Source organism: Dipodomys merriami, unplaced genomic scaffold (genome assembly GCF_024711535.1).
Source record: "Dipodomys merriami isolate MVZ:Mamm:240054 unplaced genomic scaffold, mDipMer1.0.p SCAF_72, whole genome shotgun sequence".
In the NCBI taxonomy this organism is placed as follows: domain Eukaryota; kingdom Metazoa; phylum Chordata; class Mammalia; order Rodentia; family Heteromyidae; genus Dipodomys; species Dipodomys merriami.
Window position 1 is genome coordinate 5,169,458 of NW_027206313.1, and position 72,089 is coordinate 5,241,546.

The 72,089-nt window shown below is 41.1% G+C and overlaps 2 long non-coding RNA genes across 3 annotated transcripts; one reads left to right on the forward strand and one right to left on the reverse strand.

Annotated features, from left to right (window-relative positions):
• Nucleotides 1–23,575: 23,575 nt before the first annotated feature.
• Nucleotides 23,576–34,619, reverse strand: LOC138818199 (uncharacterized). The gene is made up of 4 exons (XR_011369004.1): nucleotides 34,533–34,619; nucleotides 33,080–33,345; nucleotides 24,455–24,598; nucleotides 23,576–23,727 (listed from the first exon to the last, which is right to left on the reverse strand). It is a non-coding gene; the product is annotated as an uncharacterized lncRNA (long non-coding RNA).
• Nucleotides 34,620–34,824: 205 nt separating this feature from the next.
• On the forward strand, nucleotides 34,825–45,690 carry LOC138818192 (uncharacterized). 2 transcript variants are annotated; one of them, XR_011369002.1, is made up of 4 exons: nucleotides 34,825–34,924; nucleotides 35,204–35,324; nucleotides 35,936–36,035; nucleotides 45,538–45,690. It is a non-coding gene; the product is annotated as an uncharacterized lncRNA (long non-coding RNA). The 2 variants fall into 2 exon arrangements; XR_011369003.1 differs by having other exon boundaries at nucleotides 35,936–36,031.
• Nucleotides 45,691–72,089: the final 26,399 nt, after the last annotated feature.

Below are 72,089 nucleotides of genomic sequence, written 5' to 3' on the forward strand. Positions count from 1 at the left end.
AGCCGTGACTCAAGTAATAGAGAACCAGCCTTCAGCCCCCACCCCAAAAAGTGAGGCCTTGGGTTCAAGTCTCAGTCCCAGCACGCATACACACACACACACACACACACACACACACACATCAGAGTTTAGAAAGAATTGAGAATACATTAGACAAAGAGATGCAGGTGAAGCCAGTCTGATGGTGTTATCACTTAAGCTTGAAGACATTACGTACGGGTTGATACGGGAACCTGAGATCAGTGGATCCCCTCGGGGGATAAATCAGAGGACCCAGGGCCTAAGGAGATTAGACACAGTTCTCATTTTCACTGGAGTTTGCTGCTTCTAGATTTGTTTCAGATATGTGTGTGTGTGTGTGTGTGTGTGTGTGTGTGTGTGTGTGTGTGTGTGTAAACGTGGTAAGCTTTCTGCTTTTATCTCTCGGATGAGATAGTAACTCTCAAGACAAATTAGATGCATACATTTGTAAGCAATATTGTTCTATAAAAACAGGAGTTAAAGTAAGGAAAATAGAAAAGCCACATATCAGCTTCTCTAATGTCATTCATATCACATATCCAAAAAACAACAACAACAAAAAAAAAACACCCACCTTAAAATAAGGCTCCTTCTTGCCTTGCTTGTTTGGTGTTCTTCTTGTCTTATCTTGGTTCAGATCTATTGCTGGGTCAGGACCAAGACCAGAATGCCCTACTGTGATGCCTGTTTCTATTTCAGAAATTGGTTTGTTAATGACATTCTAATGTCTATCATCCTATAGCAGGAACTATATTAATATTTTTTCTCTCAGGCACTGTTACACAGATGTCAGCTCCAATCCCTATAGAAGACTGCTACAAGTCAATCTTCAAGGAAATATATTAGTGATGCCCGTGGAGCTTCCAGAAACCTAAGAGGTGTGAAAAATTATAATTGGAAAGAAGAAACTTTAAAGAAATGAAGCTTAGCTTGGAATATGTGAAATTATCCAGTTGGGTGACAGTAACTAGCCTACACATTTTCCCCCCCAAACTATATTAGCCTAATGTAAATTAATAACATGTTCTATTTAAAAAAAAACTTTCAAATTGTCTCAATGCATCAACTGTGTTTGTACAAATCAAGCTCAAGAAAGCTTTCCGTCTGGGCTGAAAGCAAAGCCCAATGTTCATCTTTCACAATTATGAATTAAATGAGTTAAAAATCTGTAAAATGTTATTGATGTTTCTCTCTCAACAGAACCTTTACGCTGTTTGGAGAGACCGAGGATACAGATGTTTCCCAGGCCGCGGGTGGGAACAAGCCTGCTTTTCAAGAACACCACTGCAAACCCATGAAAGGTGTGCAAACAGATGACAGGGGCAGTTGCAGTATGGGATTGATTAGGGGCTCAATTACTAAAAGCACATCGCCTGCATTGTTCTTTTTATGCTACTCTTTGATGACAAAAAAAAATAACAATACACAAAACATGAATAGCTCATCAGAACTACAATATGTTGGCGTTTGGGGTTTCTTTCCAAAAGGGAACATCTGTACCTGAAGTCCAGACTAGAGAAAGACAAGGAAGAAGCTGGCATGCATTCTTACAGGGAAGGGAATCATCCATAATTCACTCGCCGACAGGTACCAGCCGCATTCTTCCTGCTCATCGTGTTCCTGAAAAGTTAGTAGAGGCCAGGTCTACCTGTCCTTCCAACTGCACAAGCAGCTGTGAAATGGAGGCTCATGACTCCAGGTGGGTCCAGGCAGAAGATGTTTGAGAGGCTCCATCTCCAGGAAACAGGGCATGCCATTTACCATTGGAGCTGCAGTGAGGAGTGAAAAATAAGAAGACAGAGGCCAAGGAGAAGACCCAGGCAGGAAGCAAAACCCAACCCAAAAGAATCAGCACCACAAAGGATTGGAGGTGCTGTTCAGTGGTGATAGAGCATCGACTGACAGGTGTAAGGCAAGGAGTTCAAACCCCAGTACCACAAAAAGAAAAAAAAAAAAGAGTAAATGCCAATCCTAAAGGGGACAACTGAGTTGAGGGAAAGAAGAATGAGAAAGCCTCATGGAGTCTTGAATACACTCAGTAACAGAAGTATTAACAGGGACAGAATCTATAAATGTGTAAACCAAATAACGATTGATTGCTCAAGGCTATTCATTAAGATCAAGGACTGATTAATTGCATCCACACACGTTCCTCACACCTAAACACTATGCTATTTCCACTCTGACTTTTAAATTCTTGCTTCCTAGGCTAAGGAATCTCCTAAAATAAAGACAGTGGATAGAAGATGCTAGAAGGGGTGACATGGATGAAGATGAGTTGGACACCTAAATTGACACAGTGTGTTAAAACTCCTTTGCACAACTATTTAACGATGACAAAACAAACAAGAATAAGAGGTGGGGTTTTCCTAATAAATGTCTCACGGAGGTCTGACTTCATTCAGTAGTCTCTAAACCCTCAGTCGGGCCTTAGGCTGGAACCGAACTCACGGCTCACATTGGAATGGCCCAACTCCAAGGAGCCCCAGCTTGTGGCCGCTGTCCGTGCCATTGTCGGCTCCATGCCCCGTGTGCCCTGTCCTGGGGAGAGTTCCAGCACTCAGATTGGGGGGAACAGCCTGCATTTGAAGTTTCAGGGGGAAAAGATGAATAATCATCTTAAAAATATCTCTTCCCCCGCCAGGCGCTGGTGGCTCCTGCCTGTCATCCTCGCTACTCAGGAGGCTGAGAGCTCAACATGCCAGTGCCAGACACTCTCATCTCCAATTCATAGGCAAAAAGATGGAAGTGGAGATGTGGCTCAAGCGGTAGAGTGTCAGCCTGAGTAGAACAATCTACGTAAGAGTACAAGGCCCTGAATTCAAGCAACAGTACTAGCCGAAGAAAATTTAAAAACAAGCAAGCATACAACAATCCCTCTTCCCTGAAGGGTTTTTTGGTTTTTGTTTTGGGTTCTGGTTTTGTTTTGTTTTTCAGAGGCAACAAAGCAGCAAGCTTGTGACCCAGAGCAGCATTGTTAAAACAGAAGGATCAATTCTAGACTGAGTTCCAAGATGTTTGGCAGATGTGTGAGGATGGAGCTGGGGTTTGCTTGGGAACACTGGCGTGTGCAGCTGTGGTAAGACTGGAGTAGGTTCAGAGGAGTGAGGAAGATGATTAAAGGGATAAGGAATGGCTTTGCAGAGAATGCTAAAGAGATGCTTTTCGCCTTCCTCCCAAGAATGTGAAAATAATGACTATGAACTTCAAAGCCACTTGGTTCATCGTGACTGCAACAAACCCAATGTGTGGAAATGGGCTTGAATTAAAAACAGGAGAGAATTTGATATGACAAAAGGAAGAATTTCATATTACTCAGAGAAGTTTGGCACTCTGAGGTTGTGGAATTTGCATTTATATTTTTACAGAGGGATTGATTACACATAATTTAAAAGCCTATATTCGTGAGCTGCTTTATTTTTTTTTTTTGGCGTGTATGTGTGTTGGTGTTGGGACTTGAACTCAGGGCCCACGTGCTATTCCTTAGCTTTTTCCACGCAAGGCTGGTGTTCTACCATTCAGACTCTTAATTAATTAATTAATATTAAGTAAGGGTTTCATGGACTTCCCTGCTTCGGCTGGCTTGGAACCTTAATCTTCAAATCAGCCTCCTGAAGATTACAAGTTTCAGCCACTAGCACCTGGCAGTTGCTTTTCTTTTTGTTTCAGTGTTGTTGGTTGTTTTTTTTTTTAGTGTCTCCCTGTAGTCTAGACTTTGAGGAAATATGTAAATATTTCATTTTCTGCTCTACTCATTCTCCAAGTCCTATCTTAAAAAGAAATTCATAGCTGATCTCAGTTACCAAGGGTAAATATTTTTCTTGATTTTTACTATTTCAGCACTCTGCAGAGACATACGGGCAAAAGGAAGTGGAGGATTATAGCTAGTCAGGGAAGCTTAAAGCCAAAAGAAATAGGCACAGATCTGGAAGACAGCATATGTCATTGATCTTGTCTACAAGCTAATTGAGAACATTCCCAGGCCTTACAGGGCAATACTATTTCTAGACTTGCAGGATTTAAGGAGTGTTCAATAGTTCGATGCAAGGCAGTATGCCTGCTGGACATGGAGTCTGGCTGAATAATAACTCAGGCTGGCCTCTCAGCCCCAGTGCAGAAAAGCAGTCTTTGCTTCTGTTTAGAAATTTCCACATCCAACTCTAAGAAGTAGTAGTAGCAATTGAAACCAAAAAGTTGGCAGGTTTTGTTTCCACAAAGGACCAGATGACTCCTTTGTTTCCTATATATTGCCCAGATATTCACTTTCTCAATACACCTTTTTAAGCAACTGCTCATGCCCAGTGGCCCCAGTGAGGTTATAACTTCCTATAAAAAGAGCAGAGAGCTCCATTGGTGACCTTCAAGCAGGCTAAAGACCTAGCAAAACTTGTCACTGGATGGCATTTCCACTTCTCTGTGAGAAACCACAGAGATGCCTTGGTGGGTCCCACGGAGGTACTCAGTTATAAAATATCATTCACATGCAACAGATCATTGTTACTGTTTCCAGTAATTATTCTGCCTAATAACAAAAGGGAAACAACTGATTTTGACACCCAAGTTTTGCTGTAAATAGGCAGAACGTTGTCATGAATATGCAAAATATTATGATCATTGCCATACCTAACTAATTGCATTTGAAGCATGCTGGCCATAAAATAATTAATTAGCAGTGCAGAAAGGCATCATGATACTAGCTATAAATACTAAACATCTCTAATTATTTCCTTCATAAAATGGTCCTGCCAAGGCATTTCTAACAAACCCGCATGGCAGGCAAGGTCCGGAATTCCCCGCCCAGCTTGCCAAGCACGGCCTGCATCACCCCAGGGCTTTCTATTTTGTGATATTGTGGGGATGAGTGGCTACCAATTTGAACATAAACTAAAATGAAGCTACTCTAGGATTTGCCATGTTCTTGGAGCTGTTGGGTAATTGTAGTGGAAAATTCAGGCAGGGTCTTTTGTTGTGGGCATCAAAAGTGCTAGGTCACTGTGGACCTGCTCAGTACATTCTGAGTTCAAGCAAAAATTGATTTCCTTTTTTTAAAAAAAGCAGCTGGCATTACAATGAATAGCCTTCTTTCGATTTTTCTTCTCCAGTGAAGCGTTCAGTGAATGCGGCAGGCATAATAGGCTGCGGTAAACAGTGTCAGGTTCTGTTAGATCAGGAGCTCTTTTAAACCAAGAAGACAAGCTATCATCAGTGCCCCAAACCCTGCAAATCATGGCACAGTCAGAAAATGAGTTTGTTTCCTGACTGGTGTGCTGATGACATTTTGAAGAATGGAAGGAGGCGTTTGACTAATCTTGCTGGCTGCCGCTTGCTCCATTATGATGCCATCTTGTTAATGAGCAAAAATAATGTGCTGGGAGGAGGCAGTAATAGAATTAGAGTCCTGTGAGCCCGATTCTGGACCACTGTGAGCGTTCTCTGATCTTGCATGAAGCGGGTGAGAGGGCCTAGGGATTCACCTCTTGCTATCATTTATCAGAGTCCTCTGGCCTTATTTCAACTCTCCCCCCCTCCCACCGTGGTTTGAAAATAGGAAATTGGCCAACATCATAACAAAGTATCTTGTCCTAGATCTTAGTCCTTAGGGTTAAGAAGACCCCACGACCAAGTCAAAGACAGCAAGTCTGGCTTGGAGCTTTCCTAACCCCTTCTCCCAACACACACACACACACACACACACACACACACACACACACACACACACACACACACACACACACACACACACACACACACAGCACTGACACCAAACGACTGTAGAAAAAAAATCTTGTAAACCAAGATTTGAGTAATGGAAGAATGTTAAAATACATTCCCTTGTGTCAAAGAGCCTTCGAAATCAGCATTCATTTGCTTTTGAACATTATTTCTTTTCTAAGTACACAGCCAGCCCTCTTGCCTATCTAACCGTCCTTTCTATGATCCTGGTAGAGGGGGGAAAGTACCTGCAGATCTCTCCCAGATTTCAAGGCGAATGTCAGCACATCCAGTCCAGAAAGCTTTCCCCAGAGTCTTTACAGTGAACTCCCCTGCCACCTGCTCTCAGGGTGAGAGGAGCCCCCTTGGACCGGAGGGAAAGATGCAGCAGGCACCCCAAACAGAAAGCACCCAAGGACAGCACAGGGAAAAGAAATCCTGGTCACGTGTTTCTGGAAAACCCCTTCTTCCTGGCTGCTCACTGGGATAAAAATGCTTCCTTCCATACCAGGAGGGTGTTTCTTAGCAATTGCACCTCTAAATAGAAGGTAATTACAGAGGAAATTAACTTCACAGCCAAAGATTGTGTTGTCATGATAATTCAGAGGAGTGGGAAGGATGTTTTCTGAGCAATCTCTAATCTCTTTTTTTTCTTCTTCTCTCTTTTTTGGTTATCACTTAATGGTATTCATTAAAACCGATAACAGAAATTGCCTCCCTTTAAATTTCCTACTGAGCCTCGATTTAGTTGAGTTAGACTTTTCTTGCAACAATGCATTAGTGTCATGCTCAATTGACTTCAGTTGTAAAAGAAATAAATCTCCTATGTGACTTTGTTGCTCGCAGCATCTGGAAATGGTTATAAACAAGTACTCTGTCAGGCCATTGTTTAAAGAACAGCATGGGTTTCCCTTGTCTGCAAGTCTCTGTGTGCATCAGTACTCTGAATTGGGTTGTGCAGAAACTTAGGAGAGGCATGCCAACAGTGTCAAGTGGCATTTATTTTTGGAAAGATGCACATTTAGAACCCAAGACAGGTTTATTTTTCATCATTAGCCCACAGGTCCTTGCTGTTTTATGCACACTTATCCTGGACACGTGCATGGTGACAGTGGTACCCTCAAGATGGGCAAGCTAAAGATCCAAGAGCGCTGACAAAACCCTAGTGGCCACCCGTGTCATTTAAAAGATGAGTTCCCTCTCAAACAATGAATAGAGAAAACAAATCTCACACCTCCATACTTAGATCCTAAATGTAATTCTGTGGCTGGTTAAATGCAGCCACGTAGACAGATGGCATGACATCCAACATTTACTCCATCCGGGAAGTGGAATTTGAAATGAAACTGGTATACGCTTGGTGAAAAAGAGAATGTCAGCCGCGCTTTTTTATCTTGGCTATCTCCACCCACCTGGCCAAATTTTGTGAAACTGAATTTTGCATGGAGTTCCCATCTATAGCTTTAAGATCATAATCCAACAGAGATGGAGACATGTGTAGGGGCGCTGCACAATGTGTACCTAAGACCATGCTCTGTGGCAAATCCCTCCAACCCCTGGGCACGTTGTTTCGCTTAATCATTTTAACTTTGAGTGTGTGGGGGGTTCCTGGAGAATCAACTCAGGGCCTTGCATTTGCTAAGCAGCTGCTCTACTACCTGAGAAACACTCCCAACACTTTCCTTTTAATTTGTTGAAATAGAGCTTCAAGAAATTTTTGTCCAGCTCTCTTCTAACTACAACCCATTCGATTTCGGCCTGCTGAGGAGCTAGGGTTGTGTAGGCATGAGCTCTCGTCTGGTGATCTTCCTAACTTTTAAGGATGCGAAGATGAACAACTTCTGTGGTTGCCAGCATTTCTCTTACTTTAATTGTATTTAATACATGAAAGAAACTAAGGCTTAGGGCTTTAAGGTCATACAGCTACTCTATTTGGGGATCTTGGAATCAATATACTTGAAGATACCTTGTATTTATTGAATTTGACCACTGGCATTAGTTTTTGGGGAAAAAAACGCTACCATTACTCCTCTACTGCTTACTACTTTCAATTAATATTGTTAAAACTAGCTCAACCTCAGGGTTGTGAATAAGCATGGAATGAAAAGTTACCCACTCTTCTCTAAAAGAAAAAGAAAATGAATAATAAAACATTTACTTATTTATTTACTCTCTGTTAAATGGATAGAGACAGCCTTACAGAAGGGTGTTTTTTATCTGTACTGTGTGTGAGGAAATGAGTATTCAGAGCTAATTTCATAGAACTCAGTGGCAATGGAGGAGATTGAAATTGAGATCTGCTTTGTTCCAAACTGCAAACCAAACCAGAGTTAAGAACTTCATATCTCTTGACACTGATAATATATGTGGATGAGCAGAACTTCCCAAGTATGGTCCTGAAATTGATGTCTTAACTGTTTCAATCTTCAAATCCAAAGTCTCACCCTAGAAAGAGAGCTAGATAAAGAGAGAGAGAGAGAGAGAGAGAGAGAGAGAGAGAGAGAGAGAGAGACAGAGACAGAGAGAGACAGAGATAGAGATAGAGAGACAGGGAGACAGCAATAATAAACTTAGAGTCATTAATTTGAGTTTCTTGTGGGAGAAAGTAGAATTAATATATTGTTTTCTCCCATGATTGTGTTGAATTTCGTGTAAAGCTTGACATATCTCTGCTGTATAATGAGGAAATAACCATGCAAATAACCAAGGAAACTAGAAAGTGCAATGATAAGATCTGGCGATGAACTACACTATGAACCTTTTGCTGAGGGATTTCTCGTTAGTCAAGGTCAATGTGCCCTCTGAAATCTTTTACCTTTTTAGTAAGTTAAGCAAATCTGGGAGGGTTAGTAGCTCATTATGGTGCTTGCTTTTTCCCTTTATTACTAGAACATTTCTTTAGAAGAAAGTCAGCATCAGATGCAAAAGTGGTATAATGTGCAGTTTTGTAAAAATAAAAGTTATTTTATGAAATACACACCAAGCAAATACCACAGTAAGCCAATGAGCATTGCATGAATACATGAGATGAATAAATAGGGAACCACATTTTACATTTCTAAGTTCCTTTTTATTGAAGCAGTAAATGTCACATGACCTTGATTTGCAATAGAGCTATTTTTGAGAGTGGTCCAAAAATACTGCAGTTCCAGAGAGACAGAAAGTACTAAAATTGATCAATGACCTGGGAAGAGTTGCTGAAAGTTTGCATAAGAGCAAATAACTACTTCCATCTGAATATGATATATAAAAGTTCCAACCAACTTTCTAAACCAGCCACGTTTTCAAAATGGAGAGTCAACTTACTGGTAAGTGACATTCGCTATCTTATCATTGGTTGGAAGATGTAGTATCAGGTGCTGTTCTCTACATAAAACTGATGGTTGCTGAGGAAGTTGTAAACTGCTACCAAATTCCAAAAGCTAGCAAGGTTTTACAAGTGCTCTCTGCTGTTTATAGTAAATGGTTTCAAATACCCATAGGGCCAGGCCTGTACACAGTTGCCTTCAGTTTGGAAAGGCTGCCACATTTTAAATACATCATGCTGTTATAGTGCAAAGTGCACTTGTCGTGGAGCCAATATGACTGCAAGTTGAATTCTGAACTAATGTGACACGAGTCTTCTAGCATTAATCAGTTTTCATCTTGTCCAAATAACTTTTACTAGCATTTATGCTCTCTATAATGGCAGACACGGTGCAACTAACGTTGTCTCTGCGCTCTGTCGTGGATTCACAAGACCGAATGTTGGATGGCTCACCATTTTAAAAATAAATTCCCAAGGAGTAACATCAGCTAGACAGCGAGCTAGGAGGTCCCAGGTCTCATGTCCTGTCAGAAGAAAGGAAGAAACAAGCACACGCCAGCTGAAATGGTTAAAGGAAAGCATTTGAGCGTAGCCCAGGAGTAACCGCCCTACGGTGAACAGACAGGAAAGAGAAGAAACACTTGGCTGGGCTACCCCCCACCCAGCCATGCTGCGGTGGGGTCAGAACTCCTGAGAGGAAACGGTAAGGAGAGGACTCGGCTGTGGTGAACATGCCATGGACGGCTGCAGGGTCTGAGAGCAGAGATCCCTGCAGCCTTCGCCAGAACTGAGTTCAAACTCAGGACCAAGCCCGCTCTACCGCTGGACTGCAGAGTTGTTTTCGCATCCGCTGATGGTTCCCCAGGGAGCCTCACATAGAGAACATGAGAGATAAAAACGACAAGGCTATCGCAAAAGATGCAGACAAGGCATTTAGTAAAGGTCAGTAGGTAGCCTTTCTAATACAAGAACACAATTGTTGAGCTGGAGGCGGGACTCAAGTGATTGTCTGCCTAGCAAGTAGAAGCCCAGAGTTCAAGCCCCAATAATGACAAAGAGAAACTTAACATAAAACAAACAACACTCCATCATTTATGTGTAAATGGAAATTTCCTAAACATGCTAAAGCTCATTTATCCCAGCCGGATATAGGTAACATAGCCACTGAGAGGGTTATAATGGGGTAGGAAGCTGAGAATTTTCTGCAAATAGGAGAGATGAAGCAAAAATGGCTATTCTTACCACTCTATTCCACATACATTGAAAGTACAATCAACAGCAATTAAATAAAAAATAAAGACATTCAAATCAGAAACAGTAAAAGTTTTACTATTTACAGAAGGAATGATATTATAGGTAGAAAACTCTAAAGATTCTACCAGAAAATCTGTTCATAATAATAATAAATGTATAAGGTACATAATCAAAACACAAGAATCATTTGATAATTTTTTTATCATAATAACAACCTGAGAAATTGCATTTAAAATAGGGTCCAAGGCCAGGTGGTATGGCTCATGCTTCTAACCTAAGCCACTTGAAGAGACTGGAAGGATCATGGTTTGAGACAGGTTGAGGAAAAAAGTTTAAAGCCTCCCATCTTAATCAACAAGCTGGGCATCATGGTCCCGTCTGTATTCCCAGCTACATAGGTGGATGTCAGTGAGGAGATTATGAGGGGAGTAAGGTCCCAGACAACAATGCAAGACCTTACCTGAAAACTAATGCAAAAAGAAGGGTGGGGATATGCTTTCAATACCTTCCCAGCAAATGTAAGGCTGTTGCTTGAACTAAAACACAAAAATAAAATAGGGTTAGAGAGAGAGAGAGAGAAAGAGAGAGAGAGAGAGAGAGAGAGAGAGAGAGAGAGAGAGAGAGAGAGAGAGAGAGAGAGAGAGAGAGAGAGAGAGCGAACGGGTTCAAAGCCAGCTGGGGCAGGAAAGTCTGTGAGACACTTATCTCCAATAAACCACTCAAAAACCAGAAGTGGCGCTGTGGCTTAAGAGGTAGAATGCTAGCCTTGAGCACAAAGAGGCTGAGGGACAGCGACCAGGCCCTGAGTTCAAGCCTCACAACCAACAACAACAAAAAGGAGCCATATTTAGGAATAAATTGGATCATGGAAATACTAGTTTAAAAACACACATATAGAGTCAAAAGAACAAAATAGAACTCAGGAATAAACTCAAGCCTACGCACTCCACTAATTTTTAACAGCAATAAGTCATGGCGAAACATGCTTTTAGTCAGTGGTATTAGGAAAACAATGCAGAAAAGTAATTTGGACCTTATCAAAGAGCATACTTTAAAAAACTTAAAATACATTGAAGACTTAAGCATGGGCTGGGAAGGTGGCTCAGTGGTAGAGTGCTTGCCTTGCATGAATGAGCCCCTGGGTTCGATTCCTCAGCATCACATAAACAGAAAAAGCCGGAAGTGGCACTGTGGCTCAAGTGGTAGAGTGCTAGCCTTGAGCTGAAGAGCTGAGGGACAGCGCCCAGGCCCAGAGTTCAGGTCCACGACCTGCAAAAAAAAAATAAAAAAGACTTAAGCACATACAAGTGATACAAGTAAAAGTCTCTTTACACAAAGGAAATAACAAAATGAACGGGCAGCCTATAAATTGAGGGAAAATTTTTGTCAACTGTATATTTAACATAGATTTATTTGGGGTTAATACTCAAAATACATAAAGAACTCATAGAACTCAAGTTAATAACCAAATTTAAACAAATTAATAACCAAATTTAAAATTGGGAAAACAATCTGAATAGGCATCTCTATAAAGAAAACAGGATTTTCCATGTGACAGCTGCTCACACCTGCAATTCTAGGTCTTAAAGAGACTATAATCTGAAGATCCCAGTTCAAAGACAGCCCAGAAAGACAAAATCTGACAAACTCATACTTCCAATTACCAAGCAAATAGTTGAAAGTGGAAGTGTGGTTCAGGTGGTGGAGACTTAGCCTTGAGCAAAAAAGCTAAGTAAGAGCATCAGACCCTGGGTTCAAGCCTCAGTATTTGAAAAAGAAAAACAAACAAAAAACAGAACTGAGCCCAGAGCAGAACACTTGCTGAGAATACATGAGGACCAGAGGTTTGTGCATTTTTCATGTGTCCATTGGCATTTTTTTAAACCAATGACCAACAAAGATATAAAAGAATTCTCCACATCATTAATCATCAATACAAATATACCAATACAAATCATAACAAGGTATCATTTCTTGCTTGCTAGTATGGACATTGCCAAAAAGAAAAAGAAAAAAAAAAACAAGAACTAAAAGATGTTGGCAGGGATGTACAAATAAATCCTTGTGCTTTTCTGACATGGATATAAATTGGTATAACCGTTAAAACAAACAAACAAACAAAACCATAGAGCCGGGTGCTGGTAGTTCATGCCTGTAATCCTAGCTACTCAGGAGGCTTGAGATCTGAGGATCAAGGTTCAACGCCAGCCTAGGCAAGGAAAGTCATAGAGACTATTATCTCCAATAAACCACCAGGAAATCAGAAGTGGCGCTCAAGTAGTTGAACACTCGCTTTGAGCTGAAAAGCACAGGGATAGCACCCAAAGCCCATGACTCACACATACACACACACACACACACACACACATACACACACACACACACACACACACACACACACACACACAGAACCATCATATGACTAAGAATTCCTCTTCTGAGTAGATACTCAAATGAAATTATAGCAGGGTCTTGCTTTTACCAAACGCACTGACTCTTAGCTTGGATCTGCAGCGGTGCTTCTACTTCCCTAAACTTTGGGTCAGACTTCTGCTCAGTTCTGCACATGGATACATTAGTTCTCTAAGGAATGTCTGTCTGAAGAGTAGTAGTCCACATTGATTGACCCTCAAATTTTCCACACCTCTCTTTTCTCCCTTCAGAATGAAGACACCAAGATAAGAATAGGAGAGTTTCAAGATTCCAGGATGGCAAGTTCTTCGGGTAGATCACTCCATGATCGCGTCCCATGGAGAGGAATCACCCCTTGGCAAGAACTGAAGGCAGGAGCAGCCATCTCAAAGTGGGACCAGAATCCTCCACTTCATAGCTTTGCATTCCAAATGGGAGACCATGGAAACGATGCCTTCTTCTAGATCTTCTCTCCAGAAGTAGGGTACCTGGGAAGGGAGGAGCTGGTACTTGGAGGGCTGCAAATACGATGCTACTAAGCCACAAACTTCAGCTCAAAGTACTGCTCTCTAGAGTACAGCTTTCAAGGCATGCCTAGTAGGATCACTGTTTAAAAATTAAAATGAGATTGAATTTTCTATAAGTGGAAACGGTTCTACTCCAGAAATCGGCTTCACTGTTTTCTGCAGAAGAGCTAATGCAAGTCTTTTGAAAATAGCCTTGTCTTGTGTTAATGGCAATGAATAACATGCAGCTCAAAGAGAAAAGAGAATCTAAGGATTTGTTCCTTATTTGCAATATATGTCTATTTATTGATTGGTTGATGTATTCAACATGATGCTTTGATGTATTTATGAACTGGTTATTTCAATCAAGTCAATTAGCCTATCCTTTAAAAGTGTATGGGCTCTACTACGGTGGAAGAGATCTGATTTAAATACCAAAAAGCCAGAAGTGAAGCTGTGGTTCAAGTGGTAGAGTGCTAGACTTGAGCACAAAGCCCAGAAACAATGTCCAGACTCTGAGGTCAAGCCCCTAGAGTGGAATAATTTTTTTTGTCAGAGGAGTGTTTAAATCTCCAACACATTTGGTGTAGTCCTCTTGTTACGTGCTAGATCTCTAAATCTACACAATCACCGTCCTCTCCCAAGCCAGGGTTGTCACCAGACGACTTGCCTCTGTTCTTATATATTCAAAACTGTCAAAAAAAAAAAAAAACCAGATTCTACTTTTAAGTGGGATTATGAATTATTTGTTTTTCTGTGTCTGACTTAACTTAGCATAATACCCAATGCTATGTATGGTGTGGCAAACAACAGACTCTCCCCATATTTCTTTATGCATTCATCTACCAACAGACAGTTAGGATGTTATCATATTTGGGGTATTGAAAACACCTAATAAATGTAGGAGTATAGATTTCTCTTCAACACATTGATTGTGTACTCATAATGGCATCTCTAGATGCCACTCAGAAGTGCACACGTGTGTGTGTGTGTGTGTGTGTGCGCGCACGCGCGTGCAAGTATAGGGGCTTGAACTCAGGGACTGGCACTGTCCCTTATCTTTTTCTCTCAATGCTGGTGTTCTACCACTTGAGTCAAACCTTTGCTTCTGGCTTTTTGGTGGTGAATTGGAAATAAGAGTTTCTGACCTTTCCTGCTCACGCTGGCTTCAAACTTGGATCCTTAGATCTCATCTTCCTGAGTAGCTGGGCTGACAGGTGAGCCACCAAAGCCTGGTTTTTCAGAAGCATTCAAAATGAAACGTTTGTGGCTCAGGAATGAGGCTTCACTCTCTTGCATGATGGAGGTGATAGATAATGCTGACCTACAGAAATTAATTAGTATAATTCACTTGAAGGCTTATTGCTAACACCATTATAATTCATCCCCAGAGGAGTCATTTGATTATTGCCTTTGTTGCCAATAAAAATTAAAATAGCTAGTTACTAGTTGCAGATCATTAACCCATTTTAGACTTTGCCATCACGCAGAACGGAGGACAGGAGGACCTGACCTCTACGATCCATCTTTTCCTGCTGCATAAAAAGGAGTTCTATCATGTCCTGGAGCTCAGCAGCAGAATGCACAGATCATGGAAAGACTAGCCAGGCTTTCCACAGCCCCCAGGAAAGTGGGATACTGAGGAGATGTTTTCTTCATTATGTCTCTGGGTGTTTTAGGAGACAGATACCAAATTTGGTGGGGAGAATGACTCAGTACCATGGTAGGTGGGTTATACATGGTGTGATCTGCCTGAGAAGGTAGTTTATTTATTTATTTTTCAGTCATGGGCTTGAACTCTGGGCCTGGGCGCTGTCCCTCAGCTTTTCAGCTCAAAGTGAGCACTCTACCACTTGAGCTACTTCCAGATAGTTTATTTTTTTAATCTTAAAATTGTTAAATTAATTAGTGAATTATTTAACCTAACTTCTTTTGTGTGTGATAGTAATCAGGCTTGACTTCAGGGACTCACAGTCTCATTTGGCTTTTTCACTTAAGGGTACCATATGAACCACACCTCCACTTTTAGATTTTTGTTGATGAACTGGAGATAAGAATGTCTTGGATTTGCCTGTGTGGGCTGATGTTGAACCTAGAGCCTTGATCCTCAGATCTCAGCCTCCTGAGTATCTAGGATTACAGGTGTTGGCCATCAGCACTCAGCTTTAATAACTTCTAAGCACATTTTTAATGGAGAGTAGCTTTCAAATGACTCAAACTTATTCTTTATACAACATGTACTCTGCATTCTACCTGCAATGTATTATCATTCTTTTCCTCAAAGGACTCATAATCACAGTTTATGCAGCTATGTTTAATAGTCTCCATAATATTTGTACATGTGTGAAAGACCTTTGTGCTTCTTGTACAAGTGATATTGGAAATATGGTATACTAGATCATACTGGGCTTATCCCTTCCATAGATGCATACGGAGGAAAGAAGAAAATCATAATCAAGAAATTGATTACAGGGCTAAGAATGTGGCTTAGTGGTAGAGTGCTTGCCTAGCATGCATGAAGCCCTGAGTTCAATTCCTCAGTACCATATAAACAGAAAAAGCTGAAAGTAGCACTGTGGCTCAAGTGGTAGAGTGCTAGCCTTGAGCCAAAGAAGCTCAGGGACAGTGCCCAGGCCCTGAGTTCACAAACCCCAGGTCTGGCAATAAATAAATAAATAAATAAAAGTTGATTGGGGTGAAAACAACCAAAATGAAAATTGGTTACCAACTCTAAAGAACTCATGTGCTTCTAGAGAATATGTCTAGGTACAATCTATCCTCATGATAAACTTTGCAAAATCCTTTGCTCTCTTCTAGAAGAATTTTCTTGGCATGTATATTCATTCTTTCTGATTTACATAAACACAGACAATAGGTATACAGATAAATACCTATAGATATGTAGATATATGTCTCTATAGAGATATAGACATATTGATAGATAGCTACCATGTATGTGCATCAAAACAGAATTTTATGAAGAAAGCTTTACCGTAAAGTTACTTGCACCCACCTTTCTTCTAGAAGCTGTACTACAGTGACTTGCAGGGAGATGAGTTTGTGTGCCAACTCTAGGTGTCACTAATATTAAATCCAAATGAAAAGATGCAACATGAGTTGGAAAAAATCACCTTCAAGTCTGTTTCTGGGAAAACTAATCTAAACTATTCTTTACTTCCATAAATATTTATATGTTTATTACCTCCAGAATCTAATAACTATAAACTCAGAGAGAATTACCTTGTAGGGAAAAAAAATCAAAGGCTGCCCTAGCAGAAATATCAAATAGATTGAGACATGTTTGTGGTCCACATCTAAAATTGCTGTCAGTTTCTAGTATTAAAAAATAACAAAGGTAGACATGATGTTTGGTGCCACATTGTTATATACAAGGTCTAAAATACTTTCAAAAGAAAGCCAGCGTCCACTGAAAAGTGGTTAGCATTGGCACTCAGAAACACATGTTCCAGGGGCTGGGAAGGTGGCTCAGTGGTAGAGTGCTTGCCTCACATGCATGAGGCCCTGGGTTCGAGTCCTCAGCACCACATAAGCAGAAAAAGCCGGAAGTGGTGCTGTGGCTCAAGTGGTAGAGCACTAGCCTTGATCTGAAGAGCTGAGGGACAGCGCCCAGGCCCAGAGTTCAGGCCCCACGACTGACCAAAAAGAAAAAAGAAAAAAGAAAGAAAGAAAGAAAGAAAGAAAAAAGAAAAGAAAAGAAACACACGTTCCAGTCTTGACTCTGCCAAGAAGTTGCTATACAGCTTTGTTCCTTGTGTGGCATGAAACTTTTTTTGCCAAAAAAAAAAAGAGGAGGAGGAGGAGGAGGAGGAGGAGGAAGGGGACTAAAAAATAAGCATATTCCAGTGTTCTTTCTTTCTTTCTTTCTTTCTTTCTTTCTTTCTTTCTTTCTTTCTTTCTTTCTTTCTTTCTTTCTTTCTTTCTCTCTCTCTCTCTCTCTTTTTGTTTCTGTCGGTTGTGGGGCTTGAACTCTGGGCTTGGGCGCTGTCCCTCAGCTCTTCAGCTCAAGGCTAGCACTCCACCACTTGAGCCACAATGCCACTTCTGGTTTTCTGGTGGTTTTGGTTGGAGATAAGAGTCTCATGGACTTACCTGCCTGGGCTGGCTTTGACCCTTGTTCCTCAGATCTCAGCCTCTTGAGTAGCTAGGATTACAGGTGTTGTGCACTGGCACCAGGCTCTTTCATTTTTTTTTTTAACAAAGTAGAAGTGTACCCAGAAACTCTTAATACAATAGAGTGGTTTCATGGTCCTGGATTTGCTATATCCAAGTATGTTTGGCAACTCTTTTTTTTTTAATTGTAAAGATACTGCACAGTTACATGAGTGAGGTAATGACTAATTTCCTATTGAGCACTGTTATCCCCTCTTTTGTTTTTCCCCTACTATCCCTTCCCTCCCCACCTCCCTAATTCCTCCCTCCCCTTCCCCCAAGTTGTAAAGTTTGTTTTCAACATAGTGTCTTGTACATCTCATTGTTACAATGGGTCAGACTGTATCCTTGTTTGGCAACTCTTAACAGCTATTTGTAATGAATTTCTGCTCTCTTGGACCACTTAGTTCTTATATGTTCAACTCTGTGTGTGTGTGTGTGTGTGTGTGTGTGTGTGTGTGTGTGTGTGTGTGTGTGTGTGTGTGTGTGTGTGTGTGTGTGTGTACCAGGACTCGAATTGGGGGCCTTGAGACTGACCCTAAAACTTCTTTTGCTCAAGGGCTCAAGGCTAGCATTTTATCACTTGAGCCACAGCTCTACTTCTGGCTTGCTTTGGTAATTTATTGGAAATAAGAGTCTCATGGACTTTCCTGGCTAGGCTGGCTTTGAACCGTGATCCTCAGATCTCAGCCTCCTGAGTAGCTAGGATGACAGGCCACCTGCACCTGGCAAATACAAGTACAGGTATGTCAGGGTAAGGCATAGAAGCAGCCAAGGAGAAAAATACAGCCTCTGGGTTCAGGCCAGGGTGGGATCAGGCCAGGGTGGGCTCAAATCCCAGGTCAGCTCCTTGTGTTCTTGTTCGGGATCATCATTTCTGTCATGGTCAGTTTTCTTTCTCATCTTCCAAGTGAGGATAACATTCATATTGACGTCACAGAGGTATTTAGAAAGAAATTGAAGAATTCTGTACTTAAGGCACCTTGATATGATTCAGCTATGTAGTAGTCAGCTAAATCAGCTGTTGCTAATAAAGTGTAGAAAACTTATGAGAGGAATTAATCACGAAAGAGCAAAGCTATTAACACATTTGTTGAAGACATAGAAGCAAGGTGCTGGTGGCACAGACCTATAATCCTAGCTATTCAGGAGGCCAAGATCTGAAGAGATCTGAGAGTCAAGATTAAAAGCCAGGAAAGTCCATGAGACTCTCTTCTCCAATTAACCACCAATAAAAGACAAAATCAGCACTGTGGCTCAAGTGGTAGAACACTAGCCTTGAGCATAGAAACCCAAGGACGGCTCCTAAGCCTGGAGATCAAGCCACAGAACTAGCACACACATGCACACACACACACACACACACACACACACACACACACGTGCATGCACCTTCACATACACACACACATGTGCACACACACACACCCCGTAGAAAGGACTTCCGAGAATACAGTGAATTCTACTTTCCAGGGGCAAACCAAGAATTTTTACCTGGTAGTTCTGTGAGCATACTGAAACGACAATTTCTAGAAAAGTGACCTTTTCACTTCAAGCAAAGCTACCCTTAAGCAACTTAGCTAACTAAAAGCCAAGAGACAAGAAATGTTTGCTGCCCCTGGGGTGTGCTTTAGGAAGGAAATGGTCACATTTATCACAAATATAACGTATGATGAGGTGGGACGTCACAGAAACCCAGTTTGTTATATCGCTCCGTTTCAGACAATGAGGTGTTGAAAGAGCTGTGTGCCTATAATTCCCTTTGCAAAATCTCACATAAAATACAGTAAGAAAGAGAATTAGACAGTGATGTTACCGTATAGCAATAGAAGTTGAATGTGAGCCAGTCAACCCTACTTAACTTTGGAACTTTCTGGGCTCCACTTTCTTCATTTATTGAAACCCCTACCTTGGCTGGGCATGAAGGTGCATGCCTGTAGTACTAGCACTCAGGAGGCTGAGAGAGGATCATGGGGTTGAACTCAGCCTGGGCTACATAGTGGTACCCTGTTTCAAAAAAAAAAATCCACCCCAAGACCTGTTTTCAGACAAAGCTTGAAACATGCCTGAAGTTTCCAGAACATAATGATCATCATTGTCCTCAGACTGGATGCTCTTATTGGAAAGGGAATCAATAAACAGAGAGTTGCTGATGTTCTTGGGGACCTCTGTGGTGACATGACAAGTTGCTTTAAAACGTAGTGACCCCAAGTCATCATTGACCACCTCCCAGTTTCTATGGGTCATGAATTGGAGAATGACAGCGCCCGAGGCTTTTCACCAGGTGGCAGTGACCGCATCTGCCGGGGCTGCAGGCTGGCTGAGTCAGGGGTGCGACCCACTCTCCCGAGCCATACTCCCGGAGACGGAGGTCTGTTCCCAGCGATGCTGCTGTCCACGCGCACCAAGGGCGGGGATGCCCGGGGAGCCCTCGGAGCGCGCAGCTCTGCCAGCGCACCGCAGCGCGCTGGAGCCGAACCCCCAGTCTTCTTTGGGAGGAATCTTCATGTCCTCCAGAGATTATTTTTTCTTCTTTGTTGCTGTTTTCATTTCCTTTTGTCTTGTGTGTTTATCTGTCTTGGGGAGGGCAAGGGGGGGCACAGAAATGGAGGGACCAGGGTGAACGATGCTCACTGCACACTATGCTGAAAGTGAACTCTACAACTCGCAGGTGGGGCTGGGAAGGAAACACTGCAGAGAGTGAGCGATGTTGAAAAAGACATGTACTCGTTACCTGAAGTACAAATGTAACGCCTCTGTGCATCACCTTGACAATAACAAGACTTTTAAAGAGCAAAGCTGGAGAGAGATCACAATACTGGGCTATAAATCCAAAGGCAGTAATGGTACTGGCAGCATGGCATGAAAACAGGGACACACATCAGTGGAACAGAATAGACAAGGCCTTGCGTAGTGAGAGCACCTTGGAGAAGACTCCAGATTCTCAGGGCTGATTCCACACTGAAACGTGTCTACACCGCAACATGATTAACAGAGAAATAGTTGGAAACTATCTACCCAACAATGATAATATCCAGAATGTATAAGAAACTCAAAAATCAAATCTCAATAGTAAAAATGTCATTTACAAATGACAAGTGGTTTTACTAAGTATTTAAAAGAAGATATATCATAGCCTACAAATACATGAAAAATGTTTATCATCATAAATCATCAGGGTATGCAAATCAAAGTCAAAGGTTACCTGACTAACTGGGATAAATAGCTAGATAGATAGATAGACACAGACCAACAGCTAACTAGAACTCAAGTTACGTGCTTGTGAAGATGTAGAATGAGGGGGTGTGGAAGGCTCTCATACTGTTTGTGAAATTGTAAATTAGTATAGCCCTTTTGGTAAATAATATACAAGCTCCCCAAAATCAGATCCACCATCTGGTCCACCTATCCCACTTCTGTGTAGATAGCCAAAGGAAACGAAATCAGCAAAACAAAGCAATCCCTGTTGTGCCCGTGTTTATTACAGCACTATTCACAATAGCCAAGACCCGGGTGAGGTGCTCAGTATCCCACGATGGATAGTGGAAATGCGATCAGTGTACATAATGGAGTATCATTCACCCATAAAGAAGAATGAAATCTTCTCATGTGCAAAGTGGATGGAACTGCAGGACATAATGTTAACTGAAATAAACCAGACACAAGCAGAAAAGTGCTGCATTTTTCTCCCTCCTACGTGGAAACTAAGAAACTCTTCTTGAAACTAGGCTAGAAAGGGGATAGAATAGTGTGTCCGATCCATGAACATTGTATGCATGGATATAAATATCACACTCAGCTCCATTCATATATACCATTAATATGTGCTCATTAAAACAAACAGAAGAAACAATAAAACTTTGTAGTAAAAAAATCCAATAACATGGCAATAAATAATACATGACTAGTTCTACTCGTAATACTGTTAAAGAAAACAATGAGATTTCACAACTACAGTCGTGTCATATCTAGACAAAATGCTATTCTTGTGGATAGTTGAATATTTGGACTGCCAGGATCCATCTGCCAGAAGATATGTATAATCTTGGAACCGTCCTACAAGAAATTATAGTTTATAGTCACGCTTGTAATCCTAGCGACTCAGGAGACTGAGCTGAGGAAGATTGGTGATTGACGCCAATCTGAGTAGTATCCAAGCCAAGCCAGAGGTCCAAGGCCCTGGAGTTCAACCTCAGTACTGGCAAGAGAGGTGGGAGAGAACAAGAAGCTACCCTTTCATCTAGATTTTAAAAGGATACAGTAGATTGTCTTACTTTCTTGCCAAACCCATCCAAGATCTTCAGTGGCATTGTGACTAAACTTTAATGTCGCAGACTTGGCTTTCCCAGTGTAGCAAGCTCAGCCCCCCGCCCGCCACTCTACCTGCCAGCAACTTGTTTACTGTCCCCAAGCCACAAGGGTTCCTTCCGGTCCTGAAATACTTCAAACCACCGGACTTTAGAGCCTTTGTATTTTCTATTTGCCAGAGAAATGTACATCGCACCACCCCAAATCCATGACTCTGTGTTGTTGTCATGTGGTTGCTGTTCTTACTGCTATTTGTGCCAGTCCTGAGATTGACCGTGGGGATTTACTCTCTTTCTTGGCTTTTTCACTCAAAGCTAGCATCCTACCACTTAAGCCAGCACCGATGCTGGCTTTTTGATGGCTAGAGATAAGACTCCGTCTCACAGACTTTCCTCCCTAGGCTAGCTCTGAACTGCGATCTCAGACTCCTGAAGTGCTAGATTACAAATGTGACCCACTAGCACCCGGGTCCATGTGTTCTCATGGAGTCCTCAAAGATGTCCTTTCCTAAACCTGATCTAAACCCCGTCCCTCACTGCCCCTTTGTCCTACTAGCTCTTAATTACTATTATGATTATCCTCAGGTAGTTGTACAAAGTGGTTTCGATGAGACATTTCAATTTTATGAGTACATTGCAGTATTGAATCTTGATTAACGTCACCCCTTCTGTTGTTATTTCCATCCCAACCCCATCATCCTATCCTTCCTTCCTTCCTCTCATTCCTTCCTTCCTTCCTTCCTTCCCTCCTTCTTTCCTTCCTTCCTCTCATTCCTTCCTTCCTTCCTTCCTTCCTTCCTTTCCTTCCTTCCTCTCATTCCTTCCTTCCTTCCTTCCTCTCCTTCCTTCCTTCTTCCTTCCTTCCTTCCTCTCCTCTCCTCTCCTCTCCTTCCTTCCTTCCTTCCTTCCTTCCTTCCTTCCTTCCTTCCTTCCTTCCTTCCTCCCTCCCTCCCTCCCTTCCTTCCTTCCTTCCTTCCTTTTTATTCCTCTCTTTTTTTGTTTTTTGGTACTGGTCTTGAGGCTAGAACTCAGGCTCTGGGCACTGTCCCTAGATTTTTTTGCTCAAGCTTAGCACTCTCTCACTAGAGCTACAGACCTACTTCCAGATTTTTGGCCGTCAATTGGAGATAAGAATGTTACAGACTTTGCTGCCTAGACTGGCTTTGAACTTCACTCCTCAGCTCTCAGAGTCCTGAGTAGCTAGGATGACAGGCATGAGCCACCAGCTCCAGCTCCACAGTTCTTCCAACTACTGAACCTTAAATTCAACATCAATGACTGAACAGATAAGCATCCCAAGACCAGAGACCCAACTGCTCATGAACCTCTAGCAGAGTGCCTAGCACGCGTTTGGCTTGAGTTACATGTGTGGCAATTGTTTTGCAAATATTTTAGTGGGAGTAGTGTGGTGCAATACATGTGGGAACAAATTAATCCTCCACAGAGTAGAGACCTGGGGGCTCTCTTGTTAATACAGGAATATGAGAATACATTACGTCCGTTTCACTTGTGAGGTTTGACATGGATTACTGAAGAGTGATCTGTAGATTCATCCCCTCATCCCTACGGAGTTCTGCTCACAGACACACCTTCCTTGCCACAATTGGGCATCTGTGCCCAGGATGCTACAGCTACAGGCCTGCTCTACCCCAGACAAATCCAACCTTCACACAAGCTGCATCCAAGCAAGCTGACTTCCCAGGACCTTAGAGATATTTAAATTTTTTTTAAAAAAAAGAATGTAAATGAATCCATGACTTCTCCTTCTTCACTCTTCCAGGATAAATTAGGATGTGGATTTGACAGTAAAATCATTATGCTATCCACTTGAAACCAGGCCAATTTGTTTTTAATGTAAGAGAAAGCACGTTGACTTCATTTCCGTATGTACCTCCCTCGTTGCTCTGCTCTTTCCTCTGTGAAGTAAAAACTGAAGTCGCGTTTGTTGGCAGGTCTAGTCAGACACGTGCTGAGTGAGGCCGCAGCTCTGGCTGTCTGCGAATAGCTGTCACTTCTTTCTTTAACAGTCCTGTCATGTCTGCAGTGGAGAAAATGTATTTCCAATCTTTATGTCAGGCGGCAATCACTTTCTGCTCTGCCATAACCCATCACAGAAACCACAGCAAAGGATGCTCACAGGTTGTTTTTGTTGTTGTAGTTGTTTGATGGCGGGGGGGGGGGGAAGGAGAGAGAGAGGGAGGGAAAGAGGGAGGGAAAGCGAATGTGTGCACATACACATGTGTGCACATGCATAGGTCCTGGTGGTTGAACTTGAGGCCCTGGCTACTGTCCCTTAGCTATACACTCAAGGCTGGTGTGTACTGCTGAAGCCATAGCTCTACTTTTGCCATTTTGACTGGATAATTAGAAATAAGAGTCTGGGAGACTTTCTTGAACAGGCTGGCTTCTAACTGTAATCCTCAGATCTCAGCCTCCTGAGCAGCTAGGATTACAGCCACCAGCGCTCAGCATCTCCCACAAGTTTTTGCCAGGTTTACTGGGATCATTGATCCAGCCATGTGGGAGAACATTTCTTGAGAAGAACAAAATAATTGAAAGAAAAAAAAAACAACTCTTTTATGCTGGGGCTCTCCAACCTCATTCCAACAGATCTTATACATCTGTAGCCGACCCCACCCTTGTGAAGTGGCCATCCATTGTCAAAGGACCAGATGATCAAATAAAGAAGCCACAGAAGCGGGTGAGTGAGGGACACTCCAGTGACCTCAACCCAACCTATGCGTGAGGCTCACAGGTGACCTTACCTGACTCTACCAGGTGGATCCTCTGGGCAGAGAGTCGCTTAACTCTTTCCATAGCAAGTTTCCAAAGGTCTTAATCATTTAAACATTGTCACCCAGTCCTGTAGACAAAGCTCAATTTCCTCCAGTTGATAAAATCAGAGACACCTAAAAAAAAATCCAAAGCATTTACATAGAGATAGTATAATCCAGAAAGCCATTTTATCCCAACAAAGGCCCTGATCTGCTTTAGCAATTTATCAGGTTCACCAAAAGCCATAACACCAGATTTCCAGAAAGACGGTTTTTAGAAAACATTAAACAGTGAGGCTATGTTTAGAGTTCCTTCTAGAATTGTTTCATCGTTTTAACTCTGTGCCATTCAGATCCTTCTCCAAATTAGACAGTATCACTTACCTAAAAAATTGAGAGGCAACCAAAACCTGTTCGTCTCTCAGTTACAGTCTTCAGTATCTTGGATCTCAGCCTCCTGAGGAGTTATGATTGCAGACATTGGCTACTGGTGTGGCTTTCTTACATTTTAACGGGTTTATTATGACATGTGCATACACACACACAATGTGCTTTGAACATATGCATCACCATTACCTGTGGTTGGGGTGAGCTGAGGAAGGGGCGGGTCAGGGGGTTCAGACCCGAATCCCCTCTCGCTCTCCATACTGACTTCTGTGTACTTAGGCACAGATATCCACCAATGAAGAACGCTTCACAGCGCCACATCATCAAGTAACTGTAGGCTGTTGTTCAACAGAAGAGTGAGTGAATAAACATGACTTACTCCTTTGTCACACAGCAGTGCATGACAGCAATCCCTGAAAAGGACCGATTTGCACAGCAAAATGCACAGGTCTCACGGACCCAGGGTCGGGTGTAAGAAGAGCAGAGTGTGTCCTTTGTGAGTCTATTTACATCAGAATACTCCAGTTAGGTCAATTGCCTTTTGTAGACAGAAAAGCCCTTGATTGGAGGCCTTGTCCTCCATCTCAGAGCCTGGGTGGGAGCTGTACTCATGTTCCTCTGTGTGCTGTGACAAGCCCAAGTTCCAGAACATTCTTCAAATGTGCTGGGTGGGTGGGGGAGACCTTCAGGTGAAAGACAGTGGTTCATAGGAATATTTGACTTAAAACATGGATACAATGGGTCTAGGATATTAGTAGCTAGCATTGTGATAACGGAGCCTTTAGGAAATGTTCTAGGCTTGATTCCAGCTACGGTTATATTCAAAAGCTGTCTAACTGAACAGCTAAGGTATGTGTAGTCATATTATCCAACGCACATGCGTGAAAACAGAACCAAGTAACTTGAGGGGATGAATGGTAGGGGTGAGGAGCAAGATGCATTTTATTCATAAACTAACATGTTGTATTGAAACATCTTTGTTCCGCTATTTAAAGATAGTGAAACAGAAAATACATAAGAGCATTAAAAAACAAAACAAAGCATGTAAAACTGGTCCGTGACATTAGAGGCGAGAATAATGAGAAAGCCTTCAGGAAATGCATTGGATCTGATTTCTGTCCTGTCGAGATTCAAAATTCACCAAATTGAGCACTCAAGACAGGGACATTTTCCTGCACGTCAGTCATTTGACTGCATTTCAAAAACTGCCTTTGGAAGTGGAGGAACGGCTAAAAGAGTAGAGTGCCAGCCTCGAGTAGAAAAAAATCAAGGGAGAGCTCAAGACCTGGAGTTCAAGCTCCAGTACTAGCAGAAAAAGAAAAAAAAAATGCTTGACTTTGGAATGGAAGAGAAAAGTGGACTTGGGGAAGTCAGACAAGACATGATTTCTATGGAGAGAAGAACAAGAGAAGGCGGGGTCCTGAGCAGGTAGGTTCTGAAGAACAGAAGCAGGGCCGGGGGTTGCTTTTATCATAGCAGGCAAGGAGAGACAGAGAAGCCAAGCATCCCCCCAATGAAGAACATTTCACGGGGAATTGTTTTCCTGTGAATAGAACTGAGGTAAATTCAACACACAGGCTGGCATAATATCCTTCTGGGTGGTACTATCTAGGTCAATACTGTGTTCACCAGGGGATGTAATAATCACCATTTAGTAAGGGTGAAAATTAAACCTTTGAAATTAAATAGGATAAAAAATGAAAGAAAAGCCATTGTAGATTTCAGCCCATTGCCTTGCCTGTGCGGACTTCCCCGCCGTCATCTATTCTTGTGATTTGTCCGGCCTCACCCATCCCAGGTGGGTGGTGATGCTCCTACTTCATTTCTCATACAGCTCATCAAAATAGGCAGAAAACTCTCCTGGGAAGTTCCCGACTGGGTTTTTTTTTTCTTTTCCTGCCATCATTTCTTTAATTACTGTTAGTTGCATTATTCGTCATCATCCTTAATTGAGCATGAACAATAGCTCAACACTGTAAAGAAAATGTTAGAGGAAAGTCATTTTCTGGAAGCCAGAGGAGCTGACTCAAAGAGGAAGAATAATGACAGAGAGAGAGAGAGAGAGAGAGAGAGAGAGAGAGAGAGAGAGAGAGAGAGAGAGAGAGAGAGAGAGAGAGAGAGAGAGAGAGAGAGAGAAAGAGAGAGAGATTCAGCCCAGGTAAGGTGGCTGCTGGAGTCAGCTCTATGCAATGCCGAGATTCCCTGTGGTGATGAAGAGCAGTCATTGGCCAGACAGCCCTGCTTTCAGCAGGACCAATGGGTCAGGCCTCTGGCCAGGTACCTCCCCACTGATGGAGCCAACTTCTCTCCTCGTATTGGGGAGCAGTGATGGGCCTGGGATGTCGAGAAAGTGAAATTCTACTTCTTACACTGCTTTGTGATGCCTGAGCTTCTGGGTGGGGAACTGAGACCAGAGAAGAACCCGGAAGGTAAGTTCATCACCTTGTAAGTGCCAAGATTTTAAACCATTTCAGCATTCCTTGACAGAATGACTATATTTCTTTCCTCCTAGTAGACCGCTTCCATTAAGGCCTGTCTTCACCTTTCCAAGTCTTCTGAATCCAGCAGGGTTTTGTTTTTTTTTAAACTACAGGTAATTTTTTTTAATATAGGTACAAGTAAAAGAATAGCCAACAGAGGCTTAACAGGAATTTCATAGGCAGATCATTGTATCGACACGGGTTATAAAGGATCAGCATGTCAACAAGGATATCATGTCTTCCAGTGATACTGCTCAGACATCTTCAATAGTTGATGGTGCTTCCTTTTCTGCTTACAACTCTGAACATTGGCACTGCAAAGAGCAATATCACAAGCCAGAGATGAGGAGGAGGATTATTAAATACAGAGCTTCTCCCATGCACCACCATCATCCTGTGAGGACAGAAAAACTCCCCCTAAACGTTCTTACATCACATTGACTACGAACTGCCACCACCCCAAAAGAATGAGTTTTTTATGACTTAATCCTGATTCATCGTGGTGCAGGATTGGACTCATCGCCACTGTTATAAACTGAGATATAGCTCACCAGAAAAAGGGGAAATAGCTGTTGAGTATGCAATCAAATGCCTTGACCAGGCTCACATTGTTAGTTTATTTTCCTTGAATAGTCTCCCACCCATCTATATCAATAGTATATTCCCTACATACACAAACCTTGTTCCCAAGTTAAGATGATCACTTGAATTAGTCACAAAGTTCAGATACTATGATAGAATGTACTAGATGTACATTCTGTTAGACCAATAACATACAGAATTATATTACATTATAGGTTTTATTATATCTATAATATGTATATTATGATACATAATACCTATAATATAGTATGATATTGCATATCTATAATATATAATATACATTATATTATCTATTTACAATAGGAGATACATGTACTAGATGTACATTCTATTTAGATCTACAATAGGTTTTATTATATCTATAATATGTATATTATATAATATATAATACCTATAATATAACATGATATATTTTATCTATAATATCTATAATATACATATTATAGATATAATATACATCATATTATAGAGCTACAATAGGTGATACATGAACTAGATATACATTCTGTTTAGATCTACAATATAATATATAGTTTGCATCTACAAGAACAGCCAGCAAAGACTCACCAGGAATTTCACAGGCAGGTCATTCTATGTATCACCACAGACTGTAAAGCATCAACCTTGTCAACAAGAATGTCATCACTTCCAATGTCGCTCACTGCTCAGGCATCCGCAGGAAGTCAGTCATGCTTCCTTTTCTGCTTTGAATAGACATCTAGTGCATTCTATTCAAATTCTTTGAATATCCAAAGTGGCTCCAAGGCTATCTTTTATCCCTTCATTTATTCATTCAACAAATAGTTCCTATATCCCTGCATGCATTAAACACCTCTTTAAGTGTTGAGAATATAGCTGTAAACAACATTATAGCATCTTCTTTTGTGAAATATACATCAGAATGGGAAACAATGATCATATATGTTTTTTTTCCTATCAGATTGTGGGGAAAGCCAGGGAGAATGTGAAGAAATGCAGGTGCAGGGATTGTGTTTTTAATTGGGTGGGTGAAGAAAACTTCAGGGAAAAGATAAGAGCTGAGGGAAGGTAGCCAGCTGGGCAGATGAAAGGAGTGGTTGGAGGAATCCAACTAGATATATGACTTGGCTGTGTTTGCATTTTAAAAGAATTTATCTGCTTTGGGGAAACCAATTGAAAGCAGGTAAAAGAAAAGGCAGAGAGAGATCGTATAGTGCCATTGCAATAATATAAGAAAATGGTATGTCAGGCTGTTGCTATTGGTGGAAGAGTTTTGCTAATGAATTGGGCATGGGATATGAGAATAAAGGAGGACTTAAATGTTACTCTGTACTTGGAGCTTGAGTAGCTAAAATGATGGGGGTTATTTGCTGAAATGCAATCTATCAAAGGAAAGTATGAACATCTGTAATCCTAGCTGCTCAGGAGGCTGACTCGTGAGGACTGAGGATTAAAGCCACCCTGCACACGAGAGTCTGTGAGACACTTGTATCCAATTAATCGCCAAAAAGCTGGAAGTAAAACTATAGTCTAAGTGGTAAAACATCAGCCTTGAGGAACAAAGCAACAGACAGTGCCTAGGCCTCAAGTTCAAGCCCTGATCTTGGTATACTCACACAAATGTATGGGGATAGGAACCACACATTCTGTTATTCTGTTTTGCACCTATTTAGCTTAAGACAGCTATTAAATATACAAATAGAAATGCCAAGTACATTGCTTCATGTACTTTTCTAGAATTCATATTTAAATGTAGTGAACATACAAATGTTTTTCAAATATGCACAATATTTGAAGTTATAGAGTCCAAGGAGAGCTGAAGATCTCTAGCATAAGGACAGATAGAGAGTAGTTTGGTTCAAGGACTATGGTATGATACAGCCAGAAGAGGAGGGGGAGGAGGAGTCGAAATGAAGAATTCTGACAGAGCATGACATCTCCCGATAGAAATAGGAAGGAGTGACCAACTAAAAATGACATTGATAGATCCAAATAGCAGCTGAAATTCTAAAGAGCTTGGCTTGAGGAAAAGAATAAAATGAAGTGATTACCAGTGCGCACAGATTAAACACTCATAAAATCTTGTTTACCTTTTATCGATTCTGATGTGAATCATTCATGATTTCCTATAATTATCTTCTCTCCTGGTCATTCTAGTATCTTTACGGACATTTAAATTGCTTTCAGCAATATATTTAGGCTTTACTCTAATAAAATCTGACTTAGAAAATCTAATCAATTAGTTATTTTCAGCCTCATCATTGGCATTACAAATGGACTCTGGTTTTACAAAATGATGAACCACAAATGACAAGCTCACTGATCTAATTTACAAAAATTTTACTTATCTGTTGCCTTTCTGAATCCATCTTTTGTATATATGAAGGCACACTGGCCTTCCTAATAAATGACATTGAATTTCTAATGGGAACTTCCACAATAACAAATTTATCATGTCCAAAGGAAGCCCAGGCAATATGTCATTTTGTTATTGGTACCCTCTTCTAAGCTTTCCTGTGAGCATCACCAGAGCCAAAGGGTACCATTTTGCCTGAATCAAGAGCTTTACATTTCCAAAGAAGAAACAGAATGTGAAACCCCTGTTTAAATTTAATCATCTGCACCTGTCACTTTTTTTTTGCTCCAGTATGTACTTTTTCAAATTGTTTTCTCATCACATTTCTTCTAAAAATGTTCCTTTTATTTCAAGTAGCTCTGTATATCATTTCAGAGAATTAAACCCATATTAGCTATCACCATCAAAAAAAAATATATATATATAGTAGAGAGGCAGGTTCTGAGAACTATTTGAAATAATCTCCTTTTTTATGTTATCCTCTTTTTCAAGTCTAGTCTCTGTGATGTAGCTATTTCTCTTCTGCCACTGATATAACATTTATGTGGGGAGGGGAAAATTTCTAATTTTCTTTTGCTGGTGTATAAATGTGTCATTTCATACAACTAGCTGTTTTTCTTTGTTGTAACTTCTTTCTCTCTGTTTTAGCCCGAGGCTCTCCTCTTTATTTGATCAGTATAGTTTATATCATATTCTAGGCAGCACTTCTTCCCAAGAGAAAAACAGGATTTCAAATTGCTACTCACGATTCCTAAGGCAAACTGAAAGGGCACTACCTGAATTAATGTTGTCTTTACTGTTTTCAGTGCTTATTGGTTTTATTTCCATTAGCTGATGGATATACTTATTTTCTATCATTTAATATCATTCTTTCCCATGCCCAATAATTAATTTTTGGCCTGATTATTTATCATTGGTTGCTTGACTGGTTAGATAGAAAAATAATCAATGTGAACACTTGGTGGCAAAATCAGAATTAACTTCTCAATAACTAACAGGTAGTGTGGTATGCCCAGTTTCATTTTCCTTTGATTGGTTTCTGAAATAAATTCTTCCTTTAAGGTATGTGAGAGATAATTGTACTCTATATTCTTTATCACACTTTTCACAGCTTGCAGGGATCATATTTACCATTAAAATACAGAATCTAAAGGGGCTCATGTCTATAATCCTAGCTATTCGGGAGCTTGAGATCTGAGGATCATGGTTCATCACCCCCCTGCCCAGACAAACACAAAAGACTCTTACCTTCCCCCCAAAAAGCTAGAAGTGGAGGTATGGCACAAGGGAAAACAAAACAAAAATCCAAAGAGAAACTCTAGGCTCTGAGTTCAAGCCCTAAATAAACACACACCACACACACACACACACACACACACACACACACACACACACACACACACACACACACACACACACACACACACACACACAAAATACAGGAGTTTTAAAGAGTAATTCTGCACAGAGCTGCCTAACAAAACAATGTGTTCCTCAGACTAAAATGTTAGTTATGTATGTTCATCTCCAGACTTTAAAGAAGCCAGGGACCATTGCAAAAAAAAAAAAAAAAGAAAGAAACCCAGTGGCAATATTTACTACTTGTGTTAGAACATTTGTTTTCCTTACTAGCCCAAAGAAAAGAAATACCTTGAATGCACTTCCACAGTAATAATTCCTCCAAATGCAACCATTTTTTAAAAAAAGAAAAAGGTTACATTCTCAACAAATTTGTATTTGAGTTAAGAGAAAGAGATGCTATGTATATCCTTACAGCCAGATGTGCTCAAAAGCAGACTAGAATGTGCATCAGGAGCTGTACACAAAAATCATCCACGTGCAGTCAATTCTAAAGCAAGTAGAACATCTAGGCACTTTTACTTGCCTTCTCTGGCATTCTAAATTATCATTAGCAATCATAACAAGAACAAAAATGGCTCTTATGTTTTCTGTCATTGTTTCACCTCTTTTCACAAATTTACGATGGGTGGTGGGGAAGGAAAATCCTGTTTCCCATGTTTCTGTAATAGTAATAATGTTGTTCCTAGAATATCAGCCAAGCCACTGAAATTTGGTCAAAGCCTATGTGTTATAGCCTGGGTTGCCAAGAATGTGCAACTGTACCTCAACTTTACATTGAGATGCATTTCAAAGTTTCTAGGAGAATGTCACCTCCCTTTAACACATTTTGTAGTATAGATTTGAGTATAACTTCTGTCTCAGAACCAAATACCACCCATCTATATGTTAGAAAACCAGATAGATACCTATTTCAAGAGAACCAATTTTAACCCAACCACCTGCCTCCATTTAAAGCTGAAATTAGATGATGGATGGTTTGGTCTTAACCTTTTCTCTGTAATACACCATGATTCATAACTAGGGATGTGAGTGCATTTATTCTTCCTTGGTTGCCTTAAAATGAAGTATATTGGTAAGGAAATACTATTGTTTCACTGATTATAAATTAAAATGCTAAAATTAATGTCAAATATCATTTCAACATAGACGTCATTACCATGGTAACCCACAGGTAACTGAGTTGGGATAACTGCAAATTACACATTCAGCCATTTGAAGGCCTCAATGAACTAAAGTCATTTAATCAAGCTTCTTGGTGCTTGTGTTATGTTATCAAGACCACCCCATTAATGTCACAGTAAGAAAATCCAAGTTTCCCTCTTCTTGTCTGCCATTTCTTCTATCAATGTTCAGCCTGCTCATGGGAAAATGCTATATTTCATAAGTATACATAGAGAGATTTCTTTCCCTAAGAAAATGGGGCGTGGCACAAAGGTAATTTTTACTCACCAAACACAATGAGGTTAAATTCTTCACTTTTTCCACAAAGAAGAACAAGAGAGCAAACTGGCTTCTGACAGAAATCGATAGAGTCCTGAGAACTCTACCTCATCATGGGCATCTACTCCACGTTGCTCCAGGGTGGAGTAACGGGTTGACTCTTGGATTGACACCTGTGCTCTCTTCTTTCCTGGTTGAGTAAAGAACATTAGGAGCCTCCAATTTCCTTCCTTATCTACAGTGTTAGTCCGCTTTCCACAGCTGTGACAGAATACCTGAGAAAAGGCAATAGGAGGGGAAAGGTTTAGTTTGGTTCACAACTTCAAAGGTTTCAACTGTGGTTGGCTAGTTCCACTGATTTGGATGTGATGCAAGGTATCATAGTGGTGGACACCCATGGCTGAGGCTGCTCACCTCCTGGCAACCAGGAAGCAGAGAGTGAAAGACAGAAGATGTACGCTTCAAACGCAGGTCGCCACTGACCTACATCCTTTATGTAAGCCCCCACCTCCGAATAATCCAGTCCACTGGGAACTCATCCATGAATTAACCCACAAATGTGTGTCCTAATGATCCAATCACCTCTCCCCAGCACTAGCAGTAAGGACCAGGTCTTCAGTACAGGAGCACTTGGAGATACTTTATATGTAAATCGTAATATCCATTTATCTATCCTGATGTGACTATAGCTTTATTTTGCTTTTGCCTGTTCCGGGATTTGAACTTAGCTGGGGTCTCATGGACTTCTTTTCCCAGGCTGGCTTCAAGCCATGATCCTCTAAGACTCAGCCTCCTGAGAAAATAGAATGACATGCGTCAGCCACTGCTGCTGATTGTGAGGGTGATTTCTTGATGTTAACCCCAGGGTCTTCTTGGTGCCCATCCAGCAATACCTGTTTTATCCCATCTATCAGTCCATCTACAGGCAGGTGATGTGTAGAATTCCTAAAATTCCCATGCTCTCCTGCTGTTTTCAATTGGTCACAAAACCAGACTGAATTTTTACATGTAGACGACAGAAGACAAGTACAATGAATTAACTCATTTGTCTTTTGAGAACTGAGCTGAGGTAACGCACGGCTATGGAGAAGAAAAATTTCGCATAAGGAAGAACAGTAGCCTGAGCCTCCTGTTTGTCTGCAAGATGCACATGTGTAATGTGAATTAGTGTGATCTTCCTAAGAAACGAACTGACATAAGGCTTCTCTCTTATGCCCAAGTAACTTCCCTAGCAGATGGAGAGAGCTCTTCTGTCACTCCTGAAATACCTTGAAAAGCCACAGGCATTGTTGCCCTGGCAACATTCCGTGAGAACAAAGCTTGACCCAGATGAGAGGGCAAGCAGGTAATGTGGAATTTTCAAAGCCTTTCCGGAAAAAAGCAGTTGAACTGTACTCAATTGTTACACCCTCATCTCTCACTCTTGGCAATACTTAAAGTGAGTTTTAAATCCCAGGCTGACCTGCCGTATATTTCCATATGTTTGGAGTTTGGACTTTGTTCCTGTCTCTTCACAGACACAGAAAGATTCCAGCTCAGCAAGATTTACAGGTTAGCAGAGGGCATAGTTCCTGGTTCCCAAGGTGTATTATGTACACATAATACAAAGGAACCAGAGTTGGTATTGTTGACACACGTGATGGTTACCTAGAATCAACAATGGCCCCCTAAGTACCTCAGAGATCATCATCATCATCATCATCATCATGGTGGATCCTACAGATAGAAAGAGAGGTTAGTATGGACTACTGGGGTTAAAATCGTGATACAACTCATCTGAATGAACGCTGTTACCTGCTAGAAAACCCTACCTACCTACCTATGTGCACCTATCAGAAAATCTTCTTCTGAAAAGTATGTGGTCTCTAGGTGTTCAATAACAGTTGAGTTGGTCAGATGACTCATTATTACAAATAAAAGAGCTGTTATAGAGAAGAAAAAAGAGCAGGTCCTGATAGCATGAACCTACTACTCAGAGACTTTTTTTTTTTGGAGAAAAGTTAGAAGGACAGAACTTTGGAAAGCCTGAATTATACCTGAGTTAAACAAGAAAAGACTAAATTATCTGATATGTTTGCATCAGATCGGATGGAGCTTAGTTGACTAAGTAAAACTTATTTCTTATTCCCATAGGTAAACTGTGGAATCTCAAGGCAGACAATCATATCAGTTACAGGAAATACAAGGGCTTTTATCCTGAGGAATCTGGGCTCTTATAATTTTGTGATTTTATTCTGCGTGTTTCTGAGTACAGGTAAGTATCACACACAGAGACATGTATATTTACATAATGAAAGAGCCAAGGCAAGTGACTGTAAGAATAGCAGAAGTGATTCTTTCTGCGTGATGGGTTTGCAGGAAAGTTTTGCCTTGCTCTCCTCTCTGTCTATTGATATTTTTAAAAATACATTACAAACCGAGTTTCAGTCTGTAATTCATCTGTAAAGATAATTATTTTAAAGCTGGTCACTGATGGCTCACTCTTACAATCTTAGTTACTCAGGAGGATTATGTTTCTACCTGAGCAGAAAAATTCACTAGCCTTCATCTTCAGAATAACCAACAAAGAACTGAGGTGGAGATGTGGCCCAAATGGTAGATCACCAGCCTTGCAAGCACGAGGCCATGAGTTCAAACCTCATTTTTAAAATCAAATTCAGAGAATCTACTGCTTCTTAGGATGTGTCCCACTGAGTACCACCGCTGTACCCAGTGCATTGTATCAAGCCCAGATATAAAAGGCTACTTTTCTGATTTGCCTTTGCCCAGTACCTGACTATAGATTGTCACAGATACAAAAAAAAAAAGTCGTTTTATAAAACATATTTTGTTTTGAAGTCAATTTGTTTTGCTTTGTTTCGTCAGTCCTGGAGTTTGAACTCGGGACCTTGTGCGTGCTAGTCTGGCCCTCTTGACTTAGATCCAACTCCAACCCTGGAAATGAAAATTTGAAAACTAGCGGTAGGTAAGTTTACCTAAGTGTCAATTACATGTATTTGTATTTGTATTGCTGAAGACTATAGCTCTCCAAATTACCCATCTCTCTCACTTGCTACTACATGGGCATGCATCTTCTAAATTATTTTCTACATGTATCTTGGAAGGGATCACTGTATTCTCAGCATGCTCAGAAGATGCCATAAGACATTGCAGGACCAAATACTAATATTTCTAAACATGCTACACCACGGATAGATTACACAGCTCAGAAGGCAGAAGTCAAACCATTAAGTCTCCACCACTTGGTATGCTCTGATGCTCTAGGAAGCTCTCAGATACTCATACAGTCTGACCACTGATAGCCTGAAAGTGTTACATTTCTAACATCCATAGCTACATGTGTCTAACATAATCCAGATCGCTACAGAATAAGACATAAGAGATTCACCCCAGCAGAAAGGGATGATAGTATGCTGAAGACTGGTAGCTCATGCCTATAATCCTAGCTACTTAGGAAGCTGAGATCTGAGGATTGCTGTTCAAAGCCAGCCTAAGCAAGAAAGTCCATGGGACTCTTATCTCCAATGAACAACCAAAAAGCTGGAAGTAGAGTTGTGGTTCAAGTGGTAGAGCACTAGCCTTGAGCAAAAGAGCTAACTAGACCCACTATAGGAACCAAAAAAGTAAAATAATATAAAATAAATAAAAATAGGAAGGAAGGAAGGGAAAGAAAAGCATGAAAAACAAAGAAGGAATGAATGGAAGACAGAAGGATGAAAGGACTAGTTTTCTCTCTTTATAAACAGTGTCACAACAGATTCCAGAAAATACTTAAGAGTAAATTTGAGCCAAATATTAGTTGTTTCTGAACACATAAATACTGTGAGATAGCATGCAATACATTCATGCCAAGTAATCAAAGCTTATTGGAACTGGCTTGATACTCGTAATAGAGAATCCAAAGCTTTTATTTGACAGGTAAGTGAGGATCTGAAATTAATAGTGTTACTAATGGGAGTCTGTGGAAATTAATCATAATATCATTATTAGCAACTGTGAAAGCTAAACTTCCAAAACATAGATTCCACAGGATAAATTTGAAATGTGAAAAAGAAAACAATATTAAAGTGTCAGAAAGCTATTTCCAGTTGGGAATAAGGCAAACATAAAAGATGAAATAAAAATTAAGAATAGATCAGATAATTAAGATATTCTTTCATTTAACTATCTCTAAGTATTTGAAAATGGAATGTTCATCTGGTAGTAGTTTAAACTTTGGCTATACAAGTGATTGTGACTACTCTTTGTTTTTGTTTTGTTTTGTTTTTTGTTGGTCGTGGGGCTTGACCTCTGGGCCTGGGCGCTGTCCCTCAGCTCTTCAGCTCAAGGCTAGCACTCTTCCACTTGAGCCACAGCGCCACTTCTGGCTTTTTCTGGTTATGTGGTGCTGAGGAATCAAACCCAGGGCCTCATGCATACAAGGCAAGCATTCTACCACTGAGCCACCTTCCCAGATCACTACTCTTGTTTTTATCTTCTACCTTATGTATTACAAGAAAAAAATAAAGAAATGAATGCTAGGAGAAGTTCACAATGTTATGAGAAATTAGGCATAAAACAGTACACTAAAATTACTCAGATAATTTTATTCCAACCTAAAATATCACTTACCTTTCTCCATTATTCATTTGTCCTTGGGTCCATTCTAGAAGTTCCCAAAGGAAGAACACCTGTGGGGCTACCACCTTTATCCTACATAGACAGTGAGGGCATGGATTCAGTATGCAAACACTGTCTACTCTCTTCCTACTGGTTTGAAATGTGCTCATTTTCCCACAGAAAACAGTAAATCAATAAATCAATAGGGGCTGGGAAAGTGGCTCAGTGGTAGATTGCTTGCCTTGCATGCCTGAGGCCCTGGGTTCGATTCCTCAACACCACATAAGCAAAAAGAAAAAAGCCGGAAGTGGTGCTGTGGCTCAAGTGGTAGAGCGCTAGCCTTGAGCTGAAGAGCTGAGGGACAGTGACCAGGCCCAGAGTTCAGGCCCCATGACCAGCAGCAACAACAACAACAAAATGAATATACAGAAATGAAATCTTTCTTATCCACTGAGAGAATTTCTAGAAGAGCTTGGGAAGAGTGAGAAGATTATAGTTATTATAGAGATAAGAAGTCCAAAGCTTAGAAAGGCACAAAAAGGACAAAAGTCAGATATCTAACCCAGATCAGTCGGTTAGAAGCCCGTGTTTTCTTCCTGGAGACATGTTTCATGGGAAGCAGAACATGACCTTCAAGATTGCCACCCCTGTATTTGCGAATACCCTCTTGCTAGTGTCAGTCCTCTGTTCTCTCTTCCCATCTTCTGCTCACAGAACTAACGCCTATTATTATACTTGCTGCTTCGATTGGTGACATAAATCCTGTGACATCTGTACTCCCATACAACGGCTTTTCTAAAATATCAAGTTTCCTCCATTGGCTTTGTAGACAATTATCAGGAATATGTATATATACATATGTATATACACATATATATCTATACATAGGTATGTATAGATATATATATATATAGAGAGAGAGAGAGAGAGAGAGAGAGAGATAGATATTCCCTCACTGTACTTTTTACAGTTGCTTGTTTTCTTGCTCCTGGGTTAGTTAGACAAAATTCCTTTTCTGCAGCAATCTGTCCATGGATTTGCTTTTTATATACTAGTGAAAATAAATTTCTCCTTGGCTCCCCAGTCTCATCCCTGAAGCTTTCTACCCCCTTCTGCTAATAACTGTCTCAACAATCTGTTCCAGTTCTTTGAGATATTTTATAGTCGCAGACAAAATGAAGACAGCAAGTTATGTCATGCGGGCTTTTCTCATCTCTGTCTCCTCCTTCTTTTATTACCCCTTCTTTCTTTCCAGAAATATACTGATCACATTTCCTTACCAGTAATACCATAGGTAATGCTTTCCTAGCTCTCCTAAATTTATGCCCTAGTCAGATTTCTTCAGAGAGTGGACTGATTATTTTTTAGGATATCAAGTATCTTTCCTACTCTGTAGGCAGATATGGTGGCTGATCTTAGGCCACAAATACAGCCAAATGACCATTGGAAAGTTCATCTCCCCAGGCCAAGCTGACCTTATGCATGTCAGGGGCAGACAGGGAGATACAGAATGGAATAAGCTAAGGCCTTATCCTTCTCAGTCTATTTACTTCCTGAGTCAGCATATCTCTCTGACCTAACCACATGTTTCATATTTTTTAATAAAAAGTATACACATTAACAGACCATTTTCACTTTGCATAATCATTTTATGAGCTCCTAATTGGCCTGTAATCTCCTGCCTCTTCTAGTAATCATGTAGCCCATTTCCCTAGGCAGGCAATCAGCGCCTGGCCCTTGCAAGGTCACAGTAGTAGCTCTTTCTTTAGGAAGATCTTTCTAGATCGGTGCTTCTCAAACTTTAATGTGTGCTGGAATCACCGGGGGATCTTGTTAAAAGGCAGGTTCAGACTCAGTAAAGTCTAGGCTTGGGGTTGAGAGTCTCCATTTCTAACAAGTTCTCAGGGGATGTTGATGCACCCTCAGAGTGGCACAGTATACGATGCCCAGACCGTGCACTAACTCAAAAAGTAATGAAAATGTATTTCACTGCAGCACTGTATGAGGATTGACTCAGTTTCATCCCACACCTGCTAGCTGTGTGATCATGAGTGACATAATCCCTCTTCTTCAATTTTTCTCTTCTATAATTGCAAAATAATATTGCCAGCTGGCACAGGTGTCTCTCCACTATAATCTTAGCAACTCAGGAGTCTGAGAGCTGAAGATTGTGGTTGGAGGTCAGACTGGGCAGGGAAGTGTGTGAAGATCTTATCTCCAACTAATCTCTCTCTCTCTCTCTCTCTCTCTGTGTGTCTCTGTCTGTCTGTCTGTCTGTCTGTCTGTCTGTCTGTCTGTCTGTCTGTCTGTCTGTCTCTCTCTCTCTCTCTCTCTCACACACACACACACACACACACACACACACACACACAGAAATGGAGCTGTGGCTCAAGTGGTAGAGCACTAATCTTGATCAACAAAGTTAAAGTACAGTGCCCAGGCCCTAAGTTCAAGCCCCAGTATACCAGTAAATGTAACAATAACATTACCTACTTGATAGAGTTCTGTGAGCATTAAATAAACAAATACAAATGCTTGGTAAGTACTGGCTCTTATCGCCACCACAAGCACTGTCTTCCCCCAAAGACTCTAAGTCCATTAAGGTCAGATTTTGTGTCTCAGGTCATCCCACTTTCAGAACGTGTTATAGAACACCCCTTTCTCGTGGCAATGCAGTGTCCTTGGTCTGTTTGTTGACTGGTTTTAGCATCTCGCATAATCGAAGCCACACTTTTCTGTAGTCTCTGTTAATAGTCAATTGTGTATTCATGAGATTCCCCTTGCCTACTTATCCATTTCAGACAGGGCGGAGTATCGCTGGTGAGTTTGCATTATTGTCTGTCAATTCTACATGGTTAACTTCTTTATAAAGCACACTTAATAGCACAGGCCCACCACAGCATACGTTAAATACACTGATTTAACCTAAATTAGGACTAGACAGAGCAACCAGAGAAACTAAGAAACCTGAAAAAACTAAGCACTTGCTAAGCAATGACTATTTGTGAAGCCAAGAGTAGAGACCACAGAGGAGCATGGGGCTGGCCGGGCAGGTGTCCTCGGTGGGCCGAGGGGCAGGCCATTGAAGCAGTCTGTTCTTTGGGACCTCCTTTCCTTCTTGACAGCCACCACCAGTGCGGCAAATTTCAAAGGACATCATGTTACCTCACCCTTGTGGACCAGTTTGGACCCAAGGAGCCATCCGTCCACCGATCTGCCTTGTTTCTGTTATCTATTCAGATGCAACAACCCAAGCCAAGGTTCTGTGGCTTTAGCCAATTTACGGTTATCTCTTAGAGTGCTACAGCTGATCGGGCTCAGCCGAGCAGCTAAGAAAACTCAGTGAAGAAGCTGTTACAATCAGGTGGCAGTAAAGTCGGAATCATCTACCCTCCAGGCTTCTCTGGCCAATGGGATGGTTTAATTAGATCACGTATGTCTGGCACTCTGAATGACTGCAGGAGAGATACTCTTTCCCTATGCAGCCTCACCACGAGGGGGGAGGAGAGTTCTTTATGAGGTGTGATCTCAGGTACTCTGACTTCTTAGGTGGGACTAGTTCTCCAAGGGAAAAAGATATAGGAAACGTCTGGTGGACTTCTTTCTATGCTTCAAAAGTCAGGCAAGAGACACTTGTCCCTCATTCACTCATCCAACCTGGATCTGAGGAGTAGAGACAACCACAGGGCTGAGTCTCAGACGGGAGCAGCTACTACCTAGCACAAGTTCAAAGTCTTCTCACCCAAGCCCCTAGAGGGAATCTGGGCCCAGACATTCCCATAGCTTTTCAACGCCACCTCCTGCCAAGATCACATGAGAAAAGGGGCAAACCAACACCCATTTTGCAAAAGCCACTCATCGACCATTGTTCAGCTCTCAAAAACTGGAGGGAGAAATAAGAAATTCCTGTTGTCATTTGGAACTTCATAATCAAAACAAGGCAATCTAAGGTCAGAGGAGTTATCAAAACAGTAAGATGTTAAAAGACCTGGGCTTGTACACACACACACACACACACACACACACACACACACACACACACACACACACACACACACACACACACACACACACACACACCCTTCACAAGCTGAGGCAGGATGATCAGAGTTTAAGGTTAGCTTCAGGGCCTAACCCCAGATCCTACCCAAGTGGGGGAAAAGTTAAAAGAAGCCAACACTTGAACCGCTGATTCTCAGAGGATGTTTGCAACATAATGTCTATTTCATACTAAACGTTTTCCCTGGTAGAACTCTGACAAAGAGTGCAAAGAAATACATTATAGAGCCTGACTCCCTTGGCTCATACCTGGAACACTCCCTACGCTGAAGACTGTGATCTGAGGATCCAGTTTGAAGCCCAGGCAGGAAAGTCAGTATGACTCTTATTTCCTGTAAACCACCAAAAAGCTGGAAGTAGAGGTGTGACTCAAGTAGTAGATGGTCAGCCTTGAGCAGCAAAAGCTAAAGGAGAGTGCCCACATCCGAGTTCAAGCCCCAGTACCAATGTCACTCCCTTCCTTTTCTTTATGAGCTATGTTGGATTGCATCGCTGTCATTTATGGATGTGAAGTCCTTTCTAATACACAGTTGCTTTAAGCCAAACCAAACCAAGACGTTTCACATGCATTACAGCATAATCGACCATGATCAGGCAGAGTCCTTCACGGGAGTAGTTTGCCAAAAATGTAAGGTTAGCAGAGTCATGAGTTTTGTGCCACCACAGAAGTCTTTTGGCATGAGCATGTGAGGACTTCTTCCTCCTACTTCCACCCGCCAGGGTCCCAACCATGTCTCTTAATAAGTATACTTACAGAGGACTCACACCCAGAGACCACCAGCAACAAGAAGACCTTACCACGTTGCGCTACCAAACTTGGAAAGGCCCCTTGGACGAGCTATGAGGCCGTAGATGCACAACCAGGGCAGAGAGCAAGGAAGAAATGACCCAACTCTTTTTTCCCCCTGTTTTCTGATCTGTTGCCAGTGCCTCCCATTAGCCAAACCAAATTGGGAGCCAGCTGGCAAAGTAGGCCACCCGGGCAAACATAAAGCAGTCAGCACCCCCCTCGGGAGAGAGAACATTGCAAAGAAAGAAGCAGGATTAGCAGGCAAATCAGAATAATTAAGATCCCTACCCACCTCCTCTTTTAGTAAAAATAAATAAATAGATTCTATAAAAGCATTAAAAAGAAGGAAAACCACAATTCCTGGTGTTGCATTCTCTGAAACCACCATGCTCACAATCCAGAATTGTCTGCTGGTCTTTGTTTGGGTGAATGCCTGGCCTCTTCCTAGCTGGTGTTAAAACTTCCCTCTTTTACTCTTATCACATAACCCTTTTTTGCTTTGTATTTTCTCACTTGTTCCCTAGATAGCCTTCTATACTGTGCATCCAGCAGGAAATAGAAAAAGGCAGAGGAAAACTCTGAGGCTGGGCTAGGGAATGACAAAGGAAGTGTTTGATGTTTCTCACACACTTTGAAGAACAAATGCACCCAAGTGCATGGTCTTTAACAAGACAGATGCACACGCCAGGATGTTTTGCTTTGTTTTTGTGCATTCTCAACATAAATCTTCAGGCGGACGTTTCTCTTTAATATGGACAGTGTGCAGGAAATTGTTTTTGGGGCTATAAAAATGCATTAACAGCTCCAAAGGAGCAATTACACCATGTATTGTAAATGTACATTAAGACTAATACACCACACTCAGCCAAACCCCCCGTGAATACAGAGCTGTGGTAATCTCAAGTCCAAAGGTGACTCAGACTTGTTCAAGATGTAAAGCCCCAGGGGGAGAGGGCTTTCCTCCCAGGTAGGTGTCAGTTACAATGATACAGGTAGAAAGCAAGAAGCGGATCCCATTTTGTTGCTTTTGAAAGAAGCGTGGGCGCTGAAGATGAGGTTGCATGCACAAAGCAGTGTTGATGTAGAAAATTCCCATGGTGAATTTCGGCGAACCCTCTGATTCAGGTTGCACCTTCGCATTCACAAATCACTGTGTCTCACGCAGACAGCAAGTCAATTACTGAGGCTCTATGCCTGGTTTAGAGTAGACTTTATTTATTGCCCTTGTTATGCCCGGGCTATGGAGGGCCCTAACCATAATGTGTGAAATCAGATTCTCCTACTGTTGCATTACAAATCTCATTGATGCACTGATTTTCCTTTATTCGGGTACATTCTGGATTAATGGGAAGGGAAATATGGATTTTTTTTTATCCATATAAACAATGAAGACTTGTTAGAGACTTGTTCCTGATGTTTATGGATTTCTCTTTAGTGCATACTGCCAATGGAAAATTGTTTTTTAAGCAATAAACAATAATTGTATTTAGGGGACACAGAGGTACTAGTGCCATATTACATTCTACCTGCTGATAAATTTCTCTGGCCTGTTTTTTTTTTCTTATGTAGACATAAAAACACAAAGGCAAACAATAAATTCCTCCCTCTATGGTCACCTTTTCTCCATCCACTTTATTTTCTACTTTTCTTCTTCCATTACTCATTTCATATTACCTTTTTAAACTGTGAAATATAAATATTTCCCCATGAATGTATGTAATTAGGTTGTCTGCTCCCCTTCAAGGGCTTGTTAGAAAGAGCAAGGGCTTTAATCGAAAGCAAACTTAGAGAGATAGAAGTTAATTAGAAATTAGCCATATATCCAGGGTAAATTATTTATGCTAAGCCATGTGTTACTGTAAAAATAATGCACGCATACACTGACTATTGTAAACATAAAATAATTAACAATAAAAGGGAAGATATTATCCCTTAATAGAATCCTTCTGCCAAGACCAATTTAATTTGCTCACTCGTAATACTGAATGATAACCCAGGGTCTCTGCTTCCTATATAAAATGCAAAGCCTTTTTTTTTTTTTTAAGAACAGTATTTCTTGAGTTTTCCTTTTTCCTCCTCTTACCTCCCTTCCTCTCCTCCTTTTTCTGCCTGAACGCTGATTTACATTATATTTGAATGTGTCTTTTTCCTCATTTTTATTCCCCCTATTTTGTCTCTTACTAGCCTTCCCTATTTCTTCCATTGTTTTTCTCCTATCTAGAACCTGACTAGACACATAGCATCTCACTAATTATGCATCTTCCCTTTTTCCCTTTCTCGGCACCCCTTTCTTTACTCTTCTCTAAAGCATCTAGTCTTCTCACAGAATGGTTATTGTTTGAGCAGCTCAAGGAAAGGAAACCGAATAACCTGCACGTGTGGACAGGAAATACCATCTATTTTCAGTTTCTCTTCCTTTCTTTCCTGGTTCCATCAGCAAGAATGTGAACGTCAAAATGCAGCAACCCTAGGTGTTCTCAAGACACTTGAGTCTTTAGACTTAACCCAGATACTGAATTATGTTTGCTTCCTGCCGTGAACACAATAATGCAGTGCAATTTCACAGTGTCCCTTTGGGGAATAAGGCATTTGTATTCATATACTTCTATATGCATAATCAGTATTAAATACAATCTAATGAAGTGTCTTTGTGTCTAAAATGCAGTTACCTGAGGACTCTCCTTACAAAACATTCATTGAATTTTTCCCCCATTCATGTCTGCCAGCAACAAATTGTATGCAGCTTTTACATGGCTAGTGTAGGTGTTGTTAATGTACTTTTCACATCCATTTAAATGCAAATCTTCATGCAAATAATCTCTTGGAGGAGAGAAAAAAAAGTGAATGTGTTTAGCTGAAGACAAAGCTAGAGGGATAATAGAAAGCCAGGATAGGGTGTCAGTGGAGAGCTACACAATAAAAATCCTCCCCAGCACGCTAATGAAAACACATTAATGACAGCAAAGAGAACTTATCAATAGGTTCTTGCAGTATTGTTGTATGTAAACATGATTCCCAGCAGGTGAAACAAAAATGAATGAATTTGGAAGAAATGTTCACACGTCTCCAGGAGAAGTAAAAGGTCGAAGCGGTGTACAGGAAGAAGCAGTTGATCAATGACCAGAATACCAACATTACGTAAATATTTATACTTCCTTCAGAAATCCAAAATTCTGAACCAAATAAACTCATTGTCCAAGTGACACAATTGTTAAATAATGCTGGGGGAGGGTGGATAAGGTTTCACCAGAAAAGTAGGAAATGAGCTAGGACTGAATAAACGTCATTATACTAGAGAACAGCTGAATTTGGCTCTGGGGAAGGCTGGATTGTGGTCCTGGGGATATTTCCAATTTGTGCTATTTGCAAAGAAAACGTTACAGCAACAAAGGTTAAGTGCTGGCATTAGGAAAAGCAGGATGGCCTGGAGTTTCCCAGTTTCCTCTTTCCTTCTTTCCTTCTTTCTTTCTTTCTTTCTTTCTTCCTTCCTTCCTTCCTTCCTTCCTTCCTTCCTTCCTTCCTTCCTTCCTTCCTTCCTTTCTTCCTTCCTTTCTCTCTCTCTCTCTCTCTCTCTCTCTCTCTCTCTCTCTCTCTCTCTCTCTCTCTCTCCTATTTTAAGTATTTCTCCAAGTTTCCCTTGGATGCAATCAAAGCAGCTGACAAGAAACCAAGGAATTTGAACAATAACACAGCCAAAAGGGCTGGTAATGATTATGAACAGGAAAAAAATGACCTGTTGATGTTGCATATTTCCAAGTGGATGAACCTATTTGTGACACATGTTTGTATATGGGGGAAAGAAAAACACTTCAGAGTTCTGGTAGGCTTTATGATTTGCAATTGCTTCATTTGACAGCACCAACTGTGCAAGGGAACTTGGAAGACTTCACTTGGACCTACTTTGTAAGAATTTCAGTAACTCGGGCAGCATTATATGCTCTTTAACTTGGAGGGATTTCGTATTTCTTGGAGAGTACAACTGGCTGGGATGTTCACTTCTGATTTTCTTGGCCATGTGTCCTCCAGCCCAATCCCACCCACCACTTGCCAAAAGGAAAAATAAAGAAGTGTGAAAGAAAAACAAAAACTTCACAAAAATTGGCTATAAGTAGCTTATTTTTTCCACAAGGAAAATGTTTCATCCTTTAACTGATTCTACCTTTTTAACAAGTTTCCTTTCTTATTAGTTAACTAATCAATTATCCTGCCAAGTACCTGGAATTGAAATTGTCCTCTGCTTTTCTACCCATCAGTCCAACACACGTTGTGTTTACATGCCCAGGATTGCAAATGCTTAGACAATAATCAGAGTTGAATGAATTCTGTGAAAGACTTGGCTCTGTCATATCAGGTCATAGTGAAAAGGGGAGAAAAGTCATACACACACACACACACACACACACACACACACACACACACACACACACACACACAATTCAAAGTGCATAACTAGGTTAGCAGAAATAAAATGGAGATAATTTGGACTTTGAACAGACTCCCAGGTTTCCAAGCACTGAACAGTCTACTGGAGTTCATAGTACGTGGCTAACGGGGATTTATACCCAGATTTGGGAAGGTTGGGAAGAGAGAGAGGGGGAGAGATAGAGAGGTGATTCTGAACAAAACATAGCATCTGTATATAGGGACTTGTAAATGAAACCCGTGTACAATAAATGTATATAAAATACAATCAAAACTGTGTATATAAATTTAAATTCTTTAAATGTGTATATAAATTTAAATTCTTTATTTGTATTTAAGCTCCTCGATGTGTGTGTGTGTGTGTGTGTGTGTGTGTGTGTGTGTGTGTGTGTGTGTGTGTTCCAATACTATCTGTGCACTCAAGATCTGGCTACTGTGCCTTAGCTTTTCTCCTGCTCAACACTGGTACTGTACCACTTGAGCCACACCTCCATGAAGGTAAGAGTTTCATGGATGTTCCTGTCCATGTTGGCTTTGAACCATGATTTTTTCCTTCCTGAGTAGCTAGGATTACAGGCACCAGTCACTGGCCCTCAGCTTAGACATTATTCCAGCTATTTACATACTAAAAGTTTTAAACTATCAAGGATGAGTGTCATTTTATGTCCTCTTTTCCTTGAATCATAGGCCTGGATGAACATACATTTGTCAGGATAAGCTAGATAGTGCTATAACAAATAATCCCTGATACAAACCAAGAAAGGTTTGTTCTTGTTCAGTCATTAAGCAATGGGGATCCTGAGAGTTCCCAGGGTAACTAGTCCCTGCAGTGATGTCATCATAAAGGTTCCGCAAGGATTGGCTTTGTTGAATTTGTGCTGTGTGTGAGGCTGGTAGCCTTATTGCCACAGGGAGAAAGACAGAGGCAATTACAAACACTGTGGTTTGTAGTGACACCGCTCATTTCTTCCCATAGTCCTTGACCATAACTAGTCACAGGGTGGCAAGTAAAGACTGTGACCCTCCTACCCACGCAGAGGACCTGGAGAACCAGCTCTGAAGCAGCAGGGGAGTCTATAGCAAAGAACATAGGGGTATTAGATGTGATTGTTCTCCTTAGAACAATCATTCCTTTGTCCTGTCACATTTGAAATTCATTTTGGCCTCTATTTCACTCATGATGAATTGAAAGATCTTTCGGTTAAGATGTACACATTGCATTTTTTTCCCCCAGTTCAGTTGTGGTGCTTGAACTCAGGGCCTGGATGCCCACCCTGAGCTTTTTCGCTCAAGGCAAAAAATGTGCCACAGCACCATTTCCAGTTTTCTAGTGGTTAATTAGAAATGTGAGTCTTAATGGACTTTCCTGCCTGGGCTGTCTCCTAACTGTAATCCTCAGATCTCAGCCTCCTGAGTAGCCAGGATTACAGGTGTGAGTCACCGGTGCCCCGTTACACTGCATATTTTTTATACTCAACTGGCCTCCAACATAAGGAATCTTTATTTATTTATTTATTGGTTTTGGTGTCGTTCCTGGGGCTTGAATTTAGGGCCTATGTGCTATCCCTGAAATTTTTGCTCAAGGCTAGTGCTCTACCACAGCTCCACTTCCAGCTTTTCAGTGGTTAATTGGAGACAAGAGTCTAATGGACTTTCTTGCTCTGTCTGGCTTTGAATTGCAATCCTCAGATTTCAGCCTCCTGAGTAGGTAGAATTATAGGCACAAGGCACTGGCGCCAGGCTGCAAGCACTCTATATTTATTGATTTTTATTAAATTACACTTTTGCTCCTGAGGTAATCATGAAAGTTTTCTTGTCCTTTCTTTCTTCAGATACCAGGCCATGCATAACCTTTGGAATATCATTACACAGAAATTATGGATAAATGCAGAATTCAGTAACCCAGCTGAGTGCTTTGAGAAATGTTGTCGAACAATATTAATTTCTTTTTTTAAAATTTTATTTTATTGTAAAGATGCTGTACAGAGGGGTTACAGTTACATGAGCAAGGTAATGAGTACAATATTAATTTCTAATTAAGACATTTCACATCTCTTCTTTTTTTTCTCCAGGAAATTTACAAAGGAAGTTAGAAATGAGATGTGATATGATCTTCTAAAAATAACACTGAACTAGAACCTAGAAAATTGATTCTTATTCTGACTTTGCCTTAATTTGCTTTGGGATCTGCGTATTCACATCAACTTCACCTCCATTTCTTCATAGTGTAGTAGAACTGGAGCTCAGAAGTTCTTTCTGGTCACATTCAATACTCTCAATTGGGCAACTTAAAGAACTATTTTCTAGAAAATTTCAGCATCTATTAGAGCGATTAGAGTAATGAAAGAAAAAGGCAATGCATCTTTATCCTTTTTCCTTATTTCACATTTTCTTTTCTGCCATGAACTACCACAGCACTGGCGATCAGCCTCTGCTTCTCTCCCATTACTGTTTGGTTGAAATTTCACATCAGGCTTATTGTTACTATTCTAACTTGAAGAGTAGATCTAACTAAGTAAACTCTATCTAAACAGTCATGAGCTCCTGAAAATGCAGCTTTGATGGATCCCTGCATACTTTTCTTTCTTTCCTTTTTTGATCTGTCATGGTATGTGTGTGTGTGTGTGTGTGTGTGTGTGTGTGTGTGTGTGTGTGTGTGTGTGTGTGTGTGTGTGTGTGTGTGTGTGCCTGCGCGCGTGCCCAAACTGAGGCTTGAATTTGGGGCCTGGCAATGTCCCTGAGCTCTTTTTGCTCAAGCCTAGCACTCTACCACTTGAACTCCAGCTCTACTTCCAGCTTTTCTGAGTGGTTAATTGGAGATAAGAGTCTCATGAACTTTCTTGCCTGGGCTGGCTTCCAACCATGATCTCAGCCTCTTGAGTAGCTTGGATGACAGGCCTGAGCCACTTCCGCAAGCTCCCTGACTACTTTTGTAGAAGGTAAAGACACCAGAATGCCCAAAGTAGCTATATCCAGACTGTGGGGTACACTGAAACCTAAAGTTGATCTGGGTCACAATCATCCCCAATTTTTCTGTCCAGAGCTTTGAGTCATGGGCTTGAAACACCAAAGAACAGGGTTGTTTCATGGTAGTAGGTGTGACAGGAACCTTCCAGAACTTAAGGACAGGCAGGGAGATTGTCCCTTCACTTGTAAGCTCCTTGGAGTTTTACTTCTTAAGAGAATAAATGTGTCTTGGAATCATTGGTGTCTTGATCAAGAGGGGGTAGATTAAAACCATTACCTACACTCTGTAGCTTAAAGCCGTTGCTCCAATTATAGAATCTCTGAGGGGCAGATCACACCCGGGTTAGGAGACTGCTTGACTATGGTGAATGACCTGAGCTGACAGCAGCTGTATAGCTGGACAGAGGGAGGGGGCAGGAGGAGCAGTCAGGGAAGCCATCATTCTCTTTGTATACAATTGACTCACTAGCATTTGAAAACACAAGTGAAATGACCAAAGTACTTCACTCCTTAGAAGGAGGAATCTTGAAGAGGACCAGCCCTAGGGAAAAAGAAACAAGACTGTGTGCGAGTCACCTGAGAAGTGTGTGGAGGAAGGGACCAGGAGCCCGGAACTTCACTTGTTCCTGGTGTAATTCCCTGTTGGCAGGCAACAGTTGGGTGAAAGCGTCCTCGACGTTGGCTCTCCATGGACTTTGTGAGTCGCCCCATTCTTTCTAGCACGGCAAGTGTCAAAGATTCGTGTGTCCTTTTCTTAGAGGTAATGATTACAAGCATCCCAGAAAACCAAAGAAGATGACAGCTAGAGAGAAGAATGGTGTGCAGGTCACAATCCTGGATCCAACTGTAAAAATGGGAGAGACAAACGAAAAGTCTGCGTGTGACTCTTCTTTTAGGGTGTTCTTTGGGTTTCTCAAACAGGCTGACACTGTCAAATGTGGTTTTCATTGTAGGCCACAATCCATCCTAAATAATACAAAGGCAAAGTTAATTGTCATAGGACACAACAGAACTCAAATATCGTTGTGTGACTTGAAAAACAAACAGTATTTAAACATGATTTTCAGAAATAACTTCCTTAAATACTTCAAAGACCAGGCATGTGCAGAGGTCTGGTTACAGCTGGGACCTTTGTTGCCTTTTGGATACGCTGCACTTTGCAGTTACCTTTGGAGATCCCAGTCTCAGAATTGCTCTGCCTCTGTCTGACTTGCCAGAAGTTAGAGCTAACCTAGGAACACAACCACCACCCATTGCTCTTCTCTGCCCTGTAAATCTCCTGTGGACATGTGCACTTGGAGGAATGGAGGTCTTAGGCACCTCAACATGCAGAGAAATGGACAGATGTTTGACAGATGTAGTTTCCAGCCTTCTAGACCAGCTTGCGTGACCATGCTAGAAGGGTGGAAGGAAGAAGTCTCAAGCCAGGCGGTCTGCAGAATCTTCCACTCTGCTTCTGTAGGTCTTAAACCAGAGACAAGGCTGCCAGGGTGTTTGCTTGCCATAAAGTAATGTGTTTGTTCTTGAGAAATTACAGTCGAGTTTTCATCATAAATACATGAATCAACCTCCCTTTGGAACTCTTGCTCTTCAGGGAAATTGGCCAGGGAAATATGTCTCTGAAAGAAAACAAGAAGGCTTACCCAGAAACTGCCCTTCCCAAAACTTCTGGAGAAAAATCTCATGTTTGTGAAAAACAAAACAGAACCAAACAAAAAGCTCTGCAAAAGATTCAAGGCAGAGCCAAAGCCTCGATCTCTTGCATAAGACTTTTAACTGAGGATTTTGTAACAAAGCCACCTGATTGGCATTGTTTCTTTTTAAGTTCCTTAAAATATATGTGGAGGGCTGGGAAGGTGGCTCAGTGGTAGAGCGCTTGCCTTGCATGCATGAAGCCCTGGGTTCGATTCCTCAGTACCACATAAGCAAAAAGAAAAAAGCTGGAAGTGGTGCTGTGGCTCAAGTGGTAGAGCGCTAGCCTTGAGCTGAAGAGCTGAGGGACAGCGCCCAGGCCCAGAGTTCAGGCCCCATGACCAACAAAAAAAAAAAGTTCTTTTTTCCCCTTAATGTATTTAATAATAAAATTTAGAGGCTCTCTGCAGCTGTAATGGAATTTAGAGACCCTACAGGACCTCATGTTTTTTGGGGAGGAGACGGGGTTCCCTTCAGTGAAAACTTTAAGTAGTGTAACTCAAGGTAGTCAATGAGCAATGAGTTTGTTTTAGAACCTTCTAGGCCACTTTCATGCACACAAAGGCAACTTAGGAAATGGCTGCCTACACTTGTGACAAGTGGTGAGCTATGTCCGCCATGTCCCAGCTGCAGCCCAGCTCCGAAGCTCCTTCTCTACACACGGACTTGAGCCTGCTTTATCCTCACTTCTAAAAGAAAAGCCCTCCGTTGTCTCCGTCTCTGTCTCAGACCAACCTCAGTGTTTTATAGCATCAGCTGTACAACTGTTGGAACAAGTTAAAGATTAAGAAGTCAGGTTGGCAGCGATCTGTGGCACCACATAGTATTTACTGCCAGGCAGCTTGTATCAAATGTGCCAGTGCATAAAGAGCCAGCACATCTATCATAACAAACAACTCCTGGAAGAGACAGGCCCCAGGACAGGGCAGAAATGGGGACATTGCCAGTCCTTTTTTTAAATGGGACACACAGTGACTTGTACCAGTCGCAAAAGGATAGTAGTAATGGTTGGGTAAAAGTAGCCGTGTTCCAAACTAAGTCATCAAGGAGGGAAATGGGAGAACAAAATGATCTCATTTCCTTCAGTACAGACTGGAAGTTTCTGTCAGTAATGGAGTCTCACCATTTAGGAGAGAATGCCCACATCTTTCTCCGGAGAATGTCAGTGACTCATCGCATTGGAGAGTCAGCTTTGAAGATGTACAACTTTCTTATCCTCAGAATGTTCCAGAAACAATACTATAAATCTGAGACTATTTGATGTTAACATGTAGTTCCTAAGATAGGAGCGTCTTACCTGTAACCAAATGATCTGTTTACCTCAAGATCCCAGGAACTTTCCATATTCCTAGGCCCAAAGTTGGGTTGGACCTCAAGCAATGAATGTTAATTTATTTAGAAATTTTAGAATAGAAGTATTTAGAATATTTAGAAATAAAATTCATACCATAATAAAAACCCAACAAGGGAATTTAGCAGACATCTTTATGACCTCCTTTTTTAATATACGTTTTTTATTGTAAAAATAATGTGCAGACCGGTGACAGTTCCATGAGCAAGGTAATGAGTACATTTCCTATCAAGCATTGTTGTCTCCTCCTTTGTTTTTCCCCTACCATCCCTTCCCTCCCACCTCCACAACTACACTCCCCGCCCCTGCCTAAATTGTAATTTGTTTTTCAACATAGTGTCTTGTGCATCTCATTGTTACAATGTGTTACAATGGGTCAACCTGTATCCCTATTTAAACATTTTGTTTTTTCCCATCCCTTTCTCAAATTAGAGTAGTGTATATATACAAGATGCAGGGCACCGACATCAAATACAGTGAAAACAGGGGTTATACCATGGGAGAAGGAACATACAAAGCAACACAAAAATCACGTGGTACATTATAAATACATTAGGAACAATAGCAAGAAAAAAAAACCACTTGTGTCCCTATCTTGGGGTTCATTTCACTTAACATCATCTTATCTGGTCATATGTACATAGCTTTTGACCTTATCTGCTTGTCCCAGACATATACTAGTTATTGCAAATAAGGAAAACCATGAGACCTATGTTTCTTTGGGCTTACTTCACTTAATATAATTTATATATAAATAAATTTATAAATATATAAATATAATTTATATATAAGTAAATAAATAAATTATATATAATAAATATAATTCACTTAATATAATATAATAATCTTGGCTTACTTCACTTAATATAATATAATAATCTTGGCTTACTTCACTTAATATAATTTTTTCCAAGTCTTTCCATTTCCTAACAAATAAGGCAATGTCATTCTTTCTGATGGAGGCATAGAATTCCATTACATATATATGTGTATATATATATATATATATATATATATATATACACATATATATATATATAATACCAAATTTTCTTGATCCATTCATCTACTGAGGGGCATCATCTCAGTTAGTTCCATATCTTAGCTATGGTAAATAATGCTTCAATAATCATAGTTGTGCTGGTAGCTTTAGTGTGGTTTTGCTTGTGATCATTTGGGTAAATGCCCCAAAGTGGGATTGCTGTATGACCTCCTTTTGTTTGCACTTACTTACATTACATTTTTAAAATGATCAAATAGCTGGGCGCCGGTGGTTCATGCCTGTAATCCTAGCTACTCAGGAGGCTGAGATCTGAGAATTGTGGCTCAAAGCTAGTCCAGGCAATAAAGTCCACAAGACTCTTATCTCCAATAAACCATTCGAAAACCAGAAGTGGTGCTGTGGCTCAAGTGGTAGAGCACTTGCCTTGAGCTGAAGAACTGAGGGACAGCGCCCAACCCCAGAGTACAAGCCCCATGACTGACAAAAATAAAAAAATAAAAAAATGATCAAATAATTTCACCGTATGACTAAAATCAAGAGAAGTTGCTTGACTGTAGTGAGCTAAATGGAAAATATTACATCTATCCCCAAAGGATTCTATCTTCCAACAAGGTGAGCAAATCTACTTTTGTTTGTTTGTTAATTCCAAAATTAATGAATATCCTCTAAGATATATATATTAGAGGAGGTCAGTGTTTTATAAATGGTCTTTGAGTAGACAATGGATTCAACTACTTGCCTGAGGAGAATTGGACTCTTCCTTACTGTCTAGCCTATCAGAGTTACAGCAATTCTTTTCTAAACTGGGTTCCAAATATAGCATGTGTTTCATATAGTTTCATTTGGAGAAACATTTTGCTGCTAACATAGGAGTGTAAACTACTTTTAAAGATTTTTTTAATCTTCCCACATCCCCATCACCACAGAATGATAAAAACAAGTCACCAGACAATCACTTTTGGGCCTGCATGTTCACATTAAATAATGCCAATATATTTGACTTAAATTGTCTCATTTTCACTTGCATTTATATTCACATTTCCATCTTAGTCTCATATTTAAATGTCAAATAGTAACATGGATTTCATTGGTGGTGAAATATTGTTTATTTGAGGATATATAAGATGCTTTGAGTACAAGAGAGTGGAGCTTCTACCACGGCAGTAAAAAATCTATGTCATACACATTTACCTCCAGTGTATACATTCGCTTTGGTGGAAAGAGACATATTCCATTGCTTGAGTAGAGATTAAGAGATAGATTTAAATGCTAGTTTTTACAATTGTATTTCATAAGCAAGAACAAACAATCGGAAACCTTTAGATGCTTTTGATATTTAATAAAAAGTAAACGTTCTAACGATACTACATTCTTCCTTCAATATTTCATGACACAAATTTGCTAAAATATATTTGCCTTTAGTTCTGGCATTTGCTTCTTTGTTGACAATCATGTCAGGCTGTTCTTAAAGGCCTGGTCCATGAGCAAAGTGGAGAAAGGTCTTAAAAGCTAGATTAACACAAAACTGAATTGATGGTTTTCTCAAAATAAAGATGGACAAAATGGAAAGAAGGGTAGTGATTTAAATGCAAGCACATGCCTATTAAGTTCAAACTCTAAAACAAAGTTTTTTTTTTACTTTAAAATATAATGAAACCAGGAACTGGTGGCTTATATACATAATTCTGGTTGCTTATGAACCTGAGATCTCACAAATCAAAGAAACTTTTATCTCCAATTAATCAGAAAAAAAAAAGTCAGAAGCAAAGGAGTGGAAAAGCACCAGCCTTAGTGAAAAAACTAAGCAAGAGAATGAGACCCTAAGTTAAAGCCGTAATCCTGGCATAAACACACACACACACACACACACACACACACACACACACACACACACACACACTAATAATGGTAATAATAATAATTTTTAAAAAGCAAAGCACAGAACCACAATAACAAACCTTCTAACATGGTAGGCAAGAAAGTGGCAACTCCGACTCACACATCTCGGCCTCAGGGATCATTGGGTGCACAGTGAGCAGACCTAGGACTTCCAGGGCTCCAAAGCTGGATCCAAGCAAAGTTCTCACCTCTGTTCTCATCTAAGAAATGGCCCCATTACACCCTGGTTTCTCAGTCTACAAGGTTCTATACACGAGCCTAATATCCACGCCTCCCTCACACTAGCACGCCTCTTCTCAGTGAGTCCCCTTCATCCGTCCTGTCTCCTGTTCAAGTGCTTCCCTATCTTACAGCCCACCGTCCTTCACTCCCAGACCTCAGAGTCGGCTGCCAATCGGCCTCCCTCCCTCCACTCCCTGCCCTCCATGCTACAATCATGTGGTATTTCTGAGTCACAAATCTAATCAGGCCTCTGCTTATAATAATCTTTCTCTGGCTTCCCGTTTGCCTCGAAGATGAAGCAAAATAGCCCCAAACACCGAAAACAAAGTTACCTGGAGCTTGCCTATCTTTGTTTATTACTAGGTATGTGCCAACCCTTAACAACGTGATTATACCTCACAGTGCTAGATTTGAGCAGAAAAGCTAAGCGTGAGCATGAAGCAGGAGACACACACACACACACACACACACACACACACACACACACACACACACACACCAATGACAACGACACCTTAATCTTAGTTCCTGTTTTACTGGTGAGAGAGAGCATACCATAGGCACCATGCATCAAGTGTTTGATAGAGTTAAGAGTGATCGTACCCAACCCAGATACTCAAATGTCTGATGGGACAGTGGAGTCAGAGCAGAGGGGGTATTAACAGTAGATAGTAATTTCTAGAGGGAGTAGCATAAAGCACCAATGTTTGTGTGATAGTTCACAATGTGTACACACATGTTTGCAGAGGGTTGATTTTAGCCACAGAGAAAAAGGAGTGACGGTGTAGGGACACCTGAGATACCTTTTCTCCTCTCAGGCAAACAGAGAGGAAAATGAATAACTCTAGCCTTGAAAGGGATCATTTTATAACTTTCTGTCAAGAGAAATACTGCCGAATGGTAAGAGTGAGAATCTTCCCTTTCAAAGAGGTTTCTAGACATTTTAAAGGTCTCCCCCATCTTACAAAAAACTATTTCAGTTGAGCTGAAACGCTTGCTTCCCTACCAACTTTCTATTTTGGCTGGGTCTCTTGGTTTGGGTTGATTGCTTGGATAAACTTGCAACCCCTTTTCCAACTAGCCAGTCCTGCGAGATTGTGAACCTAAGTTATGATCAATCGGAACACGCGGCAGCAATGCGTTAGAAATAAAATCTTATTTACTTGGTTTCCTGTCAGAATCACACCTATCTACAAAAGTAAAGTTTTGCCTTGCTGAGTGTCTTTTCAGGTTGGTGTCCTTATCCTATGTGACACTCCCGTGTCCTGAAACATTTCCTACAGAATGTAGCAGGACGAAGGAAACACGGTCGCATGGGTTTGGCCTCTGGCACCCTTCCTGACTGGAAAGCAGACCGGCCTCCCTCACACCACAGCCCCGCAGCTTGGTTTGATGCTCTCCTCTTCAAAACATAATTCTGCGCCTGCTGATGTTCAGGCCTGGCTTCTACTAAAGAAAATTCACTCCAGGATCCAGCAGCTAGCAGAAAGTAATATACTACGGATGGTGTTAATCGACACTCTTTTCAGTTGTAAAAGCAATAAACGGCACCCGGGCTGGCTTGAGGCCATGGGAGCCCACTCGCTCATCCCTCCACTCCTCTCCCTCTGCAACGCTTCAGTGTCCCGGATCATAGCTCCAGCGTTGCAGATTTCTAGGTAAACAACTGTCTACAGCTTCAATCTTCTCTGGCAGATTCATGTAAGCTGTGCAGTGATCCACCCCCCCATCCCCCCATCTTCCCACCAAACAGTACCAGAAAGAAGCAAGGGTGAAGAATGCATTACCTTTCTCAATAAATAGACTCACCTGGACTAACTCTAAGCACCTTTATGTTAGGGACTCCCGAATGTGAGATGAAAATGTTTAACGCGTCACTACCTGTATGACTCACAGGTATGCATGTTGATACAAAAGACTCAGCAGGTGGCCATCTGAACCCACCAGTGTCCCAGCCATTTCACTGAGTCCCATTGCCATTCTCAAAGCAACAACTGCGCTCTTGTCTCTCACACACCATTTCCCGCCTTACACGCCACCATTCCCTAAGAATCGCCACTTACTTTGACTGATTCTTCCTCTGTCCCTTCAGCTCTATCCCATGATCAGGACTCTCTGCCTCTCACTTCGGGTCCTAATGACTGTCCTGCTTTTCCCAGCCCTGTGCCTGCTGCCAAATGAAGAAGTGAAGCATCTCTTTCCTGCATGTAGACATCATTTCTTTACTGAATAGTCTTCTCCCCAGGAAAACCCCATCTAATCCTGTCTCTCCAGTCCCATCAGTCCCACATGCACAATGGAGAAGGTGCACACACACATACACACACACACACATGCACACACACACCTAGTTTGCTCTCTCTCTCTCCCTTTCCCCCAGTATTATATATCCTATAAATGACATTCATCTTTGAATCACAGCAACAAATAAAAATGCAGCACCGCTGCCAATGCCCAAACACCCAGCTAACCTGTGTAGAAATCCTGGTGCTCATAAACTGTTTCCAGCTCTGTGTTCATGCTCCCATTTTAAGTCAGTTACGTACACTCGGTTTGCCCTGGTGTTACTGGTACTAAAATGGCACAGGGGTTACAAATGATGTTGGAATTTATCCTACCCAATTTATCTCCCAAGAAAATGATTCTTTATTGAGATAGTTGGCATACGCACCGCATTGGGTGTCCATATGATTTAAATTGTCAGGTGAGGGCAGGGCTCTGGGCGAAAGAAGCCCAGCATCTCCCCCTGGATGATTCCGTAAGAGCACAGTCTTTGGCTGTGTGGGCTGGGGGACACTTCCCTTGGCTGCCACTTCTCCAGCAGGAACATGGGGACACTGAGAGCATCTACCTCATGATATTGTTGGGGAGGTCAAATCATTCATATGCGTGATGCAGTTAGGACTGTATCTTGTTGGGTTTTTTTGTGTTTTTCTAGGAGAGGAAACAGGTGTAAAGCTGGGACTCCGATGAGCTGCTGCTGGAGCCATGGAAAGAGGTGGAGAAACCACATAGCTCATCTGCACAAGGGGCTGTTAAGACGGTTCAGCTGCGGTACGCGTCCCATTCTGGCCTTATTCTCCAATAGTGAGAAAAGCAAAAAGCCGCCAGTGTGGATTTGCACGTGACGTGTCCTGTCTCAGTGCCTCCAATTAATTTAACTTACATTTCATCACATGGCCCAATCAAAACACAGATTTAGACCATCTGTTTGGTTCTGTGTTCAAATCAGAGAAAGCCTCTCATTCATACTTCTCCTGGACTAATTTCACCCATTGGCATACCAGCACTCCACCTGCGTCTCCACTTACTGTCTCTATGCCCAATCAGTCCACCTAGAGCACTCATTCTTCACATTCTCCTCAAGTTCCTGGAAAAAATGGAGACTAGCAAGCAGCCACTCCAGCACAACTTAGTCGACAGGGTAAATTGCCGCAATTACTCCTTTGCCTGCTTTCTTTGCAAGCCTGTTCTCTGGAACCCAAGAGACATTCAAACACTGTCCAGGATTTTCACCAAAGCCCATTCCTGAAACCTGTGTTGAGCGGAGTTTGCCCCTACCCACATTATCCCCACCACAGCACACCCCAGGTCTGTCTTTTGCTTAAAAATGACCATGTTAGGGGCTGGGAATGTAGCTTGGTAATAGAGGGCTTGCCAAGCAAGCATGAAGCTCGGGGTTCGATTCCTCAGTACCACATAAACAGAAAAAAAGCGGGAAGTGGCGCTGTGGTTCAAGTGGTAGAGACTAGTCTTGAGCAAAAGAAGGTCAGGGATGGTGTCCAGGTCCTGAGTTCAAGCCCCAGGACTGGCAAAAAAAAAAAAAAAAAAAAGGCCAAGTTAGTTATATGGTAACATTTAACTGCCAAGATGGGAGTATTTGTTTCTGAGCATTATGCCAAATTTCTATAATTTTTTTCTAAAAATGACCCTCACACATTCCCAGAAGCACTCAAATTTCCTATCCCAACCAAATTGCATATCACTGCCAAGTAGATAAGACAGACTGTTGGCAAATTATTTGGTGCTCAAAAACCATGCCAGCTGAGTACTTGTGCCCAAGAAGACAAAATTGTTAACTGGGAGACAGATCCTCTTTAAAATAATAGTGTTGGGGTAGGGAGTGATGGGAAGAATAACCAAAGGGGTGATATTGATCAAGATGCATTGTTCTCAAAACTGACATTGAGTTGAAACACCTAGAAAGGTGTTTTTATACATATACATATGCATAGGTACATATATAAATGAATATATACATATATATTTATATTATATTGTATGTTATATAATATATAATTGTTGAGCATTGTAAATAAACAATAATGCCCAGAAAATAACTCTGAAATATTATTTTATTACTTTATTGTTGTGTAGCTATTTCTTAAATGGTACTATGGTTTTTGTACCTCGATTATATTTATTATACGCTGAAGATGCACTTCAATGTATCTTTATTTTCATTTTAGACATAGGGGTTACAGTTTTGCAATAGCTGAAATAAGGTGAAGTGAATAAAATAATTTGAGAAGACGCTAGTCTTTGAACTCTATATTTTTAAAAGTCTCAGATACTGGGGAAATATTGTTTTACTTATTTCATATGGCTAAAAGATCTACATTTGCTTGTTAATCAGTTATAATTTGATAAATAGAAGTTTCTTTAGAGCCCCTGAAAATGTCTCCACTTGCTACCTATGTCTTTTCCATTCTGGTTCAATGATAAAAACATATTCAATAAATGAAAGACATTGGAATTTGTTTAAATTTCCTCTTGTATTTTTTTTAGCTTTTTACATAAAACACTTCTAATAGTAAAATCCTATTTGACTTGCTTCTTGTAGTCAAGGAAAAGGGGGGGGAAAAACAAAACTATTATGAAACTGTGAGGAACAAAGAATTTCCTCCCCCTCCCCCCCCACACCCAATCAGTCTTTTGATCCTCACACAGTCATAACAGGCCTCCGGCAGTAGCCAATAACTTCCGGCTTCAAAGAAGGGGAAGCAGACTTAAAATAAAGGCAGCCCCCAATGATTCCACGAGGAGGTCTGTGGCTGGCAGATTGCTCTCTTGACCCTGATGTGCAATCACTTTCTGCCCTCTGGGAAGGCCACAATTACCATTTTACCTACAGAGAAACATCCACTACCATTTTATGGCTGGTGACTTTGCCTGTTGGGTCTAATGCAGTCTTGATGTTGAACTCTCCACCTCCTACTAGGCTTATATTCAGATAATCAAAGAATGTGAAGCACCAAAAACATTTTGTTCTTCATAAAAACACCAACATAGAGACTGACAGATTCCAGTTCACCAAACAGCATTTTTATACATGTGTGTTTAGCTGATGGAACAATAGCTTTACATAGTATATATAGCTTACACAGTATATGTATGTGTATATATACTATATATGTGTGTGTGTGCATGTGTGTGTGTATGTTGTATGTGTTTGATACTACCCTGAAATTTTAAAACAAGAAAAAAATATTTTCAATTTGGGGAGTTTTCTACTTTAGGAGTTCTATCATCTTTTCATTAATCTCTGGAGCTGGGCTATTAGTGCCCCTAGATTAGCTTGAGAGCCCATAGGCCCTTTCACATTTTATACCAGAAAATACTGTACAGAGGGGTTACAATTACATGGGCAAGATAATGAGTGCATTTCTTATCAAGCATTGCAGCCTCCTCCTTTGTTTCCCCTTCCCATCCCTTCCCATCCTTCCCCCTCCCCCCCACCCAATTCTCCCTGCCCCCCCCCACGCACCAAAGTTGTAAAGTTTGTTTTCGACATAACGACTTGTATATCTCATTTATACCAGACTTTCTGCAGTTTTATTTATCCACTCTCTCTCTCTCTTCTCTACCTACTGTAACTAGTAGTGAGAGTGGACAAAAATTATAGCCATAATTGCACTATCAGCAAAAGCTAAGCTTCTCTGAGCAGTGTGCCGGTGAGCCGTGCCTGTCACCCCATCTACTGAGGAGACTAGGAACCTGCAGCATCATGGTGAGGAGCCAGCTTGGGTAGAACAGACCATGAGACTCTATCTTCAAAATAATCAGCAACAAACTCAATACCAGTGGCCCACTCCTGTAGTTCTGACTATTCAGGAGGCTGAGATCTGAGGATCTGCCAACTTAGGCAGAAAAGTCTGAGACTCTTATCTCCCATTAACCCCCAAAAAGCCAGAAATGGAGCTGTGGCTTAAGTAATAAAGTCCTAGCAAAGCAAGGACAGCACCTAGGCCCTGAATTCAAGCCCAAGATCTATACAATAGATATAGATAGACAGACAGACAGACAGACAGACAGACAGACAGATAGATAGATAGATAGATACATACATACATACATACATATATACATACATACATACATACATACATACATACATAGAAACATATATAGATACTAGACAGATAGATAGATGATAGATAGATACATACATACACACATACATAGATACATAGATAGAAACATAGATACTAGATACATACATACATACATACAACATGCACACATACATACATACATAGATATATAGATACATACATAGAAACATAGATACTAGATAGATAGATAGATAGATAGATAGATAGATAGATAGATAGATAGATAGATAGAGCCAGCAAAAAGCAAGTCTGGAAATATCATTCTTATAGTAGAATGCCAACTTGAATAAGTGCAACGTAATTATTTCAAGCATTGAACAGAGCAAAACCAAAAAAATACAATAAAAGATTTCAAAGGAAAGCAAGTCCAACTAAATGTTAAAAGGCTTATTGGTTCTAGTTCATCAATGCTCAGTGCTTTCCATATAACCCTCCATCTTTTCTTCATGACACTTTGAGACTCACTTTCTGTCTTTGACCCTTTCCTTCCAAACATCTGCTTGTACCATTCTTTTTTATACAATGTTGTTTCTTATTCTCCTTTTACAGATTTACTTTTTTTTCTTTGCATGTGTGTGAGTGTGTGTGTGTGTGTGTGTGTGTGTGTGTGTGTGTGTGTGTGTGTGTGTGTGTGTGTGTGTGGTATGTGCCAATACATGAACTCAAGGTCCAGGGACTGACTGTCTGTCCCCAAGTTTTTGGCTCAAAGCTGGTGTTATACTACTTGAGCCACAGCTCTATTTTCAACTTTCCACTAGTTAATTGGAGATAAGAGACTTCCAGTCTTTCCTGCCTGAGCTGGCTTTAAACTATAGTCCTCAGCTCTCAGCTTCCTGAGTAGCTAGGGTTACAGGCCTGAGTCACTAACACCCAGCTAAGATCTCATTTCAAACCACAGCTTAATTCTTGTTTTCTTCTTCTAAGCATTCAAGGCCAAAAGAGCAGACCATAAACTGTCCTACTTTGAATTCATGTAACACTCACTGTCCAGGGCAGACATTTATTCACGTAACAGAACTCATTTGAGAACCTACTGTCTCCTTACCATTAGTCTGTGCTCTAGATTTTTTTTTTAATGAATGAAACTTATTCCAACAAGAAAAAGAAGACAACACACTAGATAAGTATCTGTGTGACAATGTAGAATGTGATAAATGTCACAAAAGCTACATATATATACATATATGTGTATATATATATTGGCTACATATATATACATATATGTATATGTATATATATTTGGGGGGGGTCAGGCGTGAGGCCTGAACCCTGGACCTGGGCGCTGTCCCTCAGCTCTTCTGCTCAAGGCTAGTACCCTACCACATGGGCCACAGTGCTACTTATGGCATTTTCTGCTTATGGAGTGCTGAGGAATTGAACCCAGGGCCTCATGCATGAAAGGCAAGCGCTCTACCACTGAGCCACCTTCCCAGCCCCTACATCCAAAAGAAAGAGCTAGAGGACTTCTCTCCAGGGAATGGCTTGAAGGCTATGTGTATGGTGCCGGCCGGGAGGCAAGGCTGCTTCGTACATTAGCATCTGTGGCCCTGCAATCCCGTCTGCCTTGCAGTGTTCAACAGCATTCTCTAAAGCCTCTCCCTTGCTGCTCTCACTACGTTTCGAGCTCAAAATGGACTGAAATCCTGCCTTTTGTCTTACGCAGTTCTTTCTCTGTCTCCTCCAGAGCAGCCTAGCAGTAAATATTTGTTTTTACCCAACAAATTCTTACTCTGCTCATACCCGTTTCCAAGCTCTGCAGTATATGTAGAGTCATCACAAAAATAAGTCTCACCATCAAGAGCCCTCCACTGCCTCTGTGCATGTGCGGTTTAGTGCCTGAGACATGTTTTCCGTGTGATGGGCGACACACCTTGAGAATTAAAGCCTGACAGCCAACTTTTACAATGAGGCACCTGGTCTGAAAGCATCCTCCTAGAGAGAGAGAGAGTACCAACTGAGAGCTGAACTTCATAGGTGGGCCACACAAGAGACAAAGAGAGAAGACCTATTCCTGCAGAAGGACAAAAAAAGAGACATGCTGGAAGAAAATGACAAACACTTGAAAGGAATAGAACACAGAAGTTAAGTTGGTGGTAGGAAATGTCTTTATTTGCCACACAAATATTTTATCCTAGTGATTTTAATTGGCACAGACAATTCAAAAATTAACCACTATCTTTAATCCATGTGCCAAAGGTTATATTTAGAACATAGTGTTATGAATTATAGGACAAAATTGTCGAGCATATGTTTATAGCAGATGACTTTCCCTGTCTCCTAAAATCTCCTGAAACTGTATCCTCATTAAATAAACAACTTGGCCAATTGCTCTACCCTGTCACTACTTCTCCAGATTTTTCAGGATGAATTAATTTTCATACACAAGTAATTTTATATCTTAACAGAAAGATGGTCCTTTAATGCTTACTGTGGCTCCTTCTTAAGCATCCCAACAATATTCCTTTGGGGAAATCAAGCAAACTAGCATTGGAACTTGAGCTTTTTTTTTTTTTTTTTTTTTGCTAAGAGTTCTAGCTAATGGTCACTTCTGTGATCATTTTTCAAGACTCCCAGAAGCCAGTAAGCAAAGCCAAAACAAAAAAATGGTATCAGTCATTCTCTACACAGTTAAACTTCACATCACTGGTTCCCTCTTCCTTTGAAAATCCAAGACCTTCAGAAATTCCTGCCTCTTGAATTATAAAATTGGATGTTGCTGCAAGTGTGGATGACACATTTTAACTCCCTATTAGTTGAAAAATTCTAAAGGTAGCTACACAGTGGGCATTTCTAAGCTTCCGTTGAATACAAATTGGACATAGGCAAGCATTTAATTGGCAAATTAGAGGACTAAAAATAAATGTAGATTTCATGCTCGGCTAATAAGCTTAAAAAAAACAAATTATGTAGAAGCCCAGTGAAAGAGAAGAATGGAAATTAATTTAAAGGGACTCTAAGGTATTCGGAAGATATTGATGATAATACTGAAAGGTGGAAAGCAAATACAATATGAGGTGGAGCAGCGGAGGGGTCAGACGCTCACAGCACAGACTTCCATTTATCAGGTTCCCAGTAACTGCACTAAGTTCCCGCACAGGATTTTGTCTAGAGCAATAATGGTCACATTTTCATAAATCCTAAGATAATGCAACATGATTCTGCCCTTCACGCTTGGAACAGCCTGCTTCCTAATTACAGCTCTCTGCTTTTCCTTCCCTAGCACTTGTGCTTGTCTTGTAACCAGGAGACAGAAGCAGCTGACAAAATCAGTTCTTTCCTATGCTATCACACGTCTTCAAAGGCAATCCATACACCATTAAGGGCTAGGAAAGTCCCCCCCGCTTGTCCCAACTGCTCTTCTCTAAGCAGCTCCCTTTTTCCTTTGCTTCTCCAAGCCCTGTTACACATCAGATCAACTCGACACAGTTCCTGACAACCATGGGCTCTCTCCCCCTCCTAGGCTGGGCTTCCTCTTCCTTCCACCTTCCTCCTATTATACCTCTTCCAGGTGTGAGCTCACTTCAGCAGTCATGGAGCAGAACTGCTCAACTTCCAGCTATACAAGGAAAGGACTAGAAAGAAAACTGTGTCCCCAAGCCTACTAGAAGACAAAATGAGATCGACATTTCTGTCCTTCAGTGGAATAAAAGCACTAGAAAAGGGAGATAATGAGGCAGAGGGGAAGAGGTTGGATCAGTCTATGGCCCAGTGGGGTGTCCTTCTGGAATCCCACCCCTCATGTGGGTCAGAGAACACATTTAGACAGTCTTTCTTAGTGGATCAATAGGAAGGAGAAGAGTGGGAATGCTTTTGCCCACATGCCAAGTTCAATTGGCAAAGCAGGCTTTCCCCGGCTTTGATGTCACAGCCATTCTGACAGCGAGATGACATCCAGAACTAGAAAATTACCTTTGGGTTGTCTGTAGGGGAGTGACCAGCCACCATACAGAAACAACAAGATGGTCTATTGGCTGATTCAAGCGGGGCTTTCTGTTAAGAACGAATGAATGAAGCATAAAGGAAGAACCAGTTTCATAATCCACCACATTAGATGGAAAGGAGATATCTAGAGGCCTCTCCTTAGAGTCATTTGGCTTCACCACATCTGAATTTAAGTGAGACGTTTATTCAGAAGTATCCAAAGCCTAGGATTGTAGCTATGCTCCTCAGTGTTCCCTTCTGTGCCATCATCAACATCCCTGTTACCTAATGCTGTTCACTCAAACCATCCTTGACTTCTTATCTCCATGCTAGTACCTCCCATTCAATCTATCACAAATTTCTATGAACCTTGTCTCGTAAATATAATTTAACTCTGTCCCTTTCTTCCCTTGCCCAAGTCTCTGGTCCATTCTATGTAAGTTCAAAGAGATAAACTCCAAAATCAGAAACATACTATTGTTCGTTGCTCCCACATTAAATCCATCAACGCTTCTCACTGGTTGCAATTAGACTATGTCTTTCTATACCTTCAGACGCATTTCATTTAGTCTACATTCACAGTTCAGCTCCTGTCAGTCTTTCTGATTTTCTCTCTTCATCCCTCTCTGCCATACACCGCCCCCTCCTCACATTCCTACACATACAGACGTACATGCAGTGTGACTGAGCCATGCTGAACACACAGCTCTTTCAATGAGCCACGCTCTTCCTTCTTATCTCACTGTTCTCTGTGCCCCAAGGACTATGTTTTCTCCTCATCTGTCAGTTTTTAACTTACAAGCTTCCTCTATGAAGTTTTATGAAGTTTAAAGTTTCTATTAAAATCTAGGCTCTTCTTTTTAATGTAGCTTCTCACCTACCAGTGTGGACACCCAATTCCGACAGATGTGATAAGATTACAAATGGAAGCCAGTGACTGAAGTTGGATCTTTCCTCTTTCTGTCACAGTTTTTCATGCCCTGAGTGAAGTCACACATTTATGTGGACAGTATAGCTTCACATCCAAGCTACGCCCAAAACTTTTCTCTTAAACCATAGCACCAGTCAGTCCACAGGCCAATAGAGCTAACAAGGTCAGTACTGGGCAACATCATGCACTACACTAAGTTGTGTGTAGGAAAGCTAGCTCATTCCTTCCTGCACAGGAGTTCCTGCCCTGAAAACCTGTACTGGGCTGAGAACAGTGTGCTGTAGAAGACAATTGTCACATCAGCCTCAGGACCCATAGCTTGTGAGGCCTATAATTATACAATGACTAGCTATTGGGCAGTTTACCTAAATCCAGGGAAGTGCTTTTTGCCTGCCTCTCTCTGCATGAATTTAAGCTCTGGAAAATGATGCTCTGTGTCTAGCTTGATCAATACATGTTAGACTGTCCTTTGGCACAATGTGTAGTAGCTGTTCAATAAATATTGGCTAACTAAATTAAATGCATTACAGACTGCTAGGTGATACAAAACAAGGATTCTAGAAAGATTAATAAAAGTATGTTCAGTTTATGCCAGACACTGGCAGCTCATGCCTGTAAACCTAGCTACTCAGGAAGCTAAGATCTGAAGATCTTGGCTCGAATAAAGCCAGCCCAGGCAAGTGAAATCTTTGAAACTTAATCTGCAATAAAGCACCAAAAAGCTAAAGTGCAGGTGTGGCTCAAATTGTAGAAAACCAGTCTTGAGCAAAAAAGCTAAGGGACACTGCCCTGGCCTGGAGTTTAAGCTGCAGTACGCACACACACACACACACATACACATACACACACACACACGCACACACACATACACACACACGCACACACACACACACATACACATACACACACACGCACACACACATACACACACACACACACACACACACACACACACACACACACACACACACACACACACACACACACACACACACACACACCATTTATGGCCCTGAACTGATTACGAATGGAAAATGCGATTATCTAAGATTTTTAAGTCTTCTAGCCCATAATACCCAACAATTGGCTATATACATTCATGATGAAAGAAGATCATGGACATGTATTTCTTAAAGGAAAACACGATGCTAATCTGTAGAAAGCTAACGTATCTACAGGGTTGTTAGAGAAGGTTACCACAAAACTTGTGATATAATGGTTGATTTAGCCATAGGTGATACATCCTATACTTTTCTTTTTATTAATACATATTTTTATTGTAAAGATACTATACAGAGGGGTTACAGTTACATGAGTCTACACTTTTCTTTTTGGTGCTAGTCCTGGGGCTTGAACTCAGGGTTTGAGGTGCTGTCCTTGAACTTTTTTAGTCATGGTGAGTGTTCTACTCCTTGAACCACAGGTCTACTTCCAGCTTAGCTTTTCTTTTTTCTTTTTGTGATAATTCATTGGAGATAGGAGTCTCACAGACATTGCTGCCCAGGCTGGCTCCAAACCCCTATCTTCCCATCTCAGCCTCCTAAATTGCTGGGATTACAGGCGAGCCAAGAGCACCCAGCAATGTTCTATACTTTTATAGACACATTTGATTTTAAAAGCATATCTGATCCCTGCTTATTTACCTAGTAACTATGGGATATAAAGAATTTTGTTCTACATCTTTGTATCCCGAACATAAATACCTCCCTAAATAATTCTACCTTCCTGAGCAATGGTGGTGTTCTATACACGTTTACTGTGCAAATTAAAGTGCGGTGTGGGGGAGAGGGGACAACTGATTGAGCATTGTATTTGGACATAATGCTTATTATTATTCTTTGTGCAAAATATTTAGTTGACTCAAACTGCAGAACAGAATGAATGTCTATTTGCTGGCCACTCTTTCTAAAAGGAGCAAGCAACACATTTATCACAAGATGATCATAATTGCACATTTCAAAAACTGGAAGATTTCATCACTACATATTTTTGTTATTTTTAAAAACCTCTTTGGTAAACATAGCCCCTGGCATTGAGGTCCTCCTGAGCTCGCTCTATTTGATTACAATTGTTCATCTTCATTAGGAATGTCACCTATAATTGAATGTATTCAAGAGAAAGCTTGGTGGGTGTTTTAGTACAACGTGTAGTTGCTTTTGTGCTTCAAATCAGAGATTCTATCCTGCTGATTGTGCTCATTTCCAAGTTATTTCTTTGATTTGGCTACCTTAAAAAAACTGTTACACTTGGATCCTTTCTCAATGGAAGTTCAATACTCATGGTATTATATATAGAGAGATAGATAGAGAGATATAGATATACCTATATATAGATATAGATATAAACTTTAATTCTCTCCACTTATTCTCCTCCATTTTAGTTTCCTAAATTTCAGGGGGAAATAGAGGGGATAGTTTTTGTTTGTTTACTTATTTAGTTATTTTTGTATGCTAGTACTGGGGCTTGAACTTGGGGGTCTCACTCTCTTGCTTGATTTTTTTTTTCACTCAAAGCTAGAGCTTTAGCACTTGAGCCACAGGTCCACTTCTGGCTTTTTACTAGTCAGTTGGCGGTAAGAGTCTCTAGGCTTTGTCTGCCCAGCCTAGCTTTGAACTGAAATCCTCAGATCTTACCCTCCTGACAAGCTAGGATCACAAGCACAAGACAGCAGTACCCAGCTCCAAACTTCAATTTCAACAAACTTCAAACCCTTCCAAGTAACATGGATGTGCTATAACTGATGATATTATCAGAAATAAGTGGCCACTCACTGAGATTTGGAAATGCTTTGCTTTGTACCCTATGACTGACTACTAGCCTATTTCAGTGTACACAATAGAAACCTTTGCTACAATTGCTACCAAAAGATCATGGGATCTATTGTTCATGCTTATCAACCAGAATTCTTCATTAACCCAGCATAGGCTGCACACCAACTTCATGTTTGTCATTTAAGTAGCTAGACCCATGGAATTCACTGCCATAAGGAAAAGAGTTACTTCAATGGACACCAAAGACCAGGGGAGTCTCGGAGTGGACATTCTAGTTAACATTCTAGTTTCCTGCAGTAATAAGCCCAGACTCAAAAAAATGCATTAAAAAGAATGCAAAACAAGAGCTATCACCCTCCCTTGGATGCATTATCCCAAAATTACCTTGGGTTTCTCAAAGAAGAGAGTCATATGGAGAGAAGGAGTCAAAGGAATAGGGTTATGGAGACCCACAAGGAGGAGGGCTTGGAGTGGCCAGGAGCCCAGTCTGACTCTCATCCTTTGACACATTCCATGTGAGCCAACTTCGCCTTCTTATAGAAAAGTATTTCTGATGTGAAGAGTGTTTAGGTTCATGATTCTGGAGTTTTAAGTTCATGAACTATTAGTTCAGGCTGGGTGGACATCACATTCTAGCTGAAGCACATGTTGGAGTGAGAATTCTCATTTCCACTCAGGAAAATAAAATACATAAATATACACATATATGTGTATGTGCATTATGTATAATTGTATACATATGATAGACACATATAATATGCATGTATACTGTGTAACACGTTATATATTATATACATTATATATTCATCATGTAATATAAGATATAGAATGTATTTCTAAGAGAGAGAGAAGACTAGCTGGGCTCCACAGTCATCTCCAGCTTCATCTCCTTCTGTCAACAAGTAATTCTGAATGTCTGGAGTTCAAGCCACTGAAGTGACAGGGCAAACACAGTGTTTAGGTTGATCTCAGGCTACCCTTTAGGTCACAGGTCAGCCTCTAGGTCAGCTTCCACTGGAAAGAACAGCAACCACTGGCCACGCCCAGTGGTGTCAAACACAGAGGACAGACCAGGCCTATGTGGTCACTCTGAGATTTCATTGTGAGCATCAGGGAGCTGGGCGGCATTTCCCAAGCATCTTTCTGATGGTAACGGCCGAGGTAGGAAAGAATATTAGGACTGAAAAGCTATCCCATTTTTAGTTTCTGGAAACCATGTGGGAAGCAATCAAAACCCAATGACACATAATTCATTAACCTATGAGCTAGAACTAGAATCTGGTTCTCTTCCTATTACTGTAGGATTCAAAATAGACAATATAGGGTTGGGAAGGTGGCTCAGTGGTAGAGCGCTTGCCTCGCATGCATGAGGCCCTGGGTTCCATTCCTCAGCACCACATAAACAGAAAAAAGCCGGAAGTGGCACTGTGGCTCAAGTGGTAGAGCACTAGCCTTGAGCTGAAGAGCTGAGGGACAGCACCCAGGCCCAGAGTTCAGCCCCCATGACCGACCAAAATAAAAAGACAATATAAATACAAGCTAAGAGGTAAGCTTACAATACTTCTAACACTATTTTTTCTGATGTGTGTGGCATTGACCAGACATCAAGCTCACACCTGGAATACAGCATATGGATCTTAGATGCCACAGACCGCACATTGAGAAACAGAGCTCATATGTCTCCACCCAGCCAGCAGTCTCTCTCTTTCTCTCTTTGTCTAGCTCTCTCCATCTCTCTTTATCTCTCTTCCTCCCCTCACTCCCTCAAGACAGGAAGAAGAATACAGAGGTCACAGCTGGTCCATGAACCAAAACGTATTCATGTGTGTGCCCTTGTGTGGTGCAGTATGTGCCGAACCCTAGAGGTTGCAGAATACCTTGTATGTCCTCTGCATAGTGTTTTCTTGAGTTACTGCTCCTGAGATGGAGAAATTGGGGCACATTCTATATGACTATGGCTACAGATGTGAACTTCTGTTACAGCCTTATCTACACAT